Source organism: Alosa pseudoharengus, unplaced genomic scaffold (assembly GCF_046254945.1).
Source record: "Alosa pseudoharengus isolate Yale_2024_CS ecotype anadromous, Long Island Sound unplaced genomic scaffold, YU_APseudo_1.1 YU_APseudo_1.1_scf_1, whole genome shotgun sequence".
Taxonomy (NCBI): domain Eukaryota; kingdom Metazoa; phylum Chordata; class Actinopteri; order Clupeiformes; family Clupeidae; genus Alosa; species Alosa pseudoharengus.
The window spans coordinates 33,142,196-33,214,284 of record NW_027468564.1 but is presented as its reverse complement, the minus strand read 5'-3'; the positions used below and the strand labels follow the sequence as shown (position 1 = coordinate 33,214,284).

Below are 72,089 nucleotides of genomic sequence, written 5' to 3'. Positions count from 1 at the left end.
CATGTAGGATTGACAGTGGCTCAGTGGGATAATGCCTTGTACTGGTGATCCTTAGGTTGAGAGTTCAAATCCCACTTGAAGCATTAGTGGCTTGTGGATGTTAGCATACTACAATAGAATGCTGTTGGGTTGTGGAGGTTAACACACTATAACATTACAGCTACTTGTCAATATGGACTTGTAGTGCAAGGCAAGTATTACTGTATAATTATAAGCTGTAGCCTATAATTATTTGTTATTCTTATAATATTTGTCATTTCTTATACATATTTAGTCGGCTCTTCCACTTGACAGAACAACTCTATATCGGTTAAGGATGTCACGCATTAAACAATGCTGCAGAAACACGAAAATACGACTTTGAGTTTAGTAGGCTATAATTTTCAGTTCCTGTTTATCTATTGCACAATGGGTAATAATTTAAAGGAATCGTGTTGCAGTCTTGTAAATAGTGACCCTGCAAGATCCCTAGTCATTGCAAAATCATAGTCTGTGACTTAAAACTCTACTACTTGTCTTTAGATGTGAGAGGGTCTGAGACTGTAGTCTTTCAAAAATCTTTTCCAAATCTTTGCAAATCTTTCCAAAGTTTACCTGCTGGGAAACCCTGTAGCTCCGGAGCAGGGGCTTAGACCAGGATAAATTGTTTGCTCGCCCTCAGTTCGCTCTTTTGTTCATCTCAACCCAGCACTCCAGTGTGTCCTGCTCTGTGTGCGTCTTTAAGTTAACGTAAGTCATCACTTTAATCACCCTCACTATGACTTTTGTGATGTTTATCAGTTTGTAGAGTAGCTCTGCCATCATGTGTAAAGTTAAGGTCTTTGTTTGTTGGTTTGGTGTGTTGGAGTCCCATGTGAGAGATGATTAGGTGATGTTGGTTGACTTGGGATGTCAAGTATTGTTTAGTTGTACCTTATATAGCCATATGATTTCAGTTTATTGTTCAAATGTCAATTGGTTTGTTTGTGAGTTGGGATCTGTACTGATTTACCCCATTTCACTGATTACTCCATTTTCTGTTTGTTTCCTCTTTGATGCAGCACACATACAAGTAAAGAACAAAAGAACAGATGAATTGAAACTCAAATAAAGTTAACTTGTGTTGCACCGAAACCTGCCATCTCCGTGTCATCACTCCATACCATTGAGCCTTCTGAGTCACACAATTGAACAGCACCTGAATGACATCAGGCAATTAACATTCACACTCATTACACACTGCTGGTGTTTGTTAGGTTGAGAGTTTGAATCCTGCTAGAGCTTGAAGCTCAAGATGCACATGCTATTGGTTATTGAAGATTGACACCATTGAACAGCACCTGAATGACATCAGGCAATTAACATTCACACTCATTAGTTGCCAAGAATCAGAATGCCGACACACTCTATGACATATAGGGGAACTTCTTTGTTTACTATTTTTCCTTCATCATTAAGTCTATCATATTTATATTTCATCCATTACTGTTCTCTATAAATGTCTAATTGTCCCAGAATTTCCAAACGTTTTCAGGTGTTCTCTTTCAGGAAAGCCCTTCATTTTATTGTCAAATGTATACTTGGAGTTTTTCTTGTGTGTTTACCAATGTGAATGTGACTGGCAAAGATGTAGGATTGACAGTGGCTTAGTGGGATAATGCCTTGTACTGGTCATCCTTATGTTGAGAGTTCAAATCCCACCTGAAGCATTAGTGTTAAAATACTGTTGGGTTGTGGAGGTTAGCACACTATAACATTACAGCATTACAGCTACTTGTCAATATGGACTTGTAGTGCAAGGCAAGTATAACTGTATAATTATACGCTGTTTATCTTATTGACTCCGACACAGAACCCACCACCACAAATACAATTCAATTCTGTGGGAAACACTGCCTTCCATTATCAAACCCTTCATCTTATCCACAACAAATCAATAGTCCTGTAGAATCAAGTATTGTTAGAATACTGTTGGGTTGTGGAGGTTAGCACACTATAATGTTACAGCACAGGGTAATCCTAATTTTATGCATCAAATTTATTCCAATCCAACTCAAAAGTTTTGAACGACACAAAGTGAAGGTTTTATCCAGATCAAAACCAAGAATAGATTATGTGATCTAATCCAATTTCAGGATCCTTGTTTCCCTTTGAACAACCCATTTTCAAGATTTGATCCAATCCGATAGCTGAAATCCGGTAACTGAAATCCGATAACCGAAATCCGATCACGTTTCTTTTGAACAATTGTGCCCAAACAATCAAAGCATATGTAAAACTAAAAAGCTATGCCATCATGTTCGTTTTGCTCGGACCCCGTAAATCACCGCTTGCGGTTATATTTAGGGCCCGAGCACCGAAGGGCGCAAGGCCCTATTGTTTTTGTAAGGATTATTATTCTGTATTATTATTGTTATTCCACTTTTTTGCTCTCCTGTTTTTGAGGTGGTTAACATGGTCGAAAACTCTTGAAATTTGGCACACACGTCAGGTGTCACGCATCGCAGTTAGGTACAAGAGCTTGACCCCGGGCGTGGCCCAGGGACTCGCTAGCGCCCCCTTAGGTGACTGATCCCGTGGTTGGCAAATATTTTGAGGTGGTTAACATAATCGAAAAGTCTTGAAATTTGGCACACACATCAGGTGTCACACAAAGCAGCTAGGTAAAAAAGCTTGGCCCCGGGTATGGCCCAGAGACTCGCTAGCGCCCCCTTACGCCCCCTAAGATGACTGATCCCGTGGTGGGCATATACTTTCAGCTACACACACCAAATTTGGTAGGTGTCTGTATCTCCCCAAGATGAACAACTTTCGTATGTACAATGCATTAGCCACGCCCAACAGGAAGTGAGGTATTTGGGATTTTGTGCAGACTAATATGTGATGAAATATGTGCTGAATTGTGATCCCAAAAGAGGTGCTTCCCATGGGTGAAAACGCATGAAATTTGGCACACACATCAAGTGATACAGTGAATAGACATGGATAAAAGCTTGGCACCGGGCGTTGGCCAGGAACTCCATAGCGCCCCCTTATGTCACTGTGACTTGTGGTTAGCATATAGTTTTAGATACACACACCAAATTTGGTGGGTGTATGTAACTCCCAAAACCAAACAACTTTTGTATTAACATGTCATTGGCCACGCCCACAGGAAGTGAGGTAATTGAGATTTTGTGCGTTGTGGACATGATCAATTTTAACATACTCCTCCTAGACGGTTGATCCGATTCATGTCAAAGTTGGTATACATGACGCCGAGATGTTCATGATTATAAATTGTGGAGCCTTTTTTTGATATGTTGTAATTTGATGAAATGGCGAAATTATTAATTTTAATACCCTTCCACATGAACAATAAATGTGTCATTATTCACCATGCATGGCTTGAAATGTTCTAAATTTCACAGGTCATTAAAGACCATGTTAATGATAATATTCACATGCCCATAATGCATGTTTGGCATAGCGCCACCACCTGGCAACAGAAAGAATGACAATTATACTGATTTCACATGATCAATTTGAACATACTCCTCCTAGACGGTTTGTCAGATTCATTTGAAATTTGGCGAATATTATGCCAAGATGTCGCTGATGTTAAATTGTGAAGGGATTTTTGATAACTTATATATTTGATATGATTTTAATATCTCACCACATAAACAGGAAATGTGTCATAAATCACAGCGCATTGAATGAATGGTCTGAAACTTCTCAGGTTAATAGATATCATGATTATGATGATATCCAGACACCCAATGGGCCTGCCTGACATAGCGCCACCACCTGGCCAAGCAGGAAATGTGCCAGAAATGGACAATGCCTTAAGTGATTGATCTGAAACTTTATAAAATATCAGACATCATTATTGTGATGATATTCACATTCGTAATTCACAGGCCTAGCATAGCGCCACCATCTGGCCAAGCAGGAAATGTGCCAGAAATGCTCTATGCTTTGAATAAATGGTCTGACACTTCTCATGGTAATAGATATTATAATTATGATGATATCCAGACACCCAATGAGCCTGCCTGGCATAGCACCACCACCTGGTCAAGCAGGAAATGTGCCAGAAAATGGACAATGCCTTAAGTGATTGATCTGTTTACAAAAAATTTGGATATCATTATTGTGATGATATTCACATGTGTAATTTCCATGCCTAACATAGCGCCACCATCTGGCCAACCAAAAACTGTATCAGAAATGTTCTTTGCTTAAAATGAATGGTCTGAAATTTCTCAGGTTAATATATATTATGATTATGATGACACCCAATGGGCCTGCCTTGCATTTCGCCCTCACCTGGCCAAGCAAGTACATGTGGCAGAAAATAAAATACAAAAACAAATAGCACACGCATCAAATATGTACATTTCACAAACGCACCACGTCGGTGCTTTGTTGGATTCCGACATGTCACGGGTTGCGGCCCGCAGGTGCTCGGGCCCGCCATTGCCGCTTGCGGCTATATAGGGCCCGAGCACCGAAGGGCGCAAGGCCCTATTGTTTTTGTAAGGATTATTATTATTATTATTATTGTTATTCCACTTTTTTGCTTTCCTGTTTTTGAGGTGGTTAACATGGTCGAAACCTATTGAAATTTGGCACACACGTCAGGTATCATGCATCGCAGTTAGGTACAAGAGCTTGACCCCGGGCGTGGCCCAGGGACTCGCTAGCGCCCCCTTAGGTGACTGATCCCGTGGTTGGCAAATATTTTGAGGTGGTTAACATAGTCGAAAACGCATGAAATTTAGCACACACATCAAGTGGTACAGTGAATAGACAGGGATAAAAGCTTGGCACCGGGCGTTGCCCAGGAACTCCATAGCGCCCCCTTACGTCACAGTGACTTGTGGTTGGCATATAGTTTTAGATACACACACCAAATTTGATGGGTGTGTGTAACTCCCAAAAACAATCAACTTTTGTATTAACATGCCATTAGCCACGCCCACAGGAAGTGAGGTAATTGAGATTTTGTGCGTTGTGGGCATGATCAATTTTAACATACTCCTCCTAGACGGTTGATCCGATTCATGTCAAAGTTGGTATACATGACGCTGAGATGTTCCTGATCATAAATTGTGAAGCCTTTTTTTGATATGTTGTAATTTGACGAAATGGCGAAATTATTAATTTTAATACCATTCCACATGAACAATAAATGTGTCATCATTCACCATGCATGGCTTGAAATGTTTTAAATTTCACAGGTCATTAAAGACCATGTTAATGATAATATTCACATGCCCATAATGCATGTTTGGCATAGCGCCACCACCTGGCAACAGAAAGAATGACAATTATACTGATTTCACATGATCAATTTGAACATACTCCTCCTAGACGGTTTGTCAGATTCATTTGAAATTTGGCAAACATTATGCCAAGATGTCGCTGATGTTAAATTGTGAAGGGATTTTTGAATGTTGTAATATATTTGATATGATTTTAATATCTCACCACATAAACAGGAAATGTGTCATAAATCACAGTGCATTGAATGAATGGTCTGAAACTTTTCAGGTTAATAGATATCATGATTATGATGATATCCAGACACCCAATGGGCCTGCCTGGCATAGCGCCACCACCTGGCCAAGCAAGATATGTGCCAGAAATGGAAAATGCCTTAAGTGATTGATCTGAAACTTTATAAAATATTGGATAGCATTATTGTGATGATATTCACAAGCGTAATTCACAGGCCTAGCATAGCGCCACCATCTGGCCAAGCAGGAAATGTGCCAGAAATGCTCAATGCTTTGAATAAATGGTCTGAAACTTCTCAGGTTAATAGATATTATGATTATGATGATATCCAGACACCCAATGGGCCTGTCTGCCATAGCGCCACCACCTGGTCAAGCAGGAAATGTGCCAGAAATGGACAATGCCTTAAGTGATTGATCTGAAAGTTTATTAAATATTGGATATCATTATTGTGATGATATTCACATGCGTAATTCACAGGCCTAGCATAGCGCCACCATCTGGCCAAGCAGATAGTGTGCCAGAAATGCTCAATGCTTTGAATAAATGGTCTGAAACTTCTCAGGTTAATAGATATTATGATTATGATGATATCCAGACACCCAATGGGCCTGCCTGGCATAGCGCCACCACCTGGTCAAGCAGGATATGTGCCAGAAAATAAAATACGAAAACAAATAGCACACGCATAAAATATGTACATTTCACAGATGCACCACGTCGGTGCTTTGTTGGATTCCGACATGTCACGGGTTGCGGCCCGCAGGTGCTCGGGCCCGCCATTGCCGCTTGCGGCTATATTTATTATTATTATTGTTATTCCACTTTTTTGCTTTCCTGTTTTTGAGGTGGTTAACATGGTCGAAACCTCTTGAAATTTGGCACACACGTCAGGTGTCACGCATCGCAGTTAGGTACAAGAGCTTGACCCCGGGCGTGGCCCAGGGACTCGCTAGCGCCCCCTTAGGTGACTGATCCCGTGGTTGGCAAATATTTTGAGGTGGTTAACATAATCGAAAACGCATGAAATTTAGCACACACATCAAGTGGTACAGTGAATAGACAGGGATAAAAGCTTGGCACCGGGCGTTGCCCAGGAACTCCATAGCGCCCCCTTACGTCACAGTGACTTGTGGTTGGCATATAGTTTTAGATACACACACCAAATTTGGTGGGTGTATGTAACTCCCAAAAACAAACAACTTTTGTATTAACATGCCATTAGCCACGCCCACAGGAAGTGAGGTAATTGAGATTTTGTGCGTTGTGGACATGATCAGTTTTAACGTACTCCTCCTAGACGGTTGATCCGATTTATGTCAAAGTTGGTATACATGATGCTGAGATGTGCCTGATTATAAATTGTGAAGCCTTTTTTTGATATGTTGTAATTTGACGAAATGGCGAAATTATTAATTTTAATACCCTTCCACATAAACAATAAATGTGTCATAATTCACCATGTATGGCTTGAAATGTTTTAAATTTCACAGGTCATTGAAGACCATGTTAATGATAATATTCACATGCCCATAATGCATGTTTGGCATAGCGCCACCAACTGGCAACAGAAAGAATGACAATTATACTGATGTCACATGATCAATTTGAACATACTCCTCCTAGACGGTTTGTCAGATTCATTTGAAATTTGGCAAACATTATGCCAAGATGTCGCTGATGTTAAATTGTGAATGGATTTTTGAATGTTGTAATATATTTGATATGATTTTAATATCTCACCACATAAACAGGAAATGTGTCATAAATCACAGTGCATTTAATGAATGGTCTGAAACTTCTCAGGTTAATAGATATCATGATTATGATGATATCCAGACACCCAATGGGCCTGCCTGGCATAGCGCCACCACCTGGCCAAGCAGGAAATGTGCCAGAAATGGACAATGCCTTAAGTGATTGATCTGAAACTTTATAAACTATTGGATATCATTATTGTGATGATATTCACATGCGTAATTCACAGGCCTAACATAGCGCCACCTTCTGGCCAAGCAGGAAATGTGCCAGAAATGCTCTATGCTTTGAATAAATGGTCTGAAACTTCTCAGGTTAATAGATACTATGATTATGATGATATCCAGACACCCAATGGGCCTGCCTGGCATAGCGCCACCACCTGGTCAAGCAGTAAATGTGCCAGAAATGGACAATGCCTTAAGTGATTGATCTGAAAGTTTACAAACATTTTGGATATCATTATTGTGATGACATTCACATGTGTAATTTTCAAGCCTAACATAGTGCCACCATCTGGCCAACCAAAAAGTGTATCAGAAATGTTCTTTGCTTAAAATGAATGGTCTGAAATTTCTCAGGTTAATATATATTATGATTATGATGACACCCAATGGGCCTGCCTTGCATTACGCCCCCACCTGGCCAAGCGAGTAAATGTGGCAGAAAATAAAATACAAAAACAAATAGCACACGCATTAAATATGTACATTTCACAAACGCACCACGTCGGTGCTTTGTTGGATTCCGACATGTCACGGGTTGCGGCCCGCAGGTGCTCGGGCCCGCCATTGCCGCTTGCGGCTATATTTATTATTATTATTGTTATTCCACTTTTTTGCTTTCCTGTTTTTGAGGTGGTTAACATGGTCGAAACCTCTTGAAATTTGGCACACACGTCAGGTGTCACGCATCGCAGTTAGGTACAAGAGCTTGACCCCGGGCGTGGCCCAGGGACTCGCTAGCGCCCCCTTAGGTGACTGATCCCGTGGTTGGCAAATATTTTGAGGTGGTTAACATAATCGAAAACGCATGAAATTTAGCACACACATCAAGTGGTACAGTGAATAGACAGGGATAAAAGCTTGGCACCGGGCGTTGCCCAGGAACTCCATAGCGCCCCCTTACGTCACAGTGACTTGTGGTTGGCATATAGTTTTAGATACACACACCAAATTTGGTGGGTGTATGTAACTCCCAAAAACAAACAACTTTTGTATTAACATGCCATTAGCCACGCCCACAGGAAGTGAGGTAATTGAGATTTTGTGCGTTGTGGACATGATCAGTTTTAACGTACTCCTCCTAGACGGTTGATCCGATTTATGTCAAAGTTGGTATACATGATGCTGAGATGTGCCTGATTATAAATTGTGAAGCCTTTTTTTGATATGTTGTAATTTGACGAAATGGCGAAATTATTAATTTTAATACCCTTCCACATAAACAATAAATGTGTCATAATTCACCATGTATGGCTTGAAATGTTTTAAATTTCACAGGTCATTGAAGACCATGTTAATGATAATATTCACATGCCCATAATGCATGTTTGGCATAGCGCCACCAACTGGCAACAGAAAGAATGACAATTATACTGATGTCACATGATCAATTTGAACATACTCCTCCTAGACGGTTTGTCAGATTCATTTGAAATTTGGCAAACATTATGCCAAGATGTCGCTGATGTTAAATTGTGAATGGATTTTTGAATGTTGTAATATATTTGATATGATTTTAATATCTCACCACATAAACAGGAAATGTGTCATAAATCACAGTGCATTTAATGAATGGTCTGAAACTTCTCAGGTTAATAGATATCATGATTATGATGATATCCAGACACCCAATGGGCCTGCCTGGCATAGCGCCACCACCTGGCCAAGCAGGAAATGTGCCAGAAATGGACAATGCCTTAAGTGATTGATCTGAAACTTTATAAACTATTGGATATCATTATTGTGATGATATTCACATGCGTAATTCACAGGCCTAACATAGCGCCACCTTCTGGCCAAGCAGGAAATGTGCCAGAAATGCTCTATGCTTTGAATAAATGGTCTGAAACTTCTCAGGTTAATAGATACTATGATTATGATGATATCCAGACACCCAATGGGCCTGCCTGGCATAGCGCCACCACCTGGTCAAGCAGTAAATGTGCCAGAAATGGACAATGCCTTAAGTGATTGATCTGAAAGTTTACAAACATTTTGGATATCATTATTGTGATGACATTCACATGTGTAATTTTCAAGCCTAACATAGTGCCACCATCTGGCCAACCAAAAAGTGTATCAGAAATGTTCTTTGCTTAAAATGAATGGTCTGAAATTTCTCAGGTTAATATATATTATGATTATGATGACACCCAATGGGCCTGCCTTGCATTACGCCCCCACCTGGCCAAGCGAGTAAATGTGGCAGAAAATAAAATACAAAAACAAATAGCACACGCATTAAATATGTACATTTCACAAACGCACCACGTCGGTGCTTTGTTGGATTCCGACATGTCACGGGTTGCGGCCTGCAGGTGCTCGGGCCCGCCATTGCCGCTTGCGGCTATATTTAGGGCCCGAGCACCCGAAGGGCGCAAGGCCCTATTGTTTTTGTAAGGATTATTAGGGGTCCGAGCAGCGTAGCTGCAGGAACCCTATTGTTTCTGTACCGTTCATTTTTTGGCCAAAATTCTGTAAAAGTCATACTGCAGCCTAAACCGTAACTCCAAAACTCTTGAAATTTTCAGGTATGGTTACCAGTACCCCCCTTTACTCATAACCCAAAATTTGGGGTACTGCACCCAAAGGTGGCGCTATTGAAAAAAAAATTAATTATGCTTATTTCTCCTTACCAGATTCACCTAGACTCAAAATTCTTTCAGAATATTAATCTCTAAACTCAGATGCATCTTTTTGGCCCTGGTCTTATGGTCTACAAATGTTTACTTTTGCCACAATTTCAGAGAAAAGCCAAACATCATAAAAAGTTTCACAGGCTTCAAAAATTATCAAATCTTCACCAAAATTCTCACAGACAATGTTTAGACAAAGCCTCACAAAAGTTATCAAAAGAATTTGGATACGTTGTTCCATTTCAGAGATATAGGCCAATAAAGTTCGACCACTCAGCCCATTTCTCCTATATCACCTATATTCCTATATGAGTAATTTTTTTTTCTTGGATAACAACCATACAACCATCATTAGGTGGATACCATTAACAGTGCACATTTTCAGATATGTACTCTTTTTTATAAAGCCCTTAATTCTATTGTCAAATGTATGCTAGGAATTTTCTTGATGTTGTGTGTTTGCCAACACACATTTTCACCATTTGAATGTGACTGCTCATTGTGTATGATTGTCAGTGGCTGAGTGGGATAATGCCTAGTGCTGGTGTTTGTTAGGTTGAGAGTTCGAATCCTGCTAGAGCTTTAGGCTCAAGATGCACATGCTATTGGTTATTGAAGATTCACACTATTGAACAGCACCTGAATGACATCAGACAATTAACATTCACACTCATTAGTTGCCAAGAATCAGAATGCCGACACACTCTATGACATATAGGGGAACTTCTTTGTTTACTATTTTTCCTTCATCATTAAGTCTATCATATTTATATTTCATCCATTACTGTTCTTCTCTATAAATGTCTAATTGCCCCAGAATATCCAAAAGTTTTCAGGTGTACTCTTTCAGGAAAGCCCTTCATTTTATTGTCAAATGTATACTTGGAGTTTTTCTTGTGTGTTTACCAACACACATTTTCACCATTTGAATGTGACTGCTGAACGTGTATGATTGTCAGTGGCAGAGTGGGATCATGCCTAGTGCTGGTGTTTGTTAGGTTGAGAGTTCGAATCCTGCTAGAGCTTTAGGCTCAAGATGCACATGCTATTGGTTATTGAAGATTCACACTATTGAACAGCACCTGAATGACATCAGACAATTAACATTCACACTCATTAGTTGCCAAGAATCAGAATGCCGACACACTCTATGACATATAGGGGAACTTCTTTGTTTACTATTTTTCCTTCATCATTAAGTCTATCATATTTATATTTCATCCATTACTGTTCTTCTCTATAAATGTCTAATTGCCCCAGAATATCAAAAAGTTTTCAGGTGTACTCTTTCAGGAAAGCCCTTCATTTTATTGTCAAATGTATACTTGGAGTTTTTCTTGTGTGTTTACCAACACACATTTTCACCATTTGAATGTGACTGCTGAATGTGTATGATTGTCAGTGGCAGAGTGGGATAATGTCTAGTGCTGGTGTTTGTTAGGTTGAGAGTTCGAATCCTGCTAGAGCTTTAGGCTCAAGATGCACATGCTATTGGTTATTGAAGATTCACACTATTGAACAGCACCTGAATGACATCAGACAATTAACATTCACACTCATTAGTTGCCAAGAATCAGAATGCCGACACACTCTATGACATATAGGGGAACTTCTTTGTTTACTATTTTTCCTTCATCATTAAGTCTATCATATTTATATTTCATCCATTACTGTTCTTCTCTATAAATGTCTAATTGCCCCAGAATATCCAAAAGTTTTCAGGTGTATTTTTTCAGGAAAGCCCTTCATTTTATTTTCAAATATATACTTGGAGTTTTTCTTGTGTGTTTACCAACACACATTTTCACCATGTGAATGTGACTACCCAATATGTAGGATTGTCAGTGGCTCAGTGGGATAATGTAATGCCTAGTGCTGGTGTTTGTTAGGTTGAGGGTTCGAATCCCCGGTAGTGCTTTAGGCTCTAGCTCGAATACTATTGGTTATTGAAGATTCACACCATTGAACAGCACCTGAATGACATCAGGCAATCAACATTCACACTCATCAGTTGCCAAAAATCAGAATGCAGAGACACTCTATGACATTCAGGGGAACTTCTTTGTTTACTATTTTTCCTTCATCATTAAGTCTATCATATTTATATTTAATCTATTAGTGTTCATCTCTACAAATGTCTAATCGCCCCTCCATGCTTGGAGTTTTTCTTGTGTGTTTACCAATACACATTTTCACCATGTGAATGTGACTGGCCAACATGTAGGATTGACAGTGGCTCAGTGGGATAATGCCTCGTACTGGTGATCCTTAGATTGAGAGTTCAAATCCCACTTGAAGCATTAGTGAGTTGTGGATGTTCGCATACTACAATAGAATGCTGTTGGGTGGTGGAGGATAACACACTATAACATTACAGCTACTTGTCAATATGGACTTGTAGTGCAAGGCAAGTATTACTGTATAATTATAAGCTGTAGCCTATAATTATTTGTTATTCTTATAATATTTGTCATTTCTTATACATATTTAGTCGGCTCTTCCACTTGACAGAACAACTCTATATCGGTTAAGGATGTCACGCATGAAACAATGCTGCAGAAACATGAAAATACGACTTTGAGTTTAGTAGGCTATAATTTTCAGTTCCTGTTTATCTATTGCACAATGGGTAATAATTTAAAGGAATCATGTTGCAGTCTTGTAAATAGTGACCCTGCAAGATCCCTAGTCATTGCAAAATCTTAGTCTGTGACTTAAAACTCTACTACTTGTCTTTAGATGTGAGAGGGTCTGAGACTGTAGTCTTTCAAAAATCTTTTCCAAATCTTTGCAAATCTTTCCAAAGTTTACCCGCTGGGAAACCCTGTAGCTCCGGAGCAGGGGCTCAGACCAGGATAAATTGTTTGCTCGCCCTCAGTTCGCTCTTTTGTTCATCTCAACCCAGCACTCCAGTGTGTCCTGCTCTGTGTGCGTCTTTGAGTTAACGTAAGTCATCACTTTAATGACCCTCACTATGACTTTTGTGATGTTTATCAGTTTGTAGAGTAGCTCTGCCATCATGTGTAAAGTTAAGGTCTTTGTTTGTTGGTTTGGTGTGTTGGAGTCCCATGTGAGAGATGATTAGGTGATGTTGGTTGACTTGGGATGTCAAGTATTGTTTAGTTGTACCTTATATAGCCATATGATTTCAGTTTATTGTTCAAATGTCAATTGGTTTGTTTGTGAGTTGGGATCTGTACTGATTTACCCCATTTCACTGATTACTCCATTTTCTGTTTGTTTCCTCTTTGATGCAGCACAAGAACAAAAGAACAGATGAATTGAAACTCAAATAAAGTTAACTTGTGTTGCACCGAAACCTGCCATCTCCGTGTCATCACTCCATACCATTGAGCCTTCTGAGTCACACCATTAAACAGCACCTGAATGACATCAGGCAATTAACATTCACACTCATTACACACTGCTGGTGTTTGTTAGGTTGAGAGTTCGAATCCTGCTAGAGCTTGAAGCTCAAGATGCACATGCTATTGGTTATTGAAGATTGACACCATTGAAAAGCACCTGAATGACATCAGGCAATTAACATTCACACTCATTAGTTGCCAAGAATCAGAATGCCGACACACTCTATGACATATAGGGGAACTTCTTTGTTTACTATTTTTCCTTCATCATTAAGTCTATCATATTTATATTTCATCCATTACTGTTCTTCTCTATAAATGTCTAATTGCCCCAGAATATCCAAAAGTTTTCAGGTGTACTCTTTCAGGAAAGCCCTTCATTTTATTGTCAAATGTATACTTGGAGTTTTTCTTGTGTGTTTACCAACACACATTTTCACCATTTGAATGTGACTGCTGAACGTGTATGATTGTCAGTGGCAGAGTGGGATCATGCCTAGTGCTGGTGTTTGTTAGGTTGAGAGTTCGAATCCTGCTAGAGCTTTAGGCTCAAGATGCACATGCTATTGGTTATTGAAGATTCACACTATTGAACAGCACCTGAATGACATCAGACAATTAACATTCACACTCATTAGTTGCCAAGAATCAGAATGCCGACACACTCTATGACATATAGGGGAACTTCTTTGTTTACTATTTTTCCTTCATCATTAAGTCTATCATATTTATATTTCATCCATTACTGTTCTTCTCTATAAATGTCTAATTGCCCCAGAATATCAAAAAGTTTTCAGGTGTACTCTTTCAGGAAAGCCCTTCATTTTATTGTCAAATGTATACTTGGAGTTTTTCTTGTGTGTTTACCAACACACATTTTCACCATGTGAATGTGACTGCCTAATATGTCGGATTGTTAGTGGCTCAGAGGGATAATGCCTAGTGCTGGTGTTTGTTAGGTTGAGAGTTTGAATCCTGCTAGAGCTTTAGGCTCAAGATGCACATGCTATTGGTTATTGAAGAGTCACACCATTGAACAGTACCTGAATGACATCAGGCAATCAACATTCACACTCATTAGTTGCCAAGAATCAGAATGCCGACACACTCGAAGACATATAGGGGAACTTCTTTGTTTACTATTTTTCCTTCATCATTAAGTCTATCATATTTATATTTCATCCATTACTGTTCTTCTCTACAAATGTCTAATTGTCCCAGAATTTCCAAATGTTTTCAGGTGTTCTCTTTCAGGAAAGCCCTTCATTTTATTGTCAAATGTGTACTTGGAGTTTTTCTTGTGTGTTTACCAATACACATTTTCACCATGTGAATGTGACTGGCAAAGATGTAGGATTGACAGTGGCTTAGTGGGATAATGCCTTGTACTGGTCATCCTTATTTTGAGTGTTCAAATCCCACCTGAAGCATTAGTGTTAAAATACTGTTGGGTTGTGGAGGTTAGCATACTAGAATAGAATGCTGTTGGGTTGTGGAGGTTAGCACACTATAACATTACAGCATTTATCTTATTGACTCCGGCACAGAACCCACCACCACAAATACAATTCAATTATGTGGGAAACACTGCCTTCCATTATCAAACCCTTCATCTTATCCACAACAAATAAATAGTCCTGTAGAATCAAGTATTGTTAGAATACTGTTGGGTTGTGGAGGTTAGCACACTATAATGTTACAGCACAGGGTAATCCTAATTTTATGCATCAAATTTATTCCAATCCAACTCAAAAGTTTTGAACGACACAAAGTGAAGGTTTTATCCAGATCAAAACCAAGAATAGATTATGTGATCTAATCCAATTTCAGGATCCTTGTTTCCCTTTGAACAACCCATTTTCAAGATTTGATCCAATCCGATAGCTGAAATCCGGTAACTGAAATCCGATAACCGAAATCCGATCACGTTTCTTTTGAACAATTGTGCCCAAACAATCAAAGCATATGTAAAACTAAAAAGCTATGCCATCATGTTCGTTTTGCTCGGACCCCGTAAATCACCGCTTGCGGTTATATTTATTATTATTATTGTTATTTCACTTTTTTGCTTTCCTGTTTTTGAGGTGGTTAACATGGTCGAAACCTCTTGAAATTTGGCACACACGTCAGGTGTCATGCATCGCAGTTAGGTACAAGAGCTTGACCCCGGGCGTGGCCCAGGGACTCGCTAGCGCCTCCTTAGGTGACTGCTCTCGTGGTTGGCAAATATTTTGAGGTGGTTAACATAGTAGAAAACGCATGAAATTTAGCACACACATCAAGTGGTACAGTGAATAGACAGGGATAAAAGCTTGGCACCGGGCGTTATCCAGGAACTCCATAGCGCCCCCTTACGTCACAGTGACTTGTGGTTGGCATATAGTTTTAGATACACACACCAAATTTGGTGGGTGTATGTAACTCCCAAAAACAAACAACTTTTGTATTAACATGCCATTAGCCACGCCCACAGGAAGTGAGGTAATTGAGATTTTGTCCGTTGTGGACATGATCGATCCGATTCATGTCAAAGTTGGTATACATGATGCCGAGATGTTCCTGATTATAAATTGTGAAGTTTTTTTTTGATATGTTGTAATTTGACGAAATGGCGAAATTATTAATTTTAATACCCTTCCACATAAACAATAAATGTGTGATAATTCACCATGCATGGCTTGAAATGTTTTAAATTTCACAGGTCATTGAAGACCATGTTAATGATAATATTCACATGCCCATAATGCATGTTTGGCATAGCGCCACCAACTGGCAACAGAAAGAATGACAATTATACTGATGTCACATGATCAATTTGAACATACTCCTCCTAGACGGTTTGTCAGATTCATTTGAAATTTGGCAAACATTATGCCAAGATGTCGCTGATGTTAAATTGTGAATGGATTTTTGAATGTTGTAATATATTTGATATGATTTTAATATCTCACCACATAAACAGGAAATGTGTCATAAATCACAGTGCATTGAATGAATGGTCTGAAACTTCTCAGGTTAATAGATATCATGATTATGATGATATCCAGACACCCAATAGGCCTGCCTGGCATAGCGCCACCACCTGGCCAAGCAGGAAATGTGCCAGAAATGGACAATGCCTTAAGTGATTGATCTGAAACTTTATAAACTATTGGATATCATTATTGTGATGATATTCACGTGCGTAATTCACAGGCCTAGCATAGCGCCACCTTCTGGCTAAGCAGGAAATGTGCCAGAAATGCTCTATGCTTTGAATAAATGGTCTGAAACTTTTCAGGTTAATAGATATTATGATTATGATGATATCCAGACACCCAATGGGCCTGCCTGGCATAGCGCCACCACCTGGTCAAGCAGTAAATGTGCCAGAAATGGACAATGCCTTAAGTGATTGATTTGAAAGTTTACAAACATTTTGGATATCATTATTGTGATGATATTCACATTTGTAATTTTCATGCCTAACATAGCGCCACCATCTGGCCAACCAAAAAGTGTATCAGAAATGTTCTTTGCTTAAAATGAATGGTCTAAAATTTCTCAGATTAATATTGTAACGTTTAATGCACACGACACCAACGTTGTTCAATGGCAGCTTTATTGGCTCACGAACGAGGGCAGAGACCAAGACCAATACTAAGACCAAGAACACAATACACACGGGGCAGGTCAAGCAGACACACACTACACACATACAGGGGAGGTCGCAGCCCCCCACACAAAAAGGATCACACACGAGGGAGAACTAAAAGGGAAACATGTCACAATAAAGACGCTAACATTACACTTATAACTTAGGAGAATAACGACATAAACCCCCCAAATGTTCACCCTCGTGTCCCAGCATGCCTTTCGCTGGAGAACGCTAACACAGTCTTTATGCGCCGACGTTACACAGCTCCCCCAACAAGCCATTGCCGTCCTCGGCAATGCCCACGAGGTAGCCACATGCTAACGTCGGCGCGCGTCGCCCGCCACTCAGTTCAGTGCGACAGTTCCGCCAACTCACGTGGGGTGCACGCGCCGCAGGAGCTCACTCAACGGGGCGCCACGCTGCTAGCAATCCAGTTCGGGCGTGCTAGCAGCCACGTGGCCGACCCGCTCGTCACCAGCTCCCTCTCAGCAGCCGCCCTCAGGCTGCCCTTTCCGCGGCGTGTCACCACGGCACTCCTCCTCTCCAGACGGGGCCCTAGGTGGCCTTACAACCGTTGACACTGTACCAAGCACCGGGGTTCGAGGGGGGCCAGATGAAGCTGCGCCAACGCTACTCCGCTCCGTCGAGTCGCCGACCGGGACAGACAGGCACCGACTCCACAGCAACCGGACCGCGCTGAGCTCTCCCGCTGCAGCTACCGTCTTCGGCGTCCCTCCTCGTGTTGCCATCTCGCAGAGCCGTACTGCTCTGTTCCCGGCCCGTTCCACTCCTTCGCGGCCTCGGCGAAGGCACGACCCCCGAGATGGTCGTGCTATCGAACTCCACACAACGAACTTTTTTTTTTTTTTTCTTTTAAAGGCGCCGGCCAACAGGCCAACTAGAACTAGCGCCTAGCACTGCACGGTGCCCCTCACACGCACCCAAAAGTTAAAGCACACACAAAACAGTCACACTCTAGAGGGCCTTTCCGTCGAAGCTGCCCCACCGTCGTGAGTTCGCTGCCCTCAGTGGCTCCGCCAACCGTCCATCGTCTAGGAACCTCTTCCTAGCCGCCCTCTGTCGGCTCTGCTCAAGCGTCGCGGCTTGCAGTGGAGTCAGCGCCCAGGCCAGCGTCTTCTCCGCTACCGCTTCTTTCGGCCAAATCTCCTCCCATGGCAGCAGGCAGGTCCCGGCGACAGCTCCTCTCCTCCGTCGACTGTAGCGATAGAAGGCCCCGAGCATTTTAGTAGCCCTTACAAGGGCTCTCCCTGGATCCTCTTGCGTGGGCCTCCACCCAGTGGTATGGTCTTCCGCTCTCCGCTTCTCTCGCTGGGCGGAGGCCATGTTCGAAAGTCGCTTCTGACACCAATGTAACGTTTAATGCACACGACACCAACGTTGTTCAATGGCAGCTTTATTGGCTCACGAACGAGGGCAGAGACCAAGACCAATACTAAGACCAAGAACACAATACACACGGGGCAGGTCAAGCAGACACACACTACACACATACAGGGGAGGTCGCAGCCCCCCACACAAAAAGGATCACACACGAGGGAGAACTAAAAGGGAAACATGTCACAATAAAGACGCTAACATTACACTTATAACTTAGGAGAATAACGACATAAACCCCCCAAATGTTCACCCTCGTGTCCCAGCATGCCTTTCGCTGGAGAACGCTAACACAGTCTTTATGCGCCGACGTTACAATATATATTATGATTATGATGACACCCAATGGGCCTGCCTTGCATTACGCCCCCACCTGGCCAAGCGAGTAATTGTGACAGAAAATAAAATACAAAAACAACTAGCACACGCATTAAATATGTACATTTCACAAACGCACCACGTCGGTGCTTTGTTGGATTCCGACATGTCACGGGTTGCGGCCCGCAGGTGCTCGGGCCCGCCATCGCCGCTTGCGGCTATATTTAGGGCCCGAGCACCGAAGGGCGCAAGGCCCTATTGTTTTTGTAAGGATTATTATTATTATTATTATTATTATTATTATTATTAGGGCCCGAGCACCGAAGGGCGCAAGGCCCTATTGTTTTTGTAAGGATTATTATTGGGGGCCAAGCAGCGAAGCTGCGAAGGCACCCATTGAGTTACTAGCTTTTCCTATTATTACACTTCTGCCATTGGAGTCTATGGCAGCCCATAGAACGCCTGGCTAAAAAGTGCAGATTTTTTGGCAGAAAGTTTCGGGACACTCCACTGACCATTCACACTCATTTACGGACCTCTAAACCCAGCCATCTAGCGCCACCAACAGGTCAAAATCTGGCCGAAAATTGAACCGCTGGGTCTAAAGTTATGAAATTTGGCACACTGATTCAGCACTGTCCCATGATCACTCTCAACAATTTCCAGAACTCTATGCCCAACACTCTAGCGCCACCAATGGGTCGAACCTGGATTGCATTCACGCATGTGACCATTGAATGGTGCGTCCGATTTTCACATATCAGGCACCGTTGGAATCCCTGGACCGACTTAAGTTCAATGACCCCTATTACGTCACTTTCTGCCATATTGGACCTCCGCCATATTGGATTTAGTCCAAACTCTACGAAAAGTTTCAGCGGTCAGAAATTTCATCCGATTTTCATGGAACTTGGCGGAGATATTCTTCTCCCCGAGCCGCACAAACGATACTTGTCAGATTTTTCAATTTCATTTTTGTTTGCCCGTGACAGCCAATCAAATATGGTGATGAAGCCGCCAAACAGGAAGTGGACAAACATCTAGGTGACACTTTGAGTTAACACAGCAAAACTCGATAACATTAGTCAGGACACTTTCTCAATCACTCACAGCAATTTTTATGTATATACATTGAACGCTATAGCGCCACCACCAGTTCAATGTTGGACATGCAATCATGCGTGTGATCCTTGACTCTTTTGTCTGATTTTCACAATTGAGGTAGCATCTGAATCCTTGGACCATCCCGAGTTCATCGACCCCTATCCCATCACTTTCCGCCATATTGGACCTCCGCCATATTGGATTTAATACAAACTCTATGAAAATATTCAGCGGTTACAAATTTCATCCGATTTTCAAGGAACTTGGCGGAGATGATTTTCTGACCGAGCCACACAAACGATACTTGCCAGATTTTTCAATTTCAAGTTTGTTTGCCCGTGACAGCCAATCAAATATGGTGACGAAGCCGCCAAACAGGAAGTGGACTAACATATCGAAGACGCTTTGAGTTAATATAACAAAACTCGATACTATTAGTCAGGACACTGTCCCAATCACTCACAGCAATTCTTATGCATATACATTGAACGCTCTAGCGCCACCTGCAGTTCAATGTTGGACATGCGTTCATGCACATGATTCTTGACTCTTTTGTCTGATTTTCACAATTGAGGTAGCGTCTGAATCCTTGGACGATCCCGAGTTCATCGACCCCTATCCCGTCACTTTCCATCATATTGGACCTCCGCCATATTGGATTTAGTCCAAACTCTACGAAAAGTTTCAGCGGTTACAAATATCATCTGATTTTCACGGAACTTGGCGGAGATGATCTTTAGACCGAGCCGCACAAACCATACTTGTCAGATTTTTCAAATTCCACTTTATTGGCCCATGACAGCCAATCAAATATGGCGATAAAGCCGCAAAACAGGAAGTGGGCTAACATCTCGGAGACGCTTTCATGTATGAAGTCCAAACTTGGTACAGGGACTTTGTATCTGATTGTGAGGACCCTGCAAGACACATTTCTTGTGAGGAAGAAATTGGCATCATTTGGCCTCCATAGGGGGCGCTGTAATACAGGAAGTGAGCTTGTATCTCAGCAACACTTCGGTGTATGAAGTCCAAACTTGGTACAGGGACATATTAGCTGATTGTGAGGACATGAAGGAAAGTGGTCTCATTTGGCCTCTAGGGGTGCTGTAATAAAGAAAGTGAGCTCACATCTCAGCAACACTTTGGTGTATGAAGTCCAAACTTGGTAGAGGGACATGGTAGCTGATTGTGAAGACATGCAAGGAAAGTGGTTTCATTTGGCCTCTAGGGGTGCTGTAATAAAGAAAGTGAGCTCACATCTCAGCAACACTTTGGTGTATGAAGTCCAAACTTGGTAGAGGGACATGGTAGCTGATTGTGAGAATGCACAAGGACATTGGTGTAATTTGGCTTCTTGCTGTGAGTGCTTGCTCATGCCATGGCAACGCCATTCCTGCTATAGCGCACTGCTTGGCCCCCACATTGCTGCTTGCAGCTATATTTATTATTAGGGCCCGAGCACCCGAAGGGCGCAAGGCCCTATTGTTTTTGTAAGGATTATTATTATTATTATTATTGTTATTCCACTTTTTTGCTTTCCTGTTTTTGAGGTGGTTAACATGGTCGAAACCTCTTGAAATTTGGCACACACGTCAGGTGTCATGCATCGCAGTTAGGTACAAGAGCTTGACCCCGGGCGTGGCCCAGGGACTCGCTAGCGCCTCCTTAGGTGACTGATCTCGTGGTTGGCAAATATTTTGAGGTGGTTAACATAATCGAAAACGCATGAAATTTAGCACACACATCAAGTGGTACAGTGAATAGACAGGGATAAAAGCTTGGCACCGGGCGTTGCCCAGGAACTCCATAGCGCCCCCTTACGTCACAGTGACTTGTGGTTGGCATATAGTTTTAGATACACACACCAAATTTGGTGGGTGTATGTAACTCCCAAAAACAAACAACTTTTGTATTAACATGCCATTAGCCACGCCCACAGGAAGTGAGGTAATTGAGATTTTGTGCGTTGTGGACATGATCAATTTTAACGTACTCCTCCTAGACGGTTGATCCGATTCATGTCAAAGTTGGTATACATGATGCCGAGATGTTCCTGATTATAAATTGTGAAGTTTTTTTCCGATATGTTGTAATTTGACGAAATGGCGAAATTATTCATTTTAATACCCTTCCACATAAACAATAAATGTGTCATAATTCACCATGCATGGCTTGAAATGTTTTAAATTTCACAGGTCATTGAAGACCATGTTAATGATAATATTCACATGCCCATAATGCATGTGTGGCATAGCGCCACCAACTGGCAACAGAAAGAATGACAATTATACTAATGTCACATGATCAATTTGAACATACTCCTCCTAGACGGTTTGCCAGATTCATTTGAAATTTTGCAAACATTATGCCAAGATGTCGCTGATGTTAAATTGTGAATGGATTTTGGAATGTTGTAATATATTTGATATGATTTTAATATCTCACCACATAAACAGGAAATGTGTCATAAATCACAGTGCATTGAATGAATGGTGTGAAACTTCTCAGGTTAATAGATATCAAGATTATGATGATATCCAGACACCCAATGGGCCTGCCTGGCATAGCGCCACCACCTGGCCAAGCAGGAAATGTGCCAGAAATGGACAATGCCTTAAGTGATTGATCTGAAACTTTATAAAATATTGGATATCATTATTGTGATGATATTCACATGCGTAATTCACAGGCCTAGCATAGCGCCACCTTCTGGCCAAGCAGGAAATTTGCCAGAAATGCTCTATGCTTTGAATAAATGGTCTGAAACTTTTCAGGTTAATAGATATTATGATTATGATGATATCTAGATACCCAATGGGCCTGCCTGGCATAGCGCCACCACCTGGTCAAGCAGTAAATGTGCCAGAAATGGACAATGCTTTAAGTAATTGATCTGAAAGTTTACAAACATTTTGGATATCATTACTGTTATGATATTCACATGTGTAATTTTCATACCTAACATAGCGCCACCATCTGGCCAACCAAAAAGTGTATCAGAAATGTTCTTTGCTTAAAATGAATGGTCTGCAATTTCTCAGGTAAATATGTATTATGATTATGATGACACCCAATGGGCCTGCCTTGCATTACGTCCCCACCTGGCCAAGCGAGTAAATGTGGCAGAAAATAAAATACAAAAACAAATAGCACACGCATCAAATATGTACATTTCACAAACGCACCACCTCGGTGCTTTGTTGGATTCCGACATGTCACGGGTTGCGGCCCGCAGGTGCTCGGGCCCGCCATTGCCGCTTGCGGCTATATTTATTATTGTTATTCCACTTTTTTGCTTTCCTGTTTTTGAGGTGGTTAACATGGTCGAAACCTCTTGAAATTTGGCACACACGTCAGGTGTCATGCATCGCAGTTAGGTACAAGAGCTTGACCCCGGGCCGTGGCCCAGGGACTCGCTAGCGCCCCCTTAGGTGACTGATCCCGTGGTTGGCAAATATTTTGAGGTGGTTAACATAATCGAAAACGCATGAAATTTAGCACACACATCAAGTGGTACAGTGAATAGACAGGGATAAAAGCTTGGCACCGGGCGTTGCCCAGGAACTCCATAGCGCCCCCTTACGTCACAGTGACTTGTGGTTGGCATATAGTTTTAGATACACACACCAAATTTGGTGGGTGTATGTAACTCCCAAAAACAAACAACTTTTGTATTAACATGCCATTAGCCACGCCCACAGGAAGTGAGGTAATTGAGATTTTGTGCGTTGTGGACATGATCAGTTTTAACGTACTCCTCCTAGACGGTTGATCCGATTTATGTCAAAGTTGGTATACATGATGCTGAGATGTGCCTGATTATAAATTGTGAAGCCTTTTTTTGATATGTTGTAATTTGACGAAATGGCGAAATTATTAATTTTAATACCCTTCCACATAAACAATAAATGTGTCATAATTCACCATGTATGGCTTGAAATGTTTTAAATTTCACAGGTCATTGAAGACCATGTTAATGATAATATTCACATGCCCATAATGCATGTTTGGCATAGCGCCACCAACTGGCAACAGAAAGAATGACAATTATACTGATGTCACATGATCAATTTGAACATACTCCTCCTAGACGGTTTGTCAGATTCATTTGAAATTTGGCAAACATTATGCCAAGATGTCGCTGATGTTAAATTGTGAATGGATTTTTGAATGTTGTAATATATTTGATATGATTTTAATATCTCACCACATAAACAGGAAATGTGTCATAAATCACAGTGCATTTAATGAATGGTCTGAAACTTCTCAGGTTAATAGATATCATGATTATGATGATATCCAGACACCCAATGGGCCTGCCTGGCATAGCGCCACCACCTGGCCAAGCAGGAAATGTGCCAGAAATGGACAATGCCTTAAGTGATTGATCTGAAACTTTATAAAATATTGGATATCATTATTGTGATGATATTCACACATATAATTCACATGCCTAGCATAGCGCCACCATCTGGCCAAACAGGAAATATGCCAGAAATGCTCTAAGCTTTGAATGAATGGTCTGAAACTTCTCAGGTTAATAGATATTATAATTATGATGATATCCAGACACCCTATGGGCCTGCCTGGCATAGCGCCACCACCTGGCCAAGCAGGAAAATGTGCCAGAAATTGGTAATGCCTTTATTGGTTGATCTGAAACTTTACAAAATATTGGATATCATTATTGTGATGATATTCACATGTGTAATTCACATGCCTAATATAGCGCCACCATCTAGCCAAAAAGTGTATAAAAAATGTTCTTTGCTTAAAATGGATAATCTGAAATTTCTCAGGTTAATATATATTATGATTATGATGACACACAATGGGCCTGCCTTGCATATTGCCCCACCTGGCCAAGCAAGTAAATATGCCAGAAAATAACATGCAAAAACAAATAACACAAACATCAAATATGTACATTTTACAAATGCACCACGTCGGTGCTTTGTTGAATTCTGAAATGTCATGGGTTGCGGCCCGCAGGTGCTCGGGCCCGCCATTGCCGCTTGCGGCTATATTTATTATTTATTATTGTTATTCTACTTTTTTGCTTTCCTGTTTTTGAGGGAGTTAACATGGTCGAAAATTCTTGAAATTTGGCACACACGTCAGGTGTCACGCAACGCAGTTAGGTACAAGAGCTTGACCCCGGGCGTGGCCCAGGGACTCGCTAGCGCCCCCTTAGGTGACTGATCCCGTGGTTGGCAAATATTTTGAGGTGGTTAATGTAATCGAAAAGTCTTGAAATTTGGCACACACATCAGGTGTCACACAAAGCAGCTAGGTAAAAAAGCTTGGCCCCGCGCATGGCCCAGAGACTCGCTAGCGCCCCCTTATGCCCCCTTAGATGACTGATCCCGTGGTGGGCATATACTTTCAGCTACACACACCAAATTTGGTAGGTGTTTGTATCTCCCCAAGATGAACAACTTTCGAATGTACAATGCATTAGCCACGCCCAACAGGAAGTGAGGTATTTGGGATTTTGTGCAGACTAATATGTGATGAAATATGTGATGAATCATGATGCCAAAGGAGGTGCTTCCCATGGGTGAAAACGCATGAAATTTGGCACACACATCAAGTGATACAGTGAATAGACAGGGATAAAAGCTTGGCACCGGGCGTTGCCCAGGAACTCCATAGCGCCCCCTTATGTCACTGTGACTTGTGGTTGGCATATAGTTTTAGATACACATACCAAATTTGGTGGGTGTATGTAACTCCCAAAAACAAACAACTTTTGTATTAACATGCCATTAGCCACGCCCACAGGAAGTGAGGTAATTGAGATTTTGTGCATTGTGGACATGATCAATTTTAACGTACTCCTCCTAGACGGTTGATCCGAATTCATGTCAAAGTTGGTATACATGACGCCGAGATGTTCCTGATTATAAATTGTGAAGCCTTTTTTTGATATGTTGTAATTTGACGAAATGGCGAAATTATTAATTTTAATACCCTTCCACATAAGCAATAAATGTGTCATAATTCACCATGCATGGCTTGAAATGTTTTAAATTTCACAGGTCATTGAAGACCATGTTAATGATAATATTTACATGCCCATAATTCATGTTTGGCATAGCGCCACCAACTGGCAACAGAAAGAATGACAATTACACTGATGTCACATGATCAATTTTAACATACTGCTCCTAGACGGTTTGTCAGATTCATGTGAAATTTGGCAAACATTATGCCAAGATGTCGCTGATGTTAAATTGTGAAGGGATTTTTGATATGTTATATATTTGATATGATTTTAATATCTCACCACATGAAGAGGAAATGTGTCATAAATCACAGTTCATTGAATGAATGGTCTGAAACTTCTCAGGTTAATAGATATCATGATTATGATGATATTCAGACACCCAATGGGCCTGCCTGGCATAGCGCCACCACCTGGCCAAGCAGGAAATGTGTCAGAAATGCTCTATGCTTTAAATAAATGTTCTGAAACTTCTCAGGTTAATAGATATTATGATTATGATGATATCCAGACACCCAATGGGCCTGCCTGGCATAGCGCCACCATCTGGTCAAGCAGGAAATGTGCCAGAAATGGACAATGCCTTAAGTGATTGATCTGAAAGTTTACACACATTTTGGATATCATTATTGTGATGATATTCACATGTCTAATTTCCATGTCTAACATAGCGCCACCATCTGGCCAAACAGGAAATGTGCCAGAAATGGGTAATGCCTTAACTGATTTATTTGAAACTTGGTAGGTATAAAATATTTGAAATCATTATTGTGATGATATTCACATGTGTAATTCTGATGCCTAGTATAACGCCACCATCTGGCCAAGCATGAAATGTGCCAGAAATGCTCTATGCTTTGAATGAATGGTCTGAAACTTAACAGGTTAATACATATTAGGATTATGATGATATCCAGACACCCAATGGGCCTGCCTGGCATAGCGCCACCACCTGGTCAAGCAGGAAATGTGCCAGAAATGGACGATGCCTTAACTGATTAATCTGAAACTTTATAAAATATTGGATATTATTGTGATGACATTCACATGTGGAATTCACATGCTTAGCATAGCGCCACCATCTGGCCAATCAGGAAATGTGCCAAAAATGTTCAATGCTTTGACTGATTGATCTGAAATTTTACACAAAATTAGATATCATGATGATGATATTCATATGTCTTTTTAACATGCCTTGCATAGCGCCACCAATTGGCAAGAGAAGGAATGTGTTTTTTCCAAGTCTGTTGGATATTACAATCAGATGCATCTGATTAATCAGATTAGGTGTATATGACATCCAAACACCCAATATGCCGGTGTGGCATAGCGCCATCAGCTGGCCATAGTCAGAATAGTTTTTGGAATTTATTTACAAAATTTTAATTAAATATCATTATTTTGATGATATTTACATGTGTAATTTCCATGCCTAACATAGCGCCACCATCTGGCCAACCAAAAATGCATCAGAAATGTTCTTTGCTTAAAATGAATAGTCTGAAATTTCTCAGGTTAATATATATTATGATTATGATGACATCCAATGGGCCTGCCTTGCATTGCGCCCCCACCTGGCCAAGCAAGTAAATGTGCCAGAAAATAAAATGCAAAAACAAATAGCACACACATCAAATATGTACATTTCACACACGCACCGCGTCGGTGCTTTGTTGGATTCCGAAATGTCACGGGTTGCTGACCGGAGGTGCTCGGGCCCGCCATTGCCGCTTGCGGCTATATTTATTATTATTTTTCACTATTATTGTTATTCCACTTTTTTGCTTTCCTGTTTTTGAGGTGGTTAACATGGTCGAAAACTCTTGAAATTTGGCACACATGTCAGGTGTCATGCATCGCAGTTAGGTACAAGAGCTTGACCCTGGGCGTGGCCCAGGGACTCGCTAGCGCCCCCTTAGGTGACTCATCCCGTGGTTGGCAAATATTTTGAGGTGGTTAACATAATCGAAAAGTCTTGAAATTTGGCCCACACATCAGGTGTCACACAAAGCAGCTAGGTAAAAAAGCTTGGCACCGGGCGTTGCCCAGGAACTCCATAGCGCCCCCTTATGTCACTGTGATTTGTGGTTGGCATATAGTTTTAGATACACACACCAAATTTGGTGGGTGTATGTAACTCCAAAAAACAAACAACTTTTGTATTAACATGCCATTAGCCACGCCCACAGGAAGTGAGGTAATTGAGATTTTGTGCGTTGTGGACATGATCAATTTTAACATACTCCTCCTAGACGGTTGATCCGATTCACGTCAAAGTTGGTATACATGACGCCGAGATGTTTCTGATTATAAATTGTGAAGCTTTTTTTTGATATGTTGTAATTTGACGAAATGGCGAAATTATTAATTTTAATACCCTTCCACATAAACAATAAATGTGTCATAACTCACCATGCAAGGCTTGAAATGTTTTATATTTCACAGGTCATTGAAGACGATGTTAGTGATAATATTCACATGCCCATAATGCATGTTTGGCATAGCGCCACCAACTGGCAACAGAAAGAATGACAGTTATACTGATGCCATATGATCAATTTGAACATACTCCTCCTAGAGGGTTTGTCAGATTCATTTGAAATTTGGCAAATATTATGCCAAGATGTTGCTGATGTTAAATTGTGAATAGATTTTTGAATGTTGTAATATATTTGACATGATTTTAATATCTCACCACATAAACAGGAAATGTGTCATAAATCACAGTGCATTGAATGAATGGTCTGAAACTTCTCAGGTTAATAGATATCATGATTATGATGATATCCAGACACCCAATGGGCCTGCCTGACATAGCGCCACCACCTGGCCAAGCAAGAAATGTGCCAGAAATGGAAAATGCCTGAAGTGATTGATCTGAAACTTTATAAAATATTGGATATCATTATTGTGATGATATTCACAAGCGTAATTCACAGGCCTAGCATAGCGCCACCATCTGGCCAAGCAGGAAATGTGCCAGAAATGCTCATTGCTTTGAATAAATGGTCTGAAACTTCTCAAGTTAATAAATATTATGATTATGATGATATCCAGACACCCAATGGGCCTGCCTGGCATAGCGCCACCACCTGGTCAAGCAGGAAATGTGCCAGAAATGGACAATGCCTTAAGTGATTGATCTGAAACTTTATAAAATATCAGATATCATTATTGTGATGATATTCAAATTCGTAATTCACAGGCCTAGCATAGCGCCACCATCTGGCCAAGCAGGAAATGTGCCAGAAATGCTCTTTGCTTTGAATAAATGGTCTGAAACTTCTCATGTTAATAGATATTATGATTATGATGATATCCAGACACCCAATGGGCCTGCATGGCATAGCGCCACCACCTGGTCAAGCAGGAAATGTGCCAGAAATGGACAATGCCTTAAGTGATTAATCTGAAAGTTTACAAAAAATGTGGATATCATTATTGTGATGATATTCACATGTGTAATTTCCATGCCTAACATAGCGCCACCATCTGGCCAACCAAAAAGTCTATCAGAAATGTTCTTTGCTTAAAATGAATGGTCTGAAATTTCTCAGGTTAATATATATTATGATTATGATGACACCCAATGGGCCTGCCTTGCATTGCGCCCCCACCTGGCGAAGCAAGTACATGTGGCAGAAAATAAAATACAAAAACAAATAGCACACACATCAAATATGTACATTTCACAAATGCACCACGTCGGTGCTTTGTTGGATTCCGACATGTCACGGGTTGCGGCCCGCAGGTGCTCGGGCCCGCCATTGCCACTTGCGGCTATATTTATTATTATTATTATTAGGGCCCGAGCACCGACGGTGCACCGAGAGGGGCGAAGCCCTATTGTTTTTGAAAGGATTATTATTATTATTTGTTCACCTTTTTGCTATTTTTGAGGTGGTTAGCATGGATGAAAAGTCTTGGAATTTGGCACACACATCTGGTATCACAATGGCTACACAGGCATAAAGGCTTGGCCCCGGGCGTGACTCAGTAGCGCCCCCTTAGGTGATTGATCCAGTGGTTGGCACATACTTTCAGCTAGACGCATCAAATTTGGTAGGTGTGTGTATCTCCCCAAGATGAACAACTTTCGTATGTACAATGCATTAGCCACGCCCAACAGGAAGTGAGGTATTTTGGATTTTGTGCGGACTAAAATGTGATGAATTGTGATGCCAAAAGAGGTGCTTCCCATCGGTGAAAACGCATGAAATTTGGCACACACGTCAAGAGGTACTGTAAATACACAGGGGAAAAGCCTTGGCACCGGGCGTTGCCCAGGAACTCCATAGTGCCCCCTTATGTCACTGTGACTTGTGGTTGGCATATAGTTTTATACACACACCAAATTTGGTGGGTGTGTGTAACTCCCAAAAACAATCAACTTTTGTATTAACATGCCATTAGCCACGCCCACAGGAAGTGAGGTAATTGGGATTTTGTGCGTTGATCAATTTTAACGTACTCCTCCTAGACGGTTGATCCGATTCATGTCAAAGTTGGTATACATGACGCCGAGATGTTTCTGATTCTAAATTGTGAAGCTTTTTTTGATATGTTGTAATTTGACGAAATGGCGAAATTATTAATTTTAATACCCTTCCACATAAACAATAAATGTGTCATAATTCACCATGCATGGCTTGAAATGTTTAAAATTTCACAGGTCATTGAAGACCATGTTAATGATAATATCCACATGCCCATAATGCATGTTTGGCATAGCGCCACCAACTAGCAACAGACAGAATGACAATTATACTGATGGCACATGATCAATTTTAACATACTCCTCCTAGACGGTTTGTCAGATTCATGTGAAATTTGACACACATTATGCCAAGATGTTGCTGATGTTAAATTGTAAAGGGATTTTTGATATGTTGTAAGATAGTATGGTTTCAATATCTCACCATATAAACAGGAAATGTGTCATAAAGTCACAGTGCATTGAATGAATGGTCTGAATCTTCTCAGGTTCATAGATATTATGATTATGATGACATCCAGACACCCAATGGGCCTGTCTGGCATAGCGGCACCACCTGGCCAAGCAGGAAATGTGCCAGAAATGGATGATGCCTTAACTGATTCATCTAAAACTTTATAAAATATTGGATATCATTATTGTGATGATATTCACATGTGTAATTCATATGCCTAGCATAGCGCCACCATCTGACCAATCAGGAAATGTGCCAAAAATGTTCAATGCTTTGACTGATTGATCTGAAATTTTACACAAAATGAGATATCATGATGATGACATTCATATGTCTTATTAACATGCCTTGCATAGCGCCACCAATTGGCAAGAGAAGGAATGTGTTTTTTCCACGTCTGTTGGATATCACAATCAGATACATCAGATTAATCAGATTAGGTGTATATGACATCCAAACACCCAATATGCCTGTCTGGCATAACGCCAACAGCTGGCCAAAGTCAGAATAGTTTTTGGAATTTATTTACAAAATGTTAATTAAATATCATTATTTTGATGATATTCACATGTGTAATTTCCATGCCTAACATAGCGCCACCATCTGGCCTACCAAAAAGTGTATCAGAAATGTTCTTTGCTTTAAATGAATGGTCTGAAATTTCTCAGGTTAATATATATTATGATTTTGATGACACCCAATGGGCCTGCCTTGCATTGCGCCCCCACCTGGCCAAGCAAGTACATGTGGCAGAAAATAAAATACAAAAACAAATAGCACACGCATCAAATATGTACATTTCACAAATGCACCACGTCTGTGCTTTGTTGGATTCCAACATGTCACGGGTTGCGGCCCGCAGGTGCTCGGGCCCGCCATTGCCCCAGACATTCCCAAGACATTCCCAAGTCTCCCGGAAGTTCCGGGAGTCTCCTGTATATTGATAGCTGCTGCCCTGGCAGCACAACATGTCTTAAAATGTCACAACATGAGGGACATGGTATAGAAAAAAACCCCAAAAAAACAAAGACCTGTCTGTGTTAACAGACACATACATGTTCCTGTGCATAAATATATACTTATACATATGTACTCACGGACCCACGCGTGCGTACACGTACACACACACTCACTCACTCACTCACTCACATGCTATTGTTGATTCTGTGTTCACATGTTTACCTGCATTGCTGTATGTCTATTTTCTTTCTTTTGTGACACTACTGTGTTATCTGTGACACTAGCTTTGGCAACACTGTATACAAACTCATGCTAATATCCTTTGAATTTAAATTTGAATTTTATAGCGCCTCGCTGGCACCTGCAAACTAGATAAAATCTCCTGGAATCTAGAACAAGTAAGCAAGAACACGCACGCGAGACCAAAACTTCAAATGGCGTGTGCATCTGAGTGTAGCGCACAGATGATGGAGAGGGAGAGAGAGAGGGGTGGTGCGTATGTGCTTGAAACGCATCCAAGACACATCTTGACCAATCAGTTTTCAGTGTAGGCAGGATTTTATCTCTTTTATCCCGAACTAAATCAATAATTTCAGTGTGTCTAGGAACAAGAGCCAGTGCCCCACAAAAAGGAACATTTAAGACCCATTCAGACTGCACAAAAGTGTACCCTTGTCTTAAAAGAGTAAAAAATAATGATAGTCTTGCACGCTGCACTGTTTGTAACAGTGCATTGCCCATGGTGGGTTAAATGATTGCAAAAGACATGTTGAGGTGAGTTTAACAAGTGTCATTTATTATGAGCCTAAGAGTGTGCCTCATCTGTAATGTTCTAGATAGAATTGTCTGTCCAGACAATGTCATACAGTAGTAGGACAGTGGAAAAGGACACTATTATGAGTCAACTCAGTGTAATACAAATTGTGATGCAATGTAAACTATTTGAACTTACCCATGCATTACCAAATCAATCTGCTAGCAACTGCTCACATGAGAGTGAGGTATTTCTAAAATGTTTTATTGTCAGTGCTGTTCCTTGGCACTCACTCATAGTGCAGTGCAAAGCCTAAGTGTCTGGATTGGCAAAAAGCCAACTTGGTTAAATACAACTCAGAGATAAATGGACACCACTCTGAACCGGTTGGACTGAGCACAGATGTCTGGGTCCCATGGCCACTGTTTGAAAATCAATTGCCTCATGTCTCAGGGTCTGATCTGCTATAAAAGTGGAGACAGACGCGAGAAGTAGCTCATATTTTGCAAAGAGGACAAAAACACACTCACCCAGCACTAATATGATGGTAAGTGGATTTTAAAGTCTCTTTCTCCCTCCCTCTCTTCTCTCTCTCCCTGCCTCTCCCTCTCTCTTCAACAGAAGTTATCGTTCACCAAGGATATGATTTTACACCAGTTTCATAGTGTACGTGCATTTGTGTATGTCTGTGTGCATGTGAGTTTGTTCATCTCCAACTCGCAATCTGTCTGTCTGTCTGTCTCTGTGTGTGAGGTGAGTGTGTGTGTTTGCGTGTGTGTGTGTGTGTGTGTGCACGTGTGTGTGTGTGTGTGTGTGTGTCTGTTTACCTACTTTTTTCTCAGGTCTTGTTTATCCTACTCGCGCTCGTTCCGAGTTGTCTATGTTTTACGTCGCTGCTTCCTCTGGACTGTTCGGAGATCCACTCCCATGACAGCACCAAGCCCAGTGGGGTGTACACCATTTTCCCTGGGGGGCCCGTCTCCCCCCTGCAGGTCTACTGTGACATGGAGACCGATGGGGGAGGATGGACGGTGAGTGCCACACTGAGTAAGGGCTAATTCAGACTGCCGACATAGCATGTGGATTGCTTGTCTGTTCTGTGGCTGCTGTGTCGTGTTTTATATGTGCATTCATACCAGAAATGTATCTGATGCGCTGCTGCTGCGGCCTGTCTGCCTATTAAAACGTCTTACAAATTCGAACTTAAAACATCTAGTAGCCTGGCCACACTCACCTAGATCTCCTTTCAAGGAGATACTAGTCTGGAACACCATAGTTTCGAAATCGAAAGTGGCTGTGTTAAACGGTAGTAACCATGGCCGCAAATATCAAAAATTGCAGTCGGAAGAATGTATACATTTATTTACACCAAAGGTAAACCCATTTATGATGTTTCACGACAATGCCAATGCTTATTATTGTCAGGCTGTAAAGTTTAGGTGAAGTATAAAGTAACGTGATGAATCCCTGATCAATGTGATTTGTTAGGCTGGACAAATGATTTTCAAAGTTAGCGCAAAGTCTACCTGTCACAAAGCAAGTGTTGGAAAGGTTTCCCTGTCGTGAGTGACCAGACTTTATAATGAGTTTGGTTTACTAGCCAACTAAAATAGGGCCTAGTTGAAAAGTACCATTTCTAAAACTGATAGTTCCGGTCCTTGATTGTGATTGGCTGAATCGCATTCGATGCCGTTGTAAAATCCAGCATAAACATACACCTTGACCGCATTTTGTTATATTACTGTGCTACCACAACTTGATACAAAAGTTAAAGCAAAGATCATTGAACCCTCTCTGGTTAAAGTAGCTGCATCTCGACGTTGCTTGGCAACCATTCAGATAGAGGAAATATATTTCTTGGCGAAAGAATGATTATCTAGGAATATCTTGTTATATTTTTAGTTGTTGTATCTTTACTTTATGAAACTTTGCCAGGTATTTATAGTAACAGTTTTAGAAGGCTGTAGGTTACACTGATTCTACAACAACCAAGGGGGGTTATATTCCCCTCCACTAGCGCGTCATGCCTAACAACGCCCCTTAGCTGTTGTAGAATCAGTGTAACCTACAGCCTCTCGGGACTTATTACTTAAATTCTTCATTTTATGTACTTCTCCCTATGCCTTCATTTTAAACAGTTTGTGTCATAGTATTCCTTTGTTAATTCCAAGAGTAATGTACTCTGGCCAATGCTATGTATAAGGTGTTCCAGAGAAGACTGGATGGTTCTGTGAACTTCTACAGACCGTGGGATCACTACAAGAACGGCTTCGGGAACAAGGATGGGGAGTATTGGCTGGGTACGTATGGACACACACACACAAGCTCACACGTGCACACACACCCACACACACACACACACTCATCTGTGTCATGTCATGTGTGAATGTTCAGGACTAGAGTGACTCCACAAGGATGGGGAGTACTGGCTGGCAGGACTGTCACACTGGGGGTAAAACCACTACTGATTATAGGGGCCCAAGGGTAGAGAGGGCCCTTGAAAAGTCTGGAATATATTTTACTGTACCTGGGTTGAGGAACATGGGGGCCCATCAGGACTGCCTATGCAGGGGCCCAGGACCTTGTGCTACGCCCCTGCTGGCTGGGTATGTCCCACAGCAGCCACTATACCCCTTGGCCTCCTTAGTCTCTCTTCCTCTCTATGTCGTCATCGCTGTCAAAAAGCAGCTGAAGATGAGCGCTTCACTTGTACCAAAACGTAAGAAATACAATGTACGTGAGTGTTTTAAGCTTCTTAAAACCACACTGCTCTGTGCCACTCTGCTTGGTTTCAAAGATTTTTAGCTTCCACCTTTTTTCTAAAAACGGCAACAAAATGAGGGCAGGATTTTCTGTGCCTGAGCACCCATTTTGGTACAACTAAAGCCCTCATCTTCAGGTGAGTTTTAAAAATACCTAAAATATGCAAATGAGGTGATTGTAAAACCCAGCTTTTGTTGAATATACACATTGTGAGAGGCAAGTTCAGCTGTAGCTGCAATCATTAATTTCAAAGTTCAAATTCTTTAAAATAAAATGACTGAGCAATCATATCAATACATATCGATTTTTTTCCAAACAATTCAAGTTTACATAAAAAAAAAAAAAAACAAGACAAATACCCTACCTATCCCACCCACCCTGAGAATTTCCTGTTATGTAACAGGATTGATATAGAAAAACTCAGCCTACTCTGTCAAGATATTGGGGAAGGGGAGACCAGATCTTATTACAGTGTTCTAATCAGGAGGAATTTAACCATTTCTTCTAACCACATTTTAACATACGGGATCGCAGTAAACTGCAAACATTTCTTTACTTCTACAACCAGAGCATATGCCCACAGTTTTTTTTGACATGTTGATAGCACGTAAAATGTATCCAAATTATGGAAAATCCAAAAAATTTACTCCAAGCACCATCAGGAGTGAGTCAGGATAGAGTGTTGTGTCATTATTCAAATTTAACAAAGTAATCTTCCCCTGGTCTGTGTTCTGACCTGTCTGCAGGGCTGGACAACATCGTGCTGCTGACCATGAGGAAGAGGAATGAGCTGAGGGTGGACATGGAGGACTGGGACGGGGGAAAGGTCTACGCTCAGTACACGTCCTTCTCCGTGGACCCTGAGACCTTCGGCTACACACTGCGAGTGGGCAGCTATGTTGATGGTGGTGCAGGTGAGTGGACAATTCAAGGTCAAATGCACAATTCAAGGTCAAATGGCTTTACGTAGCTGGCCAACTGTCACGGTTCAGACAGACGACCAGAGGACCGCGTCACACCAGAAAGTTTATTAAACTTAAGGGAAAAGGGAAGTAGGGAGTGAATAAAGGCTCCAGGGGTTCCAGGGGTAGCCGGGAACGTGCTGTGTCTGTCCCCCCCCCAGTGGCAGCGAAGCGTCCTGTGATGCCGGTGGTGGGTGGTCCGGAAGTCCTGGGGGGGAACACAGATACAACAGGGCGGAATGAAACGAGGCAGAAGTACAGTTCAAGGGAAATCCAAAATTCGTAGTAGCAAGGCAGAAGGCTGGTCGGAGTTACCGGGATTGAAGAGTAGTCAGGAGTCGTTACAGCAGAAAGCAGGTCTGGTTTTCAGGGGCAGAAGAGTAGCCAAGATTCAGGCAGGTCCGTGGTCACAAAACAAGAGTCAGCCAGAAGCGCGAGCAAACAGGTTCCGGGTGTGAGCTTTGCAGACGATCTGACAAAGGAGAGCTGAAAGACAGGGCTTTAAATACTGGGAGAGGTTAGTGGGTAATGCAGCGCAGCTGGCAGAGTAATTAGAGCAGAGCAGATCAGAGCAGGGACAGGTGGAGCTAGTTAGGCTGAGTAGAGAGAGTGGTGAGCAGAGTGGAAGATAATGGAAACCAATTAACCCTTTCGTGCCCGTGCCGAACATTCCATTTTTGGTGCTGGATGACCTCCTCACACAAAAAACCTTATTTCTTGAGTATAATACATACCATCAATGGGATATACATACCATTGTAATCAGAAGGATCAGTTCTATGAAATGATGTAAAATACATATGGTAATGTTGATATAGTAATGAACAGTATTTGAAAATCCTCTCCAAATGTATATCCGGAATTTGTCAAAATTTAATTTCATTCACATAAAAATGAATTTATCATATTTCTCTACAAGATAGAGAAAAATATAGAGTGTATGAGCAAGTGTTCAGCAAGTTGTGGGCTATTTAACAAAAAAGACTGTATTGGAATATCATTAACCTTTCAAAAGTTATGATAATTTTAGTGATCAGTGTAAAAAAATGCAGGAAACGGGATTTAGAATGTTGACAGAATTCACATTCACTTTCTCAACAACAACATAAAAGTATGCATAAAAACTAATAATCAAGTCAGAAACAATGGTTTAGATGTATTTGGTCTATAAGAATAAACCATTTATTTGTATATAAGCAAATGCTACAGTCAATAAGAATGACATTAAAAAAAAACATACTGTACCTTACCAGTAATACAGGAAGTAAGTATACTATATTCATTGAAGACCATTTCGGAAAAGAGACATAAAATACATTTGATTCAACAAATACAACTTCCTTATATAAATCAGTATAATATGAAAATTATATACATATATAAAATGTATTATTATTCATGAAATGCTAGGAATACAATCAACATCACTCAAAACTCAATGTGTTCTAAACATTTGAAAGTGGATTACATACTTAGAACAAGCCTGTGGAGAATAAACACATACACACATATACACACAAACTCCACACACACACACACTTACAGAGGAGGATAGGGAAAGGTGGGGTGGGGAACCTGAAGGTTGAACACAGAAGAGCTATGACTCATTACTAAACGCATCCCCTTTTGCAGAATGCCAAATCTGACAGCAATTTGTTTATCAATAAAACAACTTCGCCTACCGTTACACTCCAGGGCCATACAAGCTACTTTAGTTTTATTATGTAAGTTTTTTATAACAAGCTCCTGCTGTACAGGAATATGTACTTGATGGAAAGACGACAGAGTAGTAGTTGGAGCAGCTGAAGGTGAGGCTGAAATTTCAACGAAAATGCCTACCAGCTGTTGTGATAGATTTCCTCCAAATTCTTTCTGGTTGTAGCTACCAAACCTAGGTTCAACACCAGATTCTGCATTGCATTGTCAAACTTGAAATAACAAGAAGCTACTGACAACGGCAATGTCAATGGAGAAAAAGTGCTTTCTGGTATTCTGCGTTTTTTGGAGTACACAATATGTATTCATCATTTGGTCAATGTCCCCTGATCCCTGCCAAGACTTGGTTCCCCAGTAGCAATGGATATTAGGGAGGGAAGTGAACCCCATGTAAATGATCAATCCCAGAAACCAGTGAAACTCTTCTGGGGTCTTTGTCCCATGCCCCTGCACTGTTTGCATACGATGGCCTACTAAGCACAAGCTCCAATTCCTTCCGGTTGGTAAAACCACATATGTCTGGGACAACAATGTGAGTAAAAAAGAACATAAGAAGTCTATTTCACACAGTTTTTTAGTCTGCACCATCCTACGCACGGCACATAAATCTATACCTTCTTCCTCCATCCCCTCATGGTCTTCAGCATTGTGAGCGCAAGCTCATGAGCAGTCAGCTACCTCTTCAGGCTTGCGAGAAGGTCTGTGTAGGTCTTGTCATCCTCCATCTGAAACAAGAGCGAAATCATACAAATACCTTTATTAATGTAAAAAATAAAATCACAAAACTACAGATTTGTGCATGTATGCACACAAAAGAAGAGGTAGCCTAAACTATTGAAGCATCCTCAGAATATACTCAAAATATTTCTAAGTAGGCCTATGAAAAGTCATTGTATTACACATGGGTTTAGCTACCCTAAATCTGATTGCCTGGCTGGCATCAAGATAAAGACAGATTACATTTCACCTAGTAACAAACTGCTGAAATGCAAATGACATTTCTGACAGAATATGTGATTTCACATCATGTTTTCTATAACTAAATATTGAGGAGTTGAGCTTCATCTATTTCAAGTCATGCCATCTTAGAAAATGTTGAGACAAGCACGTCTGATGTTTGTCATTTAGAGGTTAGCAAGCTAAAATAGTTCACTACAGACTGCACTACAGATAACAACTGGAGGAAAGGCAATAAGTTAATTACATTTCTGACAGAATATGTGATTTCTCATCTTATTTTCTACAACTAACGTTACATATTGAGAGGAGTAAAAATATCGTTCAACTTATTTCATGTAAGAGAACGCAACGTAGAAACGCGGCGCCCATTGATTTATTCAGCTTTGATTTGCTATACTGTCTTGCCAATATAATGCTTACCTAACAAGCAAATTTGTACTAGAAAACAAACTTAACTACAGGTTATATACTAACAGGTTTTTAAATGAATTAAATGAAACTGTCAAATGAAAATAACTGACATCAAAAGCAAACGATAATATTGCAAGCAGTTCAGAATTATACAGTTAGCTAAAGTTACGTGACGATGCACTAGCCAAGCTAAGCCATAATGTTGACGCTGATGAGAAAGCATATTACTGTCAAATAACATGATTTAAGGACTTCAAATTAAGATAAACCATAACTAGAACCGATGTAAAAACAATATTACCTCAGTTTATCCAGCTGTGTGGTTTCCAGTCGAGGTAAACTCCAACTTAAGTGCAGGTGGCATCCGGCTGTCCACGTCAAATGCACCGACTCAAGTGAAAATATTTTTTCAAGACTCATCTTCAAGTATCCAAAACATTTCGCGCCATAAACCCCTTAACCAATCATATCAAATTGAAGCTGATGTTGTCAGCATTACGGGGAAGATTTCAGAAATAAAATCAGTCATTGGACAGCTGAGATATTAGACGATTGGCCATCGTTACTTTTGTAACGAAATTAGAACGGTCGGGCTCGTAAGGGTTAAGGTGGTAACCCGGTGGAGTGAGAGGACTCATGACACCAACCTAGTGGGGGGAGGTGATAGTAAAACAATGTGTTCTTATCACATATGTTTTTCATATTTTATAATTTTCTTGCTAGAATATATATCTCTTAACTTAGTTCTCAGACGTGCCATAAGTGGAACAACATTCTAAGTTATTTTTATACATCATATTGTTATGTTGCATAGTCATATTATACACCATTTGAAGGCTTGGGCTCTTGGGAATCAATACATGACAACATTTTTCATGTAAAACATGTGTAGTGCTTTACATGATCAAATTTATCTTACTATGTCTCAATTAAAAATGGCCGACGGCCCCCCTCGCCCCCCTTCATGCTTTCCTACCCTCTATCCCTTGTATATCATTAGGAATATGGAGATGTAGCATATTGGGTCTTGAAATGTCCACATTAATCCATAGAAATAGAATATCTATGTTGTTTCATCCAATATGAGTTGTGTAGATGTATAGTCCATCTTATACATACCAATTGAACTACCAGAAAATTGCAAAAATAGATATTTGTGTGTAATTATTCCATATTTAGTGTAGTCATTCCATATCAGAACCTGCTGACATACAATCCAAATAGAAGCATGAAACTTCATAGTGTTACTTTTCATTTGAGTCCAAGATTATGCTTCTACACAAAGGGTTTCATATGCAGTAACCCTTTTTTTTGTCAGTATGCATTTTGGGTAACCAAAGGCATTTTACAAAACGCATGGGCATACCTTTGTAAATAATTGGCTTAAGTACTAATCTTTTTTCTATGTTAATCTACTTTTACACCCAACTTCACAAGATGTGGTTCTAGGGCTCAGTTGTGTTTCTAAATCATATCAAGTGACCCAGAGGGCTGAAATGTGGTCAGTTCAGAGATACTTGTAATCCGGCAGAAATAAAAAACAATACTCTAGCCTCTGTAACTCGGTGTCAGTACTTCACACCACAATTCTGATTCCCAAGAAACTACAGCTTTCCAAAGAGGAAGCATTTGATTATAGGCCAAACTAAGTGGGAACAGTGGCCTCTGAAGTAGGCTGAAATAGATATTGAGAATTAAGTTGTTAAGCGCATTTTGATGGTGAACAAATTTGTAATGGAGAGAATCACATAGCATAGCTGGTAGCATCTGACGGCGACTCAGAGACATCTTGCGAGAATTGTGAAACATTATTACTTGGTCAGTAGCTCTTTGGAGATCGTCTTCATCTGTTGCTCATCATTCGGCTCAAAAAACAAATGTGATGTCAAGCTGTGAGATGTATCTACAATGGCAAAGTTAAATATAAATATTCTGCAACTCCAGAAGGAGCTATACCTAAAATACCTGAAACTACAGCACTGTAAAAACAAACTGTTTGCACACAGAAATTGCTTGCTTACTGAAATATTCATATACTATATATCCATTTCTTTGAAGATTTGTATTCCAAAAACTGTACCTTAAAATACACTTCTTCAGCAATTAAAAGACAGATGAGAAAGTGTCTAATATAAGCTGATGTTTGAATATGTACACAGATTCACACTATCAGACAGAGAGAAAGATTGTGTGTGTGTTCAATTGAATCCTAACAAAAATATGAGAAAACATTTCGACACAATAGAGCAATATAATACTGTGCATCTCCCCCTAGGTGACGATTTGACGTATCACAACGGCATGAAGTTCACCACTTATGACAAAGACCAGGACCTGCATGGGGACAATTGTGCCAAAATCCTTTTGGGGGCATTCTGGTATAATGCTTGTCAATATGCCAACCCAAATGGCCTTTATGCTGAAGAGTCAAGCTCTCCATTGTCAAAGGGCATATTTGTTCATTGGTGGAATTGGAAAGGATATTCCTACTCCCTCAAGGGAATTTCCTTAAAGATGAGACCAGTTTAAAAAAACACACTACAGAGGTGACCATGACGAGTATGATGATTATTTTCCTGTCTTTGATGAAGATTCAGACATATAAATAAACATGAAATGAAAATAATTTTTTGATATGGATATGTTTTTTTTTTTACCTTCGTTTTTTTTTTTTCATGTCACCTCATGGGCTCTGTAGGTTTTTACTAGGGTTGTCAAGCGATTAATAAAATAACTAATTCATTACATACTCTGTGATTAATTAATCAAAATAAATCACATGCAATTTTTGCTATGAACATATTTAAAAAAATATTTCAAATCAAATTATGAAAAGAAACACCTCATGTCTCAGAGTCTGTTTTGCTATAAAAGTGGAGACAGAGGCGAGAAGTAGCTCATATTTTGCAAAGAGGACAAAAACACACTCACCCAGCACTAATACGATGGTAAGTGGATTTTAAAGTCTCTTTCTTTCTCCTCTTTTTTTAAAGTCTCTTCTGACTCTATCCCTCTCTCTTTAACATAAATGAGTGATGAGCGACCCGAGTCATTTGCTTATATTTTCGACCCGAACCCTGCCGAACCTACGGGTCCCGTCGGGTTTGTCGGGCCGACCCGACCCGTTGAGAACTCTACTCTGAAGTAGGTTGAAATAGGTATTGAGAATTTAGTTGTTAAGCGCATTTTGATGGTAAACAAACTTGTAATGGGGAGAATCTTGCACATAGCACAGCTGGTAGCATCTCACAGGCAGAAAACCACCCTTGCTATACAGCTGATGGCGACTAAGAGACATCTTGCGAGAATTGTGAAACATTATTAGGCTACTTGGTCAGTAGATGTAGCTCTTTGGAGATTGTCTTCACCTGTTATATAGGCTATATATGGCTTGGTGGTTAATGTTTATGCTGTAACAAACTCAGAATGCATCATTGCATTGTTAAACATGCTATATTTCAGACATATACAAGTCAGGGAACAGAGGATGGTAGTTGGCTGGTAGATGAAAGTGAAGTTACTTCTGATGAAACACTTGTCAGTGAGGGTGAAGATTTTGTTCAAGTCATTGTTGATGAGCTTGGATCTCTATTACTTAAATTAGACTGCATCTTCAACGTCTCTAATAGGTGTATAGATTAGATTGTAGACGAGCTTCCGTTCATAACCAGTACAGCATCCGCACCTATTATTAAAAACATTGTCCGTAGCACATTACAAAATCAACACTGCAGAATTGGTGATTACAGACTTGGTGAATAACATTAGCCAGTTAAATCCTCTCAGTGCAGCCTTTAGTAAGGTGGGGCCTCTTGGGACAGCATACAAGAGAAATAGTTATTTAAAGGAACATTTCTCTATTGTTGAACTGTTGGAGTATATACTTGATGCGAAAGAGGGAAAGACATTCCAATATATACCAATTTTGCAAACCTTGTCACATGCTCTGAAAAATAGTGACATTCACAAAAAGGTTTTGAAGAATACAAGGCATTGTGGTTCTCCAGGTCAATATACTAGTTTCCGTGATGGTTCTCACTTCAAAGAAAACACATTTCTCTCTGGAGATTAGTTAAGACTTTCCCTTCTTCTCTACTGTGACGATTTTGAAATATGTAACCCATTAGGAACCTCTCGTAAAAAGCATAAGGTGACAGGTATCTTACTGGGTGTTCGCTGATATTCCATCAGTGTTAAGGTCCACATTACCATCAATTTACTTAGCTGTTTTGTGCAAGGCAAATTATGTTAAGGAATTTGGTTATTCTCAAGTGCTAGAGCCATTATTAAGGGATTTGAGAAGCTTAGAAGATGATGGTATTTTTGTGCACTGTTTAGGAAAAATCATAAAAGGCACTGTATTTTCTGTCATTGCCGATAACCAATGTTGGGCAAGCTACAGTACTTGTCCAGTGTAGTGAGCTAAGCTATCAGTTACTCAACAATAAATTAAGCTTCACTACACAAAAGCTACACTGTAAAAAGTTTAACGTAAAATTTACAGCAACTGGCTGGCAGCAAATAACCAGCAAGTTGCTGTATTTCACTCTACAGTACACCTACTGTATATGAAATCACAGTACCTATGCCTGATACTGTAAATGCCAACTACAGTAGTACTACCAGTGCTGTAATGTATACAGTATTGAATTGTCTACCGTATTTTTAATCACAGTACTTATGGATCGATCATACTGTAACTAAGTACAGTAGTAATACCAGTGCTGTAATATTATATACAGTAATTTTGGGGAAATCATATCCTGCTTTATCTACAGCCAGGATACATTTGACTAGGCCTAGATATGGTTTAGGTTACACAAACTTGCATAAATAACCATTGACAACTTGTTATCAGTTTGAAAAGCAAGCTACATTTATTCGCTTTTTTTCCGTTTAGAAATTCTCGTGTGCTGCATCCTAACGTTAGACCAACGGTTGCAGTCAGCCTGATCCACTACCAGTAGCAGAGTGAAGCAGCACCTAGCAGAAATAGAAGAAAAAAAGATAAACAGTGTTAGATAACAATTTTCAACTGAAACTGAAGGCTACTTACAAGTGAAACTTTAGAATAATCATTTATATATATATATACTGTATGTTTTTTGAGTTTACTGTCAAAATGCCAGGCTGAAGATGGTGTTAGCATAACTCAGTTTCGCAAGGTATATTTAACGTTAGTCAGCTGGGTGAGCTCATTTGATGATGTTTGCTTGCAGCAACAGCCATTCGCGCTGTTCGTCCAAACAACGGTTAATGATAGTCAGATGTGACTTAAAGTTAACTTATATCAATATTGCTAAAGTTAGCCTATTAAACTCACAAAACCGTACATGATTACGAGGAGTTAACGTTACATAAGTTAGCTGGTAGCAGCTAAACCTCCACGTTAACGTTAACCAGCAGCACATCATCTTCAGCCTAACATTGTGACAGTAACATACTAGGCCTAGCACTACTAGCGAATGTTTTATATAAATTATATGAATATAATAAACTGTAACTTACTGAGAACTAAGGTAGGCCTAATATAAATGAGACTGGCAAAACGTTAACGTAACATAAAACATTAACGTTAATGCCACCGTCACAGCAACACCAACTATGATAGCTAGCCTAACGTTACTTAGTTGATCCACCAAGCATGGATGAGTTTGTAAGTTAGACAGTACAACGTACATAGACTGTACACATGCCCGAATTTAATGTAGTACAATTTCACAATGAAACATTAACGTTACATAAATAAATGCTTGCTTACCATTAAGGTGGAGCTGCGAACTTGACAGAGTGCTGAACACCGTTGGTCTGACTCTGAACTGTTGCTCAAAAATGATCTCCCGCCGCCGGACAGTTCAAACGCAGTCGCGCGGTGCACGTTTCAATCATCACATCAAAATTTCCCAGTAAACCATAAATCCATGACTTTTCAATATCTTTTCAAAATGATGATTTGGATGGAAAATCAACATAATATCAATGTCACCTTGCTATCTGGGAGCTTAACTTTCTATTTATGTGCAAAAAGAAAACAGAAAACCCCAACTGATTTTCCGCCATGTTTTTTCAAAAATTTCAAAAAGCTGACAAGTGAGGGAGGAGTCAGATTTATTACTGTGTTATGATTCGCAGCAAATTTTTATTACTGTATATTTTTATTACTGTATATTTTATTACTGTAATTCATAGCGAAACCACAGCAACATACTGTATTCACAAATACAGTACACATTTTTTTCTAAAACAGCAGTGATGCTGTGAAAATCACAGAATCTTGTTACAGTGTACCACCTATAGAAATATAGCTAAGTTACACAAATGTGTTAAAAGTAGCTTAACTACATCAGAAGCTACTTAACGTTGTACTTTGTAGGCCAAGGACCTTGAACATCACTCATGTCTGAATAACTAAACCTGATAAAACACCAAGCTAATCAAATTTTACAATTATAAAAAAAACACTACTGCCTAGCCACTTGGCTAGTCCCTTCCCACCACACACTGCTTGCTAGTTAGCTGGGTACATGGTTCGAATTACAGGGGGTATTGGGGGGGTCCGACCCCCCTAGATGAGACTTGGACCCCCCCAAAAGGGATGAAAATAATAGTTTGGGGGGTACTGAAAAAAATTAATAAAATTTAATGTTATCCAATATTGCATGTAATTAAATGCAGTATTACCATCACATTCCAAGAATTCAGGATATAATCTAATTAAATACGATTTTCAAACCCTCACCCCCATTGGGCTGTACCATTTCTCTGGTACGTTCAGACTGTATTGTTTGCTATGATATAATACTGACGAATTAAAACAAATGCACAGTGTAGTAGGCTGCAAAAGCCTGAAACGAATGGGTTGACAAGCGGTGGCCAACTGGCCATACATTTGTCTAATATTTCACTGCCTTTGTAACATAGTGATATTAGCCAACCTTAGAAAAACATTGAGTAGCAAGATCGCTATGGTTTAACCGTAGGTCTCCCTTCCACTCAGCGGCCACGACCATCGCTGCTTCTTCAGGCCTACAATCACACGCCATAGGAGGAGTTCCATAGATATACTGACACGGGGAGAGGTTTAATGAGGCAATTTATCATTTTGTGCAATTTCATTCTTAATATCTTAACAAGAGGGAGTTTGCTCTAATATTCAGGGAATTTCGCATGTACTGCAGATTACCTTTTTTACGCAAATGTACATAGGCCTACATCTATAATTGCAACGTTAGCTAGAGTTTGTTTGAAACTCTACGTGAACATATAATAATCAATTGGACGTGAAATGTCTTTCCTCGTTGCCATTATTAGAGATCAGCCTTTCTTAAAAGTGTATTGCTGCACAAACGTTTTGTGATATAACAGACATCCCAACCTGCAAAAAGTCATTTCAGGGAGGTATCCCTAAACTTTATCCTACTTAGATACTGAAATACAGATGATTGTGTTTCTTCAATAATGTCAGTAAACCAAATAAGGGAGGCCTATAGTTAGGAATTGGGATAATAAAATACGTAGATTTTGGAAGTTTGGTCTTTTTATGTAGCCTTGGCAACTAGCCATCTAATATAGGCCCAAATAATATACATGAAATGACACTTGTTAAACTCACCTCAACATGTCTTTTGCAATCATTTAACCCGCCATGAGCAATGCACTGTTACAAACAGTACAGCGTCCAAGACTATTTTTTACTATTATGAGACAAGGGTACACTTTCGTGCAGTCTGATGTGAAATGGGTCTTAAATGTTCCTTTTTGGGGGGGCATTGGCTCTTGTTCCTAGATACACTGAAATTATGAATTTAGTTTAGAGATAAAATCCCGCCTGCACTGAAAACTGATTGGTCAAGATGCGTTGCAAGCACATACGCACCACCCCTCTCTCTATCCCTCTCCATCATCTGTGCGCTACAATCAGATGTACACGCCATTTGAAGTTTCGGTCTCGCGTGCGTGTTCTTGCTTGCTTGTTCTAGATTCCGGGACATTGTTCAAAAAACTAACAAGTCAAAGAAAATATTTCTGGGATGAGATCATAGACGAGATAAGTGTCTCGCAATGTTCATTTCTATGAGTATGGAAATGCACCAGTTTATCTTTTATTTCTTTGCATTGTGCAGGCTACATTCACAAATTAGCCTACATAAACAGAAGGAACAGGAAAATGTCAACAAATCCATTGTTTATTGCGACTGCAAGATTGGTAGCCCAATTAGCCTAAGAGTCAGTGATGGTGACATAGCCTATGTGACTGTCCGTGCGTCACACCCTTATTCAACATGACTCCTAACTTTGGTTGAAAGATTACAGAAGCTAGGTTTAGCTGTGACAATATCCTGGGTAATATCCTAACAGCTAATGCTATTTTACACAGTAAAATCCGCATTTGAAAGCCTGGTCACCAGTTGCCAGTTTGTATGGCTAATTATTTTGCCTGGACTGCAATGAAAAAGCTTCGTATTTTTGGGTGGCATAGCTGAACTACAAACCACAAAAAGGGGCAAACATGTACATGCTGAAGGGCAAAGGGAATATCACAATGTTTTACTCTGGCCTTTTTTGGGATAGGCTATGTATTGGCAGACAGCCCAAACTTACCGTTGTCGTTGACACACCCGCTCGCTTGACTGCCGGTGCAAACAAGTACAGTAGCCTGTGCTTTGTCACTCTCCGTGCGTGTAGGCCTACTGTAGCGTGCATGTCAGATACTGTAACCCTTTCCCCTCCCCCTCTGTTTTTCGGCAAATCATATGACGACGTTTCTTGTACTGTTGTGCTGGCGGTCGGAATGATCAGCAGCACAAATAAGTTTGCTAAAATATTGGTGGGGACAATTGTCATCTTAAAATATTGATTAGGACTAGTCCTTAGCGTCCCACCCTAAATCTACGCCCATGAGACAGACTAACTGCTTCCGTAACATTTTGAAGTCTATGGCAAAAAAACATCAGTCCATGATTGCATACCATCTCCATAGTTCAAATGTCAAAAAACCTGCTGTGTCTGTGTCAAAGATGTCCGGAGTGCCATTAGAAGTTGTAAATGACAACATACGAGAATTTCTATTACAGAAATCTCCTGAAGAGACAGCTGTTAATTTGACAAAACAGGCAGAATTGCGGGGCACCAGTTACGGTATTGGCATGATCCTGGTATATGGCCACACTGGTGGATTGCCCGACTTTGCTGAAATACTGCAAATCATCATTGTTCGTGACAGCTTAGTGTTTGTGGTGAAATTGCAAAGTGCGTGGTACCTTGAGCATTTCAGATGTTTCAAGTTAGAGTCCACAAGCATAGTCAAAGTGATTGAGCACTCACAACTCACTGACACACCCATTGGCAACTTATTCATTGCAAGGCGATCGAATGGTTTCTCTGAAACACCACATCTGCCTGTAAAAATAGGTAGGCCTAAAGCAGTGGTCGCCAAACTACGGCCCGCGGGCCGGATACGGCCCGCCACCTCATTTTGGGTGGACCCCCAAGACATGTCCGTAGTATATAGCATCCGGCCCGCACGGGAGTACAACATCGTCAAACTAAAACCTCCGCAATTTCCCCCATTCATTCTCTATGGCGAGTCAAACAGTACACATGTAATACTCTTTTTGTCCACCGGTGGTTGTTTTGGGGCTGTTTTGCGTTTGCCATCGAAAACGGAATGAAATGTAGGCTACCTGCAAACAATGTAAGAGGCCTATGCTGACTGCATCAGTGCTCAAAGTATTTTAAAAGTTTATCAATTAATTGTTAATAACCAACTAACTCCTATTCAAGTCATATTTCTGGGACTTTCTGGGATAATTATTTCTATTTTTATTCACTCGTTCAAATGTTCATACAAAGAGTTCACATCAGGTGACTGAAAGTTAGAATGGTGGTCATTTCAGACCACTTCAGCACTTCATAAAATTCTCATAGTTTGAGAACTTTAAATTATTTGTAGGATATTCACAACTTGAGCTGTGTATGCAAAGACACAGAATTCAGAGTTCACACATTTTTAATAAAATATACTTTTGGGACTCCCTGCTAATACTTTTTGGAATGCAAACGTTTTTTTATTAGTATTATTTAATTTTACACTGATATGGCATGATGACAATATAAACACAGCTAACAATGGTATTAAATTGCAATAGCCTATGATTAAATGTAATAGAATATTCAACTAAGGTAGACTGCTGTTGTTCACAGCACTAAGCTATTTATGGTTACTGATATAGAACTACTCCGAGTCTCTGGCCCTCTCTTGGAGCCAGGCATAGTGAGCTGGCCCTCGGAAAAAAAAGTTTGGGGACCACTGGCCTAAAGTATAATTTTAAATGGTGTGAATCCATCTGGTTTGCATTACAACTTCATTGGACTTATTAAAAAGGGGTTACATTTGTTTGTTCTTGTAGTTCTGCTTGCCCAAGATTATGTCTACCCCAACTCAACTACGTGTGATTATTGAAGAGACTCAAGTTCACAAGTTGACCCTACCAAATGGAGTCCCTAGCACTTTAGATGAACTTTTAGAAGTTGCACAGGGTCATTTTCAACTCCAAAGGAGCTTTACTGTTATGTACATGGACAAAGACTTTGATAACCAATTCTTCACTCTAACATCAACAGATGTGGTTAAGGACAAAGACACAATCAAACTAGTTAGAATGGACGAGTCTGTGATTCTGACATTGACTCCCATCAACGAGTCAGTTGCTTCCTCTCCTCCAGTGTCACTGGATGTGTCTTTGCAGGATGACAATTCTGGAATTAGCTCAGCTGACACCATCCTTTTACCACAGTCCCCAGAATGTCGATCAGAACCATGGCCAACTAATTTTCAGATACCCACCTTTTCATACGATGTTGAAATGCTCCTTAATGCTGGAAATAAGGCTTATGAAAGTGATGGTTCATTCCTTCAGAATCCAACCATGAACTCAAGCATACTTAAGAAACTTGCTGACACTGTGTTCTACTACACTGCTTATCCCACTGGCCTTCAAACAGTGGCAGTTGTAGAAGCTCTGTTAAAAAAGCATCTATGCCTAAGGGAGCCTGATACCTCATTTTCAGGCATGTATGGGTGGCAGCAGCGTCTTACATACAAGATGGCTAATTACCGTAGCAAACTGAAAAGGCTTGAAGTACCTTGTCCTAAGCTTGATGTCAACTCATTGAGAAGGAAACTCCCGGGTGAGTGAAATCCTGCAAAAAATTGCAAGAGACCGAAGAAGGCAGAGGTGAACTACCTTCCTCCACATCCAAGTGGAGAAACAAGCGACAGTCTGGAGATGGAAAGACAGGAACTTCTTAATGAGGTAAAGAAGAGTAACAACACCAAGGTGATTCAAGAGAAAATGGCCAAAACATTCTCGATTCGAAGGCTTGAGATTGTGAGTGAAAGTCCAGCTGCTGATGACTTCAGAGAGAGATGGCCTGCTTTGTTTTGTGAAGATGGGGTAGGTGAATCTATACTCTTACAAGTATGACCTGTTTCATTGGGCACTAACAATGTTTCTATAATAAATATAATTCCATCATGAATATCTATAAGGTTTAAATTCTCTCCTCATAATTTGAATTTTCATTTAGCACCAGATTATTCATCTCCTTACCTGATATTGTATTTGTGATTTATGTCAATGCAGATCAAGGAGGAATTCAGGAGAATAACCACAATGTCCCTGGAGCAGTGCTTCATGTACAAACTTGACCACTACACACCAAAACGTATTACCCTGATGAAGGCGTTTTGGGGACCACGCTGAGACCGTTCTTGTACAGACTAAGTCAGGTGTGCTTGCTCACTTTTTTGTAGGAAGATAGACCTTCAGTTTTTCTGACTCTCATTCTCACACACACATATTCGTAAGCATATACAGCACAAATTCTCACACTCAGTAGCTTCAACACTCTGTGGCTCACATGACTCCTCCACATGTACACTAAATTGCCAAAAGTATTGGGTCACCTGCCTTGATGCAGGCCAGTCAAGTTCAGCCACACCCTCTGTCATCCATGTCTTTATGGACCTTGCTTTGTGCACTGGTGCACGGTCATGTTGGAACATGAAGGGGCCATTCCCAAACTGTTTCCAAAGTTGGGAGTATGGAATTGTCCAAAATCTCTTGGTTAATGTTGAAGCATTCAGAGTTCCTTTCACTGGAACTAAGGGGCCAAGCCCAGCTCGGGATGGCCACTTCCTGTTTGGTGTGGATGAACTTGACCTCAACCCAGGAGAACACCTTTGGGAGGAATTAGAGTGCAGACTGTGAGACTGTCTCCTCGTCCAACATCAGTGTGTGACCTCACAAATGCGCTTCTGGAAGAATGGTCAAAAATTCCTATAAACACACTCCTAAACCTTGTGGAGCCTTTCCAGAAGAGTTGAAGCTGTTATAGCTGCAAAGAGTGGACTGACGTCATATTAAACCCTATGGATTAAGAATGGGATGTCACTTAAGTTCATATGCGCATCAAAGCAGGTGACCCAATACTTTTGGCAATTTAGTGTATGCTCTTGTGTTTTCAGCTCACAATCAACTTAATGATTTACTTTCTGGAAATGACGTCATTATGAATGAGGAAATTCTGATTTGTCGCTCAATAGAATTGTCTTTTTTCTTGTAAAAAACACATTTCCCTAATGTGCCGAGTAATGTGCCGAAGCTTCGAAACATGGAAGACAAGGAAAACACAGCGACATCTGGTGGTTTGCATAAATTATCGCAGCCACAAACTATTGAAAAGAATGCCTACAACGTTCAACACAATGCCAAAGCTTTGAAATGTTCTCATTCATTACATTAAAAGTGTTGCAAGAAATTTGCATTTCTGTTTGTCTCAATTCAATACAATAAAATACGATTAGGCAACATAATGCCGTCACTCGTTATCACGTGAAGATTGGTGTTTCCGTGGAGGTGTTATCCCAGTCAATGATCCAATCAGTCTACCATCCACTTAACGCCCGCAGTAGACACTACTTAGCTTCTGAACACACATACACACTTACATTGATTATGGACTGATTATGGACTTTATAAAAAAAAAAAAAAAAAAAAAAAATTGGTAAAATTGTTCAAGAATGCTCATGTTTATGGAATCTTATGTTAAAATTCAAGTCATTCAGACTTGAAAAGGGGGAATTGATAGCAATAAATTTATGGTTAAAATGGATAATAATTTAACTTCAAGACTACTTTTAGTTAGCCATGTAACCCTTCTTGTTTTTAAACAAAGACACTATCCCCTCCCCCAATCAAATGCTAATGTGCTGGTTTAAGGCCTATCACTTACACAAGACAAAGGATGCTACCTTGATATAATGTATCCATGTGTCATGAAATGTAAATGTATTCATGTTTGGTATCATTCTGATAGTCTCAGTACAAGGATTGTAATGATTTGATTGTGAGAATGTTTGGAACATTCTATAAGTGATATTTCTGATATATATGATATCTCCCCTCATGCTATTCTGATAAGAATGAAATAGGTGTGTGAGTAGGTGTGTCTGATGCCAACTGGAGAACCAATCATGTGGGCTTGTTCTTGGCGCCATTTTGTTCTTTGTTTAAAGCATTTAAAAGTAACTAAACTGAAATGTTTGTCAGATTTTGGATTGTCAGACTAAGGATGTAGAGCGGAAGAGAGGATAAGTTGGCTATAGGTCAACCTAGGCCTTTCAGGCCTGGGCTAGGCCTACATAGACCATAGACCATTTTTTTGTACCCTCACTGCTTGTAATAGAATAAACTTGATTCCTGAGTTTTTCCTGAAGTTCGCCAGTCTAAGATTAATTTAATTCAAACGTGTGCTCGTCCTCCAAGAAGAGGCGACTCGGAGCTCAAACACGCGCGACAGCACTTTACCTTTAGGAAAGCCACCTTGCCTCGCTGTGAAACAGTACAGCCTTTTGGTCAGCTACCATCTCTTCGCAAAGTGCGGAGAATAGACGCGCTTTTAAGGGCCGGGTTTTGATGAAATTCACCACTCTCACATCAACGTTCAAAATCTCATGTAAGTCGGGACTAACTAAGCTGCCTTGACACGAGCGCTTCCCTGTGAATAACACAGTGTGTCCATTGCGCATCGGGTGCTACCTGGGCCCAGGCTACAGATAAAAAAATAAAATAAAAAAAACTCCTGTTTTTCACGTCAGTTCGCGCCCCACCTGGCATGTCTCCGCGACCCACAGTTTGAGAAACGCTGGCTTAGTTAAAAGCGCGTCTATTCTCCGCACTTTGCGAAGAGATGGTAGCTGACCAAAAGGCTGTACTGTTTCACAGCGAGGCAAGGTGGCTTTCCTAAAGATAAAGTGCTGTCGCGCTCCGAGTTTGAGCTCCGTGTTTGAGCTCCGAGTCGCCTCTTTTTGGAGGACGAGCACATGTTTGAATCTGCAAGCACGTTCACTAATGAACTTTTCTTGACGAAGCTGGCCTATTTTAGCGATATATTTGATATATCTTAGCGATACATTTGAGTTAAATGTCCAGGCGCCTCGATCGCGACAGTATTATGCCTTTGAGATTTCTGAGCGAAATCGCTGAAACGTCTGATTGGGAGCCACATGTATTAAACAGTAGGCCTACATCACATCCCTGCAAAGTTTATAAATATTTCCCAACCAGCAGTGCTCAGTATGACTGGATTATGGATCCATTTAATGCAGCATGTTGGTATTTCATTGAATATATTGTACAATGCTGTAAAATGGCCTATGCTTCCTAATATGTTGCTGGAAAACAGAAATATGTGTGTTATGTATTTATTTCTTATTATATCTGCAGCACCAGCTGATTTTAACTCTGTTGAAGAGGATATATTTAGAACTTGTCATTATTTCAATAAATTTGACAATTTTAAGCTTGACCTACCACTTTCTTAGAGCGATGAGGGACAGATGGGGCTCGAGAATGCCCCCTTGATCAGAATGAAAGAAAAAGTTTGAGAACCACTGATCTAGTTTGTTAACTACCACAGTCACGAGTTGGGTCGCGATAGTCTGTCATTTTTAAAAAGTGGGTCCCCAGAAAAAAAGTTTGAGAAACACTGATATACGAGTTACAAATATGTTTTTTTTATTTGTAGATATCAAAACACACATGCAAATCAAGAAATATTTGTGGATCCCCCTCTGCGCATATACAAATATTATTGAGACAAATTTAGCTCCATAAAGACCAGCCAACGTTTTCCATAGTGGTGGAAATTGGATGAAGCAACATTTCAGCTCTTACTATCCTGTAGTTTTTATGAGTACCATGGTTCAACAAATGTGTACAGTAAAGGTTATATAATAATTCACTTTAACTGAGAAGTTAAAAAAATATTCCACTATTCCACAAGTTAACAAAAACAGAAAGAAAGAAAGAAAGAAAGCCTTTGAAATGTAGCCTATCCAACACTTCCACAAAGAGGCATATTAAACTAATATTTAGGCCACATTTATACAAAGCCGGGTATTTAGAGAAACAAATATTTCCCCCCCTCCGTTTTCAATAATAACATTGTGCACACAACATTGTTTTCAAAAAACTTGTCATTTACATCAACCCGCATAAATACGCTGTCGAGCACCATAATAACTATGCCAAACCTATGGGTGGCAGTGTAGGGAAAGGAATAAAGCCATGTTGGCCATTCAAAATCCTCAGAATCGACACCAACGACTAACACGAGCGACTTCCGGTTCCTTTCAAAACAGCAAACATGGCGCGAGGTTCATTTGTAAGACAGACAGCGAAGTAGAGTTACTCCTTCGTGTAGCGTTAGACTACAAAAAATAAGTAAAAATTAGTAGCACCTTAACAGCATCCATGATAATCATGATCAGTAGCCAAAGAAACTGTAAACATAGGCGCTCACATGATGTTAAGGATTTTCTGGCGCATAATGTGACGTTTAAGAAGCTAAAACGCCGTTTATCCCTGTTGACACGGCAGCACATAACCGGCGTTATCAGAAATCTCCACTTTGGCCGGAGGTTTTAGAAATAATCGCTTTCTGTGATAAACGGGGTTTTGGTGTAAACGAGAGGCCAAACCGCAGGGAAATATCTGTGTTTTCCCTTCATGTAAACGGGGTCTTAGGCTACATGTTTTTTGCATGGGTAGGCTATATTGTTGTTTGGTGATTTAGCCTACTCCTTTACTACACCCTCTTCTGAGCAAACAAGGCATATTCATTATGTAGGGTAATTGCTCTTTCTTACATTAAATAACTTTAATTTATCCTCTCTACTTGTCCCTGTAGTCATGGCCTCCGTATCTCTAATTTCGGGCTCATCATTTTCAGTGGTCGACTGGTTGATCTGCTGCTCAGTCTCTCCTGGCCTCTTTCTACCATCCATCCTTCTGACGCTTGTGTCTACTGTAGGGCCAGCTCAGCTATCCTTATCTGAGAAAACTTTTTGGAAAAGACGGGCTATATGGACCCAACCAACTCTTTTTGGGAGGGGAGAACTCCCTCACGTAGGCTACAACCCATGCAGAGGCATTGCATTGGTGTCATGCACAGAATGCGGAGCGTGTCCTACTTTAAAGATAGACTAACGTGACAAATGTCAATATTTTTTTCCTCGACCGGCCCAAAAGTGAAGCGGCCACCGGGAATTCTCCCGATTACGGGCCTGATTCAGTCTTGCTCTTCTTGGACTGAAGACAAGTCCTGCAATGCTAAATAGCCTTTCACAGGCCGCTGAGGCAGGTAGCGGAGTGTTCAGCTGCACAGAAAGCTGCCAATGTACAGAAACTTCTTGCAAATACAGCCACGGGTGTATGCCGTTATCTTCACCACTACCCTGTTCACCGAGTTCACCACTATCGTTGGGGTGGTCGTCTATGATAACGGGAGGTCCTCCAGTACAGTAGGTGCTTGTGCTTCCATGGCGGTTTCAGTTGTGCGTCCTCCTCCTTTAGCAACAAACAAGCGGTGAAATAGAGCGTGCGGAGCGTGCGTAATGCAATCTAGGAGCAGTGATTCGCCAAACCTCCCTTATTGCAGTCGCACACATTTCTTCTAATTTTATGTTTTAGTAACGAGTAACGAAGATGCTTAGTGGAAATATAACAGAGTAAAAGTATACATTTTATCTAGGAAATGTAGTGGAGTGAAAAAAAGTGAAAGTTGACATAAATTTAAATAGCTAAGTAAAGTACAGATACATGACATTTCTACTTAAGTACAGTAATGAAGTATTTGTACTCCTAGTGATGTGCCCAATGAAGCGAGGCTTCGGAGCTTGTGTCGAGCAGAAAGGGGCGTGCCAGATGAAGCCCCGGTTCGAGGCTTGTGTCGTTTCCATAAAAATCACGTGACTGATGACAAACGAGGCCTCGGTTTGTGAGTGTGACATCTGAAGCTTCGTTTGGGACACACACCCACGTGACTGCTTCGGAATCTGACTCAAAGGCTTTGAATTGCGCGAACCAGGGCACCCGTTCTAGTGTTGGAATGAGTTGTGTTGCATTGCAAGAGTCAGGCGAAATTTGTGGGTAGCCCTGTTTTATATAGGATGCTTTCTCTGTTTGGGAATTTACGTTCTTTTCTTTCCGGAAAATGTCCATAATCCATAATATCATGCAATAAAGAAGAAATAGCCTAGGCCTAGTCTAAAGCTTTGCCATTTAGAACAATGACATTAAAACGTGTCTGTGTTGCAATCTTGTCTCAACTTCAATCATGTAATTTAAAAGCAATACAGGCTAATAATTTCTATGTAGGCTTAACAATAATGGCTGACATAATATTTTCCTTTTATTGAAAGTTTGATTCATGAAACCTCAATGTCGGGCAATATAGGGTTTAGTTTAATTAGGTGCCTGGTCGTTTCCTTTTCACTCTCGTCCATAGCGTGTTGAGGTTGATAATACTTCGTTCTGGTTCAGAAGCTAAGTAGTGTCTACTGCGGGCGTTAAGTGGATGGTAGACTGATTGGATCATTGACTGGGATAACACCTCCACGGAAACACCAATCTTCACGTGATAACGAGTGACGGCATTATGTTGCCTAATCGTATTTTATTGTATTGAATTGAGACAAACAGAAATGCAAATTTCTTGCAACACTTTTAATGTAATGAATGAGAACATTTCAAAGCTTTGGCATTGTGTTGAACGTTGTAGGCATTCTTTTCAATAGTTTGTGGCTGCGATAATTTATGCAAACCACCAGATGTCGCTGTGTTTTCCTTGTCTTCCATGTTTCGAAGCTTCGGCACATTACTCGGCACATTAGGGAAATGTGTCGAGTAGCGCTCGAGGCTTCATTTACCCATCACTATGTACTCCGTTACATTACTGCACACACGCGACAAACAGAGAGACAATCTGACAAGGAACAGATAAACAGGAGGGTAGATATACGCATGCCAATTAACAGAAAGACAGAGGACTGGACGAAACCAACGAGACAATAACAGGGAACAGGTGAGGAGGCAGAAATGGAGGGAAAACAAACAAGACAGGAAGCACAGACCAAATAAGGAGATGGGGCGGAGACAAAGACAGGTGACAGGCAGGCAACACAAAGCACATGGGGAACAGGCAAAAACAAACACAGGACAATACACAAAATGGCCACCAGGGTGGCACAAAACTAGATGTACCGCAGAACGGTCCATGTGGGGGTACATGCCCACCAAGTTTTGTGTACCCCGGTCTTTCAGTGTCCCGGGAATCCTTGTTGGTGTACGTCACTAAATGTACACATAAATTATTTTATTGTAAGGCCCCCCATGAACGAAAGTACACAAAACTTGGCATGCATTCGGAGGGTGTCATAATGATCCTACACGTTTAATTCCGTGCAGTTTTGACCTTGTCAGCCAGAGATATTGTGATGAAAACACCTAATTTTTTGCTTTTTAATTTTTAACTAGGTGGCGCTATACATGAAATAAGTGGTAATGGGATGGGTTGACATGCCCCCTTAAGACCAACATACAAAAAAAAGGTGGACCTCCTAGGCCCTACGGTTCTCGAGATATTCACAGAAAACTGTCTCCGGCCACCTACAGGCCAGTTGGTGTATAGTAACATAAATTAATTTATTGTGTGGCCCCCCATGAACGGAATTCCACGTAACTTGGCGTGCATTCAGAGGGTGTCATAATGATCCTACACTTCCAATTTCGTGCAGTTTTGACTATGTTAGGTCACAGATACCTGCGATTTCAACACCTCATTTTTACTTTTTTGTGTTTAACTAGGTGGCGCTATACATGAAATGAGTGGTTATGGAATGGGTTGACATGGCCCCTTGAGATCAACATACAAAAAAAATTGTCCTCCTAAACCTTACGGTTCTCGAGATATTCACAGAAAACTGTGTCTGCCCTACCCTCCTTTCGGGGGGTGCAGTCCAGCGGGGGGGCTACAGATCAAAACGAAAAACAATGCTTCCATGCTATCCATGTGGGGTTACATGCCCACCAAGTTTCGTGTACCCCGATCTTTCTGACTAAATTCTGACTAAACCTATATGACCGCCGCTTCGCTGCGCGGCAGTCATAATAATCAGTCCAGTCCAGATCCTGACAGACCCAGACATCTGTGCCATCAGGTTTAGAGTTATGTCAATTCCAACATGGGGGTCAATATTATCTTGCTCTCAAAGACAAACACACAACATACAACACAACACAACATAACACGACTTAACGGGAAGTCAAAAGCATTTGACAAAAACTTCCAACAACTGGTTGAGATGGTGATCTGGTGAAAGCATTTAAGCCAGCAATTTCAACTTTAAAGCTTGTATTTTTGGGGACAGCTTAATGCCATCCAAATCCAAGAAAAGTTTTTGGAAAACTTCAAAAGTGTATCGAAGTGCTGGCGGATATGCAAGGTTGAGGGCATAAATGAGTCCCATAAGCAATGCGCACGCTTTTGCGGTGCATCCACATCCTTCGATCATCTCCTTTCCTTCAACAACGATGGCCACATCAGCTGGATCCTCTGCACCATGAACCACCAGGATTTTGAGGAAATGTTGCCTGGCATCACTGCAGCAGTCCTCCTGCATACAATTTACAAGAAAAAAGACAATTCTATTAATAATAATAATAATAATAATAATAATAATAGCTCTACATTAGCGCTAAACCATCTACCAATCTCCCTCCCCTATCACTAGTTCACTGCCTGCATGATATTAAGACTTGGATGGCCACCAACCTGCTCAAACTCAACAACAACAAGACAGAGCTCATGGTGGTGGCCCCTCCGTCTCTGTCCAAGAAAGTTGGGGACGTCTTATTAAACGTAGATGGCTTTACCATCAGGCCCTCCCAAGAAGTGCGTAACTTGGGTGTGACTCTGGACTGCAACCTCTCACTCCAAGCTCACATCAGTAACATCACCAAATCCGCCTTCTTCCACCTCAAAAACATCTGCAGACTCCGGCCCTCACTGTCAGACACTGTTGCGGAGACTCTGATACATGCCTTCATCACCTCCCGTCTGGACTACTGTAACGGTGTCCTTTATGGTCTTCCCACCAAAGCACTGGACAAGCTACAGCGTGTCCAAAACTCGGCTGCCAGGATCCTCACACACACAAAGCGATGGCAACACATTACCCCCACACTCAAGCAGCTTCACTGGCTCCCGGTGAAGTCACGCATCACCTACAAAATATTACTCCTTACCTACAAATCCCTCAATGCTCTTGCTCCCCAGTACCTCTCCGATCTCATCCAGCATCACTCCCAGCCAAGGTCCCTGAGGTCCTCTGGCAAGGACCAGCTTGTCATCCCTCGTTCCAGGCTACGGACTTTTGGTGACAGAGCCTTCTGTGTTGCTGCCCCCACCCTTTGGAACAGTCTACCTCTCCATATCCGCCAAGCCCCCACACTGGCTACGTTCAAAAAGCACCTAAAATCACACTTATTCACTGAGGCCTATGGTCCTTAACCACCCTGCCCCTCAACCCCACTTCTACCCCCTCCTCTCTTCTCCTCTCTATTCCCCTGCCCTATCTCCTTTGTAAAGCGACCTTGGGTTACATGAAAGGCGCTATATAAAACCAAGTTATTATTATTATTATTATTAATTCTATTGAGCGACAAATCAGAATTTCCTCATTCATAATGACGTCATTTCCAGAAAGTAAATCATTAAGTTGATTGTGAGCTGAAAACACAAGAGCATACACTAAATTGCCAAAAGTATTGGGTCACCTGCCTTGATGCGCATATGAACTTAAGTGACATCCCATTCTTAATCCATAGGGTTTAATATGACGTCAGTCCACTCTTTGCAGCTATAACAGCTTCAACTCTTCTGGAAAGGCTCCACAAGGTTTAGGAATGTGTTTATAGGAATTTTTGACCATTCTTCCAGAAGCGCATTTGTGAGGTCACACACTGATGTTGGACGAGGAGACAGTCTCACAGTCTGCACTCTAATTCCTCCCAAAGGTGTTCTCCTGGGTTGAGGTCAAGTTCATCCACACCAAACAGGAAGTGGCCATCCCGAGCTGGGCTTGGCCCCTTAGTTCCAGTGAAAGGAACTCTGAATGCTTCAACATTAACCAAGAGATTTTGGAAAATTCCATACTCCCAACTTTGGAAACAGTTTGGGAATGGCCCCTTCATGTTCCAACATGACCGTGCACCAGTGCACAAAGCAAGGTCCATAAAGACATGGATGACAGAGTTTGGTGTGGCTGAACTTGACTGGCCTGCATCAAGGCAGGTGACCCAATACTTTTGGCAATTTAGTGTACATGTGGAGGAGTCATGTGAGCCACAGAGTGTTGAAGCTACTGAGTGTGAGAATTTGTGCTGTATATGCTTACGAATATGTGTGTGTGAGAAAGAGAGTCAGAAAAACTGAAGGTCTATCTTCCTACAAAAAAGTAAGCAAGCACACCTGACTTAGTCTGTACAAGAACGGTCTCAGCGTGGTCCCCAAAACGCCTTCATCAGGGTACTAAGTTTTGGTGTGTAGTGGTCAAGTTTGTAAATGAAGCTCTGCTCCAGGGACATTGTGGTTACTCTCCTGAATTCCTCCTTGATCTGCATTGACATAAATCACAAATACAATATCAGGTAAGGAGATGAATAATCTGGTGCTAAATGAAAATTCAAATTATGAGGAGAGAATTTAAACCTTATAGATATTCATGATGGAATTATATTTATTATAGAAACATTGTTAGTGCCCAATGGAACAGGTCATACTTGTAAGAGTATAGATTCACCTACCCCATCTTCACAAAACAAAGCAGGCCATCTCTCTCTGAAGTCATCAGCAGCTGGACTTTCACTCACAATCTCAAGCCTTCGAATCGAGAATGTTTTGGCCATTTTCTCTTGAATCACCTTGGTGTTGTTACTCTTCTTTACCTCATTAAGAAGTTCCTGTCTTTCCATCTCCAGACTGTCGCTTGTTTCTCCACTTGGATGTGGAGGAAGGTAGTTCACCTCTGCCTTCTTTGGTCTCTTGCAATTTTTTGCAGGATTTCGCTCACCCGGGAGTTTCCTTCTCAATGAGTTGACATCAAGCTTAGGACAAGGTACTTCAAGCCTTTTCAGTTTGCTACGGTAATTAGCCATCTTGTATGTAAGACGCTGCTGCCACCCATACATGCCTGAAAATGAGGTATCAGGCTCCCTTAGGCATAGATGCTTTTTTAACAGAGCTTCTACAACTGCCAGTGTTTGAAGGCCAGTGGGATAAGCAGTGTAGTAGAACACAGTGTCAGCAAGTTTCTCAAGTATGCTTGAGTTCATGGTTGGATTCTGAAGGAATGAACCATCACTTTCATAAGCCTTATTTCCAGCATTAAGGAGCATTTCAACATCGTATGAAAAGGTGGGTATCTGAAAATTAGTTGGCCATGGTTCTGATCGACATTCTGGGGACTGTGGTAAAAGGATGGTGTCAGCTGAGCTAATTCCAGAATTGTCATCCTGCAAAGACACATCCAGTGACACTGGAGGAGAGGAAGCAACTGACTCGTTGATGGGAGTAGTCAATGTCAGAATCACAGACTCGTCCATTCTAACTAGTTTGATTGTGTCTTTGTCCTTAACCACATCTGTTGATGTTAGAGTGAAGAATTGGTTATCAAAGTCTTTGTCCATGTACATAACAGTAAAGCTCCTTTGGAGTTGAAAATGACCCTGTGCAACTTCTAAAAGTTCATCTAAAGTGCTAGGGACTCCATTTGGTAGGGTCAACTTGTGAACTTGAGTCTCTTCAATAATCACACGTAGTTGAGTTGGGGCAGACATCATAATCTTGGGCAAGCAGAACTACAAGAACAAACAAATGTAACCCCTTTTTTAACGGGTGTGCACACTCAGCACAGTAAAGCTTAACTTAGTTACACTAAATAATGGCGCGACAGGATCCTGAATTCTCAGCGGTGGACTAGTGAATTGGCTGAGATTCCTGATACCATAAATATAAATGTATAGCTGTGTAGTAGGATTATAAATGGTAAATATGAATATGAATAATTATAAATACAATTTAGTAGCACGGTGCCTCCACTGTAAAAATACTAAACTTAGGCTAGTGTAGGCCTATTATGCACTTCTACAGAATTTAAATAACAATGTGAAAATAATAATCAGACTAGTGAATGTAGTTAAATGAATTGCCAATACACCCTGGATATAAAGAAATATAATAATTAAATATTTATTTGATAATAGCCACGTCGTGGACGTGACAACCCAAAAGCTGACAAATGTCAGGGAGCGAACAATTCACTCAAGGGTAATGTTAGGATAAAACCGGACGTTAACGAATGGTAATGTTAAAGATTAACATATATGCTATGTTAGCTTAAGCTAAACAGACACCAGTGTGGAAAGAAACAAACAGTCAGCGATACATTACAAACAACATACCATATAATCACAAGAATATTAATATAGTATTAACCCCATACTTATTATTGTGCACCACCGAGCTCCAACGGCCCACCTTTTCGCTGGCCGTTGGAGCTCGGTGGTGCACAAGTGGCAGCTCTATGAGCTGCAGGCAGGACAGCAACCGCTGAACGGCCCTCTAACTCGCCGGTGATCCAAACGAGAATGAGAGAACGTGTGTGCGTGTCAGTGTAAGTGTGGGTTCAAGTTACTCACGATCCACCGTCCCGACCTGGCGAATCAGCTCGCAGCCGACCCTGGGGTTGGTCACAGCTCAGTCGTCCTCAAAGCTAGCCGTTAGCAGTCACAGCCAGTGGTGGCTCTCTGGTGGGCCCAGCACCAGAGAACAGAATGCGCCCCTGCAGCGTTGGCTAGCGACAGTGAGATGCAACCTCAAACAAGGATCCTCGACGACGTCAGCAGTGTAGCAGCAGGAGATGTCCGTGATGGTTGTCGACCTCCGGTGGGCCCAGCACCGGAGGAAGAAAACGAGTCCCGACAAGTATCAGGCAAGTCCCAGAGGTGAATTAGCTAAGGCGGCAGCAGCTATCTGCCCCCTAGCTAGCCGTCTGCCTTAGCTTGCCAACAGCCCAAAAAAACGCGAGCTTCTAAATGTCAACACTGCCGCAACACAGCAGTGGACAGAATAACAGTGATCCTGAGACCTCCGACAAAACGTGAAATACACAGATTCGCAATGGGCATAGCACTACACACCAGAATGGCATTGATGGAGTAGCCTATCAAAAACAGGACTTCGCTCCTCCGAACTCTGACTGAGAGTGAACTCTCAGCTCCTCTCCTGAGGCGTTCGAATGTTCAGAGAGCTCACCATTTCGCGGGCATTAAACATTTATAAATTATCATTGGACGATATAAAATTCAAATAAAAACACAGAGAATAAACAAATCTTATTGGTCTGTACCGAATTCCATATCAACATATTGCAAAAACATAAAGCATTATGGTCATTGTAGTAACAAAAATTAAACAGTGCGGTGATAACCACTATAAACATATTTTACAGGTGCTTACACAAAGAACAAAGATATGGTTCAATAAGACAAGAGCAGATATTCCATTTAACCACAATATCATATATTTAATGCATGTACTAGACCAAGGGATCCCAACCTTTAAAACCATACAAAATCTGAAATAAATAGGCTACACAAATAAGTCCAATGAAGTTGTAATGCAAACAAGATGGATTCACACCATTTCAAATTACACTTTAGGCCTACCTAGTTTTACAGGCAGATGTGGTGTTTCAGAGAAACCATTTGATCGCCTTCCAATGAATAAGTTGCCAATGGGTATGTGTCAGTGAGTTGTGAGTGCTCAATCACTTTGACTATGCTTGTGGACTCTAACTTGAAACATCTGAAATGCTCAAGGTACCACGCACTTTGCAATTTCACCACAAACACTAAGCTGTCACGAACAATGATGATTTGCAGTATTTCAGCAAAGTCGGGCAATCCACCAGTATGGCCATATACCAGGGTCATGCCAATACCGTAACTGGTGCCCCGAAATTCTGCCTGTTTTGTCAAATTAACAGCTGTCTCTTCAGGAGATTTCTGTAATACAAATTCTCGTATGTTGTCATTTACAACTTCTAATGGCACTCCGGACATCTTTGACACAGACACAGCAGGTTTTTTGAAATTTGAACTATGGAGATGGTATGCAATCATGGACTGATGTTTTTTTTTGCCATAGACTTCAAAATGTTACGGAAGCAGTTAGTCTGTCTCACAATCTTGTTAAAGAAGCTATGCTTAGCTTCAAACCTCATTGTCCATAAGGACACTAGTGGACCAAATGCTGAGCTGAGGATAATGCTTTAAAAAATGGTGTTTTGGAAACAATTTTTGTTGTGGAAAAACACTGCTAAATCTATGTCTATGCTCAGCAATCAGACTATCAAGGTGACCAATGCTTTCATCTGTGTGGGTAGGTGACATAACCACGGCAACAACATCTTTGAGTGACATCAACAACTGCCAGGCCTGTTCCCTTTTCTGGTACTTTGGTACCAAGCATAAGCGGAAGCAACCTCAATAAACACCAATTCTCAGTTGCGTTACCACCAATGGTTTTACAGGAGGCAAAGGTTGGTGGTATACCATGGGGACAATTTGTACAGTATTTCCACTTGTATGGGAACTGTTTGTTGATTCTATTGAGCTCTTCAAAAGAAAAGTATTTTTTCTTTATTAAAACCCCAAGACACAATGCCAATTCTACAGGTACTATACCTTCAAGTAAGTCATGGAGTATATCGGGTGGGTAACCTGTAGTCACATGAAAATTATTTAATCTTTGAGTAATTGCACAATGCTTTTTTACTCCATGACTAAGGGTGTTACTGTCCAATGCTGCTTCAATGTCCAACTCATGTTGCTGTTTTGTTCTACTAGGGAACGCTCCTACCCTGACCTCTAAGTCCTGAAACTGGGACCGCTCTCCAACACAAAATCTACAAATGTATGACCCACTAAAACTTTCAATAAACCCCCCGACTGAGTGGGCACCAAGGTTATCGGCAATGACAGAAAATACAGTGCCTTTTATGATTTTTCCTAAACAGTGCACAAAAATACCATCATCTTCTAAGCTTCTCAAATCCCTTAATAATGGCTCTAGCACTTGAGAATAACCAAATTCCTTAACATCATTTGCCTTGCACAAAAAAGCTAAGTAAATTGATGGTAATGTGGACATTAACACTGATGGAATATCAGCGAACACCCAGTAAGATACCTGTCACCTTATGCTTTTTACGAGAGGTTCCTAATGGGTTACATATTTCAAAATCGTCACAGTAGAGAAGAAGGGAAAGTCGTAACTAATCTCCAGAGAGAAATGTGTTTTCTTTGAAGTGAGAACCATCACGGAAACTAGTATATTGACCTGGAGAACCACAATGCCTTGTATGCTTCAAAACCTTTTTCTGAATGTCACTATTTTTCAGAGCATGTGACAAGGTTTGCAAAATTGGTATATATTGGAATGTCTTTCCCTCTTTCGCATCAAGTATATACTCCAACAGTTCAACAATAGAGAAATGTTCCTTTAAATAACTATTTCTCTTGTATGCTGTCCCAAGAGGCCCTTCCTCACTAAAGGCTGCACTGAGAGGATTTAACTGGCAAATGTTATTCACCAAGTCTGTAATCACCAATTCTGCAGTGTTGATTTTGTAATGTGCTACGGACAATGTTTTTAATAATGGGTGCGGATGCTGTACTGGTTATGAACTGAAGCTCATCTACAATCTAATCTATACACCTATTAGAGACGTTGAAGATGCAGTCTAATTTAAGTAATAGAGATCCAAGCTCATCAACAATGACTTGAACAAAATCTTCACCCTCACTGACAAGTGTTTCATCAGAAGTAACTTCACTTTCATCTACCAGCCAATACAAGACATACTTGTATATGTCTGAAATATAGCATGTTTAACAATGCAATGATGCATTCTGAGTTTGTTACAGCATAAACATTAACCACCAAGCCATATATAGCCTATATAACAGGTGAAGACAATCTCCAAAGAGCTACATCTACTGACCAAGTAGCCTAATAATGTTTCACAATTCTCGCAAGATGTCTCTTAGTCGCCATCAGCTGTATAGCAAGGGTGGTTTTCTGCCTGTGAGATGCTACCAGCTGTGCTATGTGCAAGATTCTCCCCATTACAAGTTTGTTTACCATCAAAATGCGCTTAACAACTAAATTCTCAATACCTATTTCAACCTACTTCAGAGTAGAGTTCTCAACGGGTCGGGTCGGCCCGACAAACCCGACGGGACCCGTAGGTTCGGGCCGGGTTCGGGTCGAAAATATAAGCAAATGACTCGGGTCGCTCATCACTCATTTATGTTAAAGAGAGAGGGATAGAGTCAGAAGAGACTTTAAAAAAAGAGGAGAAAGAAAGAGACTTTAAAATCCACTTACCATCATGTTAGTGCTGAGTGAGTGTGTTTTTGTCCTCTTTGCAAAATATGAGCTACTTCTCGCCTCTGTCTCACTTTTATAGCAGATCAGACCCCGAGACATGAGGCAATCGATTTTCAAACAGTGGCCATGGGACCCAGACATCTGTGCTCAGTCCAACCGGTTCAGAGTGGTGTCCATTTATCTCTGAGTTGTATTTAACCAAGTTGGCTTTTTGCCAATCCAGACACTTAGGCTTTGCACTGCACTATGAGTGAATGCCAAGGAACAGCACTGACAATAAAACATTTTAGAAATACCTCACTCTCATGTGAGCAATTGCTACCAGATTGATTTGGTAATGCATGGGTCAGTTCAAATAATTTACATTGCATCACAATTTGTATTCCACTGAGTTGACTCATAATAGTGTCCTTTTCCACTGTCCTACTACTGTATGACATTGTCTGGACAGACAATTCTATCTAGAACATTACAGATGAGGTACACTCTTAGGCTCATAATAAATGACACTTGTTAAACTCACCTCAACATGTCTTTTGCAATCATTTAACCCACCATGGGCAATGCACTGTTACAAACAGTGCAGCGTGCAAGACTATCATTATTTTTTACTCTTATAAGACAAGGGTACACTTTTGTGCAGTCTGAATGGGTCTTAAATGTTCCTTTTTGTGGGGCACTGGCTCTTGTTCCTAGATACACTGAAATTATTGATTTAGTTCGGGATAAAAGAGATAAAATCCTGCCTACACTGAAAACTGATTGGTCAAGATGTGTCTTGGATGCGTTTCAAGCACATACGCACCACACCTCTCTCTCCCTCTCCATCATCTGTGCGCTACACTCAGATGCACACACCATTTAAAGTTTTGGTCTCGCGTGCGTGTTCTTGCTTGCTTGTTCTAGATTCCAGGAGATTTTATCTAGTTTGCAGGCGCCAGCGAGGCGCTATCAAATTCAAATTTAAATTCAAAGGAGCTTTATTAGCATGACTGTTTGTATACAGTGTTGCCAAAGCTAGTGTCACAGATAACACAGTAGTGTCACAAAAGAAAGAAAATAGACATACAGCAATGCAGGTAAACATGTGAACACAGAATCAACAATAGCATTTGAGTGAGTGAGTGAGTGAGTAAGTGAGTGAGTGAGTGAGTGAGTGTGTGTGTGGGTGTGTGTGTGTGTGTGTACGTGTGTGTGTGTACGCATGCGTGGGTCCGTGAGTACATATGTATAAGTATATATATATGCACAGGAACATGTATGTGTCTGTTAACACAGACAGGTCTTTGTTTTTTTGGGGTTTTTTTCTATACCATGTCCCTCATGTTGTGACATTTTAAGACATGTTGTGCTGCCAGGGCAGCAGCTATCAATATACAGGAGACTCCCGGAACTTCCGGGAGACTTGGGAATGTCTTGGTAATGTCTGCGGCAATGGCGGGCCCGAGCACCTGCGGGCCGCAACCCGTGACATGTTGGAATCCAACAAAGCACCGACGTGGTGCATTTGTGAAATGTACATATTTGATGCGTGTGCTATTTGTTTTTGTATTTTATTTTCTGCCACATGTACTTGCTTGGCCAGATGGGGGCGCAATGCAAGGCAGGCCCATTGGGTGTCATCAAAATCATAATATATATTAACTAGGGCTGTCAATTGATTAAAAAAAATTATCTAATTAATTACATACTCTGTGATTAATTAATCTAAATTAATCGCATATATAATTTTTGCTGTGAAAGTATTTTAAATATTTAAATTCAAATGAATCATTGAATAATCAGCATTAGTGACATTAAATTTCAAAGACTCTTTTATTATTATTTTCAATGTTTTTTTTTCACTGTCAAGGCATTTCAGGCCACAGATATAACCTAGGGGACACAATGAAAATAAATTAACACTCCCCTCAATGTCAACACTTATTTCTTTGCATTGATGTGCGACTACAGAGTTGATGAACTCCGGTGATATGCAAATCCTTGCTGCAGACATTGCAGAGGACTTTATTTTCAACACTTTATTTTTTATCAACACCATCAGGCCGTTTTTTAAAAGTAAATGTTCCAATCAATGATCCAGTCAGCACGTTTTCTTCTCTCTCCTTCATTTTACAGTCTAATTTTTACCGACTAGAACGGCTCGGGGTCAAAGGTCACAAAGGTCGGAATCGATTAATCTGCACTAATTTTTTTAATCAGTTATTTTTTCTCAAATTAATTAATCGAAATTAATCAGTTATTTTGACAGCCCTAATATTAACCTGAGAAATGTCAGACCATTCATTTTAAGAAAAGAACATTTCTGATACACTTTTTGGTTGGCCAGATGGTGGCGCTATGTTAGGCATGGAAATTACACATGTGAATATCATTACAATAATGATATCCAATTTGTAAACTTTCAGATCAATCACTTAAGGCATTGTCCATTTTCTGGCACATTTCCTGCTTGACCAGGTGGTGGCGCTATGCCAGGCAGGCCCATTGGGTGTCTGCATATTATCATAATTATAATATATATTAACATGAGAAGTTTCAGACCATTTATTCAAAGCATAGAGCATTTCTGGCACATTTCCTGTTTGGGCAGATGGTGGCGCTATGCTAGGCCTGTGAATTACGAATGTGAATATCATCATAACAATGATATTTCTGATATTTTATAAAGTGATCAATGACTTAAGGCATTGTCCATTTCTGGCACATTTCCTGCTTGGCCAGGTGGTGGCGCTATGCCAGGCAGGCCCATTGGGTGTCTGGATATCATCATAATCATGATATCTATTAACCTGAGAAGTTTCAGACCATTCATTCAATGCACTGTGATTTATGACACATTTCCTGTTTATGTGGTGAGATATTAAAATCGCAGGGCTCTACAGTGCGCCCATTTCACTCGCATATGCGAGTAAAAATGATGACGTGCGAGTGCAAAAAAATATTTAGGCGCACTGGTGCGAATGACTTCTAACCATGTCAATGTTTGTCTACAAAATACACCGCAACATCGAGAAACAGTACTGGTGCAAACCATAGAATCACGTCGCGAATGCAGCATAAAACTACACCTCCCATCAACGTTAGCAGTTTCGCGTTGGGACTCGATAGTAGTAGTCGCTTCTATGAAATCCATGAGCGCGCAGTTAGACTAGCCAGCCAAGATGAAAAGATTGAAGAAATTAGTTCTTCCGCCTTCTATCCACCGAATTAATCGGATATAGGAGGAACAGGATAAGATTCTGAGAATGCAGTGAGAGAAGGAAAGGTAACCTAACATGCTTTTTAGCCCAGTTGACGTATTGGCTGCAATATGCAAAATATAGCTGTAGCGAACAGGCATAAAAGTAGCTTCCCGTAATACTCCCATTTTATTCAAAGGTAGAACGCTACTGACAACTCCAGGCTTCCACGCATGCTTGTTTGTTTACACCGAATACAAGCTTAAGTGCAAAACGAGTGTAGGCCTAACGTTTGGCTACTGCCCCCATCAATGCAGATATTTCAAATAAAAAAATAAAAGTATAAAAATATATATATATCCTTGATTAGACTATGTTTTGTGGAAGAGAAAATTGACTGTTTTAGTAGTAGTATTAGGCAGTATGCAGTCAGATAGGTCACATGGGCATATTTGGATTAGCTACAGGTGGATTCACAAATAAATAAATTAGCCTACATTTGGCAGGATACTTGATATACAGGCTAAATGCAAATATGGCAATGTATTATATTATTTTACATTAACAAAATGTAGGAAAATAAAACAGACTGAAAATAAAGTAGGCACTGATCTTTAAAATCCTGTTTCCTGTAGCCTAAATGTTGTCAGTCATTCTTAATATTCGCAATTGGCGCACTGGCATGTTTAACTGTTAGCTGCAGTGTAATGTTAGATTATGTGTAAGTTAAGTACAGAACTGACTGTGCTCCCAAATTTTTGTCTGTGCTCCTAAATTTTTTAACTTGGGGGCACAAGTGCTCCTGGAAAAAAATGTTAGTGTAGAGCCCTGAATCGTATCAAATATATTACAACATTCAAAAATCCATTCACAATTTAACATCAGCGACATCTTGGCATAATGTTTGCCAAATTTCAAATGAATCTGACAAACCGTCTAGGAGGAGTATGTTCAAATTGATCATGTGACATCAGTATAATTCTCATTCTTTCTTTTGCCAGTTGGTGGCGCTATGCCAAACATGCATTATAGGCATGTGAATATTATTATCATTAACGTGGTCTTCAATGACCTGTGAAATGTAAAACATTTCAAGCCATGCATGGTGAATTATGACACATTTATTGTTTATGTGGATAGGTATTAAAATTAATAATTTCGCCCTTTCGTCAAATTACAACATATCAAAAAAAAAAAACTTCACAATTTATAATCAGGAACATCTCGGCATCATGTATACCAACTTTGACATGAATCGGATCAACCGTCTAGGACAGGGGTGTCCAAACTTTTTGACTCAAGGGCCACATTGGGTTTTGAAAATTGGCCGGCGGGCCACACAACAAAAAATAATGTGTGTATATATATATATATATAACGTTTTATATAATTTAAATGACAACGTAATTTTGTTGTAGAAAATTAATTTCTCAAGAAATACTGTTAATTTGTTTAATTCATTGATAAATGGTGCACTGTCACTTTAAGACTCTTTTCCCAGCTCCACTCAAATATAGCCTATGGCTAGTGCTGTGCCTATGGCTCGTGCCCTCTCACAGTTTATAAGTGGTCAGTAGTGGGAACTACTGTTGCCATCGCAATTTCCTTTTAAAAGTTTCTTATTTAAAAAGTAGATATCA

At 40.6% G+C, this 72,089-nt stretch overlaps 1 protein-coding gene across 1 annotated transcript; it reads left to right on the top strand.

Moving 5' to 3' along the window:
- Positions 1-33,518: 33,518 nt before the first annotated feature.
- On the top strand, positions 33,519-41,935 carry LOC143133847 (microfibril-associated glycoprotein 4-like). Its single transcript, XM_076293793.1, has 4 exons — positions 33,519-33,625; positions 34,798-34,894; positions 36,104-36,271; positions 41,682-41,935. The coding sequence occupies exons 1-4, from the start codon at positions 33,599-33,601 to the stop codon at positions 41,933-41,935; spliced, it is 546 nt and encodes a 181-aa protein (XP_076149908.1). The 5' UTR covers positions 33,519-33,598.
- The last annotated feature ends 30,154 nt before the right edge of the window (positions 41,936-72,089 follow it).

Excerpts from the sequence above, each read along its gene's own strand:
- LOC143133847 (XM_076293793.1), top strand. The coding sequence starts at position 33,599 with ATGGAGACCGATGGGGGAGGATGGACG. Across the intron at positions 33,626-34,797 it reads CCGATGGGGGAGGATGGACG|GTGTTCCAGAGAAGACTGGA; the intron begins GTGAGTGCCACA and ends GCTATGTATAAG. Across the intron at positions 34,895-36,103 it reads GGATGGGGAGTATTGGCTGG|GGCTGGACAACATCGTGCTG; the intron begins GTACGTATGGAC and ends ACCTGTCTGCAG.